The sequence below is a fragment of the Labrus bergylta genome, chromosome 13 (assembly GCF_963930695.1).
Source record: "Labrus bergylta chromosome 13, fLabBer1.1, whole genome shotgun sequence".
In the NCBI taxonomy this organism is placed as follows: domain Eukaryota; kingdom Metazoa; phylum Chordata; class Actinopteri; order Labriformes; family Labridae; genus Labrus; species Labrus bergylta.
The window spans coordinates 10,315,399-10,376,346 of NC_089207.1; the positions used below are offsets into that span (position 1 = coordinate 10,315,399).

Sequence of the window (60,948 nt, forward strand, 5' to 3'; positions counted from 1 at the left end):
GAGAATGAGAAAGTTATTCAGATGCGGCATCCATATTTCATCCTTAAAAACATTACAATAGTGCAAATAAAACACTGACCTAGCAGCTTGACTGCAATTCCTTCAAAGCCCACAAGGGGTCCCATTACATCACTTACGGAGTCTGCGCTACATGATCACTTTGACTGTCGCTTCATCACTTAAAGAGAGATACTAACCTCCAAAAAAAGTTTGGGAATGTTATTGGTCAATTATTTCGACCCTTTAATAATACTGATTGGTGTCGTATTTTATATTGTCGGAAAGCCTGATTAGTCACCTTTACGAGGTATAACTTGTAAGGATTGTGCATTCGTGGAATGTGCAACACAGCTAAACGTGTGGGTTGCGCCCCAAAAAAAATGTGCCAAAATCCCCTGCAATGTTCTTCTGTTGGTTTTGAGTTGCTTGGTGGAATGGATGATTGCACTCTCCCACAGTAATAAGCTTTTTACAGTTCATTCATTTTACACAGTCAGGGACCTCAGCAGTGTGAGGAAGATCCATACAGAGCCATGCTGGTCACCAGCCTGGTCTCATTTTGCTGTGGGACGGCATCCCATTCCTCAACCAGGAGTTGTTGAAGGTCAACCAGCGTGGTTGTGTTGGTCACTCTGGCATGAACAGCACGCCCAAGATGATCCCACAAGTGCTGTCAATCTGTTGCCAGTCTTACACCTGTAACTGGCACACACCTGGCAGCACTTGAAGCTCAAAACAGGAGTGAATACCAACAGAAGAACATTGCAGGGGATTTTGGCACATTTTATTAGGGCGCTACCCACACGTTTAGCTGTGTTGCACATTCCACGAATGCATGATCCTTACAAGTTATACCTTGTTAAGGTGACTAATCAGGTTTTCCAACAATATAAAATACGACACCAATTAGTATTATTAAAGGGGCGAAATAAGTGACTGAAATAATGTTTCCAAACTTTTTTTGAGGAGTTTATTTCAGTACTGTTCTTGTACTCAAATTCAGGATGAACATTTTAGGTATTTCAATTTGAGCTTTATTGTAAATAGTGTGGCTTTTAACTTAACCACTTGCTTTCAAAAACTATTTGTTCAGCTGAAGGGAGACAGGAAATGTTGGGAGGAGAGAGTCGGGGATGACATGCAGCAAAGGGTAGAGATTGGATTTGAACCCACGGCCGCTGCAGAGAGGACTAAAGCCTCTGTACATGGGGTGTGCGACATAACCGCTAGGCTACTGGAACCCTGTGTTTTTATATATTTTTTAAAACTGGAAACCATTTCAACAGCCTCTAATTGAAACCTGCCTTTTTATTCTTCAAAATCAACCAGGGACTGGGAGTTAAATTGGGATTGGCTTTTACTTGAAGTTTTACGGTATGTAGGATCTTGAGCGGGCCGGTAACTCATGGGGGTCTTATTCTTTCTCTGCCAGGATAAAAAAGTGATCAATGAAGAGAATCCCTGTGTCACAGAGTCATTTAAAACTATCCCAACACAACGCGGAATTATTGTCTTTGCGTAATTATTAAGAGAAGAATGAAGAAAAGAGAAGATTTAATATTGAACTGAGCTGCGAGTCCTCCTCGCTGAGAGGACAGGAGGATATGTGAAGCTGGAGTGCTGTTGGAGGGTGTTTATACCTGAAATCTGACCTGCGCCGTCTGTGGCTCTAAATATGCACCGTCTAATCTGCCCTCCTGTGAGTAAACTTGACTCCGACAGGTTTGGTTAGAGAAAGAACTTTGTTGTTGCTGTGCAGAAACTTTTTTGAATGTGTGACACTTTTCAAGATATTTGTGATAGTCCCTCTCCTCCCTCCCGTTTCCTGCCTCTCTCTCTCTCTCGCACTCTCTCTCGCTTTCCGTTATGTTAAGTAGCAGGCCTGCTTTCTGTCCACCACTCTCTCCTCCTTGGGTTTCAATTCCAAACATGGTTATCCTTCTAGGGCTCTATCGACGCCCCCCTCCCTTATCCCCGCTCCTCCAGCTGTTGGCTCCACAGTGCAGGCCGGTCAGTTGGTGGCTGAGAGAAAAGGCAGAAAAGTGCACTCGACAAGAAGACTCAGAGGGGACAGAAGGTGCGACAAGCCAGAGGGGAGAGAGAGAGAGAGAGAGAGACAGAGAAAGAGACAGAGAGAGAGAGGGAGGAAGGGGACGCATAATGAGAGAAGAAGAAGAGCCCCATTCCAGCTGTGTTTCTAAAACAAACAGAGCCGTGAGAACTTCTTCATATTGAAGAATTTTCAGCTGCAGGCCAAGGGAACAAATATTTACCTCTGACATTTTTTGATCGACTTTGGCTGTTTATTTTTAATCAGGATTTCATTCAAACAAAACATCTTGTTGTTAGTGTTGCTCGGACAGAAATAGGTCCAAGTTTCATTTGGATATTTTTTTTGGCCATTCTTCAGGAGCCTCTTTTCAGCTTGTTGTTTTAAACATGAGCACAGAAAACTCGACTCTTCTGGACAGCTTGTTCTTTGCTCCTCTTTGCGATGGCTGGACCAACAACACAGAGGGAGCCATCTACCACTTGGGAAACACCATGGTCTTCCTTGGCTACATGGGAGGCAGCGGGGCCTACGGGTGCCTCTTCATCTTCGGCTTCCTCACCCCAGCCTTCCTGTGCTTGACCGTGTGGGGCTGGATCACCATGTGCGGCCTGGACGTCTTCACCTGGAACCTGCTCCTGCTGCTGGCCTGCCTGGCTCAGATCTGCCACCTCCTCTGCCGGCTGCAGCAGGAGGGCATACCCAGGGAGGAGCTGTCCTCCCTCTACCAGGCGGTGTACCTGCCGCTGGGCGTCCCCGTCCAGGTGTTCAAGGACATCGCGGGTGCCTTTGAGAACAGGGTGGTGGAGCTGAAGGCGGGAGAGACGTACGCAGTGGAGGGAAAGACATCAATCGACCAGCTCTCCTTTCTGCTGTCTGGGAGGTGGGCCGTGTGTGAACATCTTCACTCTATAGCAAATAATGCAAACCACAAAGATTCTCAACACAGAATGCGACTAACAAGGGCTGTGAAAACACATCAGTACAGCCATATGCCTTTCGTCCTAACTCCTGCATTCAACTATCGAATCGCTAGCACCAAATATCGATATGGCAATTTATAAATAATGTGTTGTGAACAGATTTCTCACCAAATTGCCTCATCAAGTTCCTACTTCATGCTTCTTTGCTGCCGCAGTAAGGAAATGAATCCTGCACATTTATGGGCATTTTACTTTCTTTAGTTAATTTATTAAGTCACTGTATGTTGTTATCGTCGGCCAAGTATCAGGTATAGTATTATGTGTGACCCCATGCGATTCCCACCCCGATAACTAACACACTTGACCTAAAGTGGTAACACCACACTGAAAGATTTGCTTGAACCCTGCAATGACGGATCGGATATATTGTGTTTTTACAAGTTTTTAAAACAAGCTTAAAACACAACAAATCCCAGATTTATCGTAACCTTTTCATGAATCCAATCGAACGTTGAGCCTCCAGGTTCATTTTTAATTTCCCAGCAATGTTATCAAAGAGCGCAGAGCACAATGCACCGAGCCGCTTTAGATAATCAGTTGAAAAATAATGCCTTATAGCTTTTGGCTTGAAGGCTACAGCACAGTTACAACGTGCGGTTTATAAAGCTTCTAGTTCTGATTCGTTTGATGTAAAAGCCAACACTTACCGTCAGCAGCAGCAGCCATCTTGGTCCTTTGTTCAGTCACTGTCATAAACCAGTCCCTTATTAAATAACCTGTTGTTACCTTAACTGTACACACAAACGGACGACACGTCTCCACCGCCTCTTGTTGTGCAAAACTGAAGCTAAAATACCCCAGGGGACAGACGCTGGCATCTTGTGCTGGTGACATCAAGTGGACCCAGAATCTGCATGGCAGAGATTGGCTGTTGGAGCCGTCATATTCTTCTGCTAATGGAAGCGCACGTTTCATTTACAAACTAAACGGCGAAGATCCCTCAGGTCAGTACAGTCCACAGCAGAACAGATTCTCGTGTCAGTTTGAAGCAGACACTCACGGTTATAGAAAGATCAGTGACTGTTGTCTGGACTCTCACAGTGTGTCACCGTTCCTCCTGCATTCATCAACAGAGCTGTCAATCATAGCATCAAACTAAACGACTCAGAAAAATGAACACTGTCTGGCATGAATCAACATTATAAGAACTAACTATAATGACAGAAACCATGTTTTAGAAGAATGTATTTGATGTGTTTATGTTTTGATTTTCTAGTGTGACCCTTGTCCCATCTGTTAACATGGAGACGGCGGGCTTTATGACCTTTACTGTGGCTGGCCAGTAGGAGTTGATGGAGACGTTTTGGCTTCCTTTTTGGGAAGCTGTCATTTAATCCATCTTTGGATGAAGTCTTTATGGTTTAGTGGAATTAGTTATATTACGTGATGCATGTGCCGTGCGAAAAAAACATGAGCCTGCCGAACCGCTGGTCCACAGGCTAGATGACAGAGTCAAGTCATGTTTATTTATATAGTAGCACATTTCAGCAACAAGGCATTTCAAAGTGCAAGAGCAAAACGACAGTCAGCTAGCAGGTCTTTACCCAGACATGTAGCAGACATGAGCATTCAATTGTAGTTGCATTTGTGGCCATTGAACAGATATAAACTCAATATTAACTCTCATTTACATTTGTTGTGGTCTCTAATAAGAAGCCTGCTAAATACTTCAGTTTGTGCAGTAGCTGCTAGCTTAGCATGTTTATAGTTTGGCATTATCCCAATAGCACACAGCCAGTTGCATGTTTTCTGCAGGATTTAGTCACATTAGTATCTCGTTATAATGTGTGGTGTTGGTTTAATTTCCTCATGTAGTTAAAGAAGAACACCCATTGTTTTCAGGAAAGCTCCCATTTTAACCGACGCCTGCTGATCTGTGTTCCTATTTCTGACTCTTTCATGCTGTTGGCAGCCTGTAAGTGTAACAGGAAGCGAATCCTCTTCATCCAAACATCCTCAGAGTAGAGCTGCATTACATTTCACAGTCCTGGAGCCGACACAAGAGAAATGTTGTAAACAAAGTATTTTTGTCTGTGACTCACGACTGTGCCGTCCCCCCTGCACGCTGCCAGCTGGTTCAATGATATCTCTGTAGTCGGGACGGGAGCAGGCACCGACTGCTGCTTTTAACTTAAAGTAAATGTTGGCAGATGACAACTCCTGGACGAGCCAACGTCAGAACAACAGACATAAAGCTTGTGATTTTTTTTCCCCACAGCTTTAAAATGTTTACTTCTGTAACTGTCTGACAAACTTATAAAGTACATCTTCATAATTATAGGAAAAGCATCAGTGGTTAGTCAACTACGTTTTCACAGTAGTGCTTTAAACATGTAATAACATATTTCCTATTACAGATTTAAACAATACCAAATGGCTCAAACACAATTTGACAAACTTTATGCTGATTTTTATATTTACTCTACTAAATTTTTGTGTTTTCTACTCAACCACATTTATTGTCCAGCCTTGGCTCGTAGTAACATTTCAGATCAGCTAAAAGGTTATGATGTATTATATAAAGAAATTAATCCTAAAAGTCTGCAACCTTTATGATGCTTTTAAATTTTTTCATTACTTATTGACAGTACATTTTGATGCAAATTGATTTGTTTATTTTAAGCTGGATGCACACAAGACGATTTTTAAAGTCTTAACCGATTAAAAAAAAAGGTGGGAGACTACCGACATAAGAACAGTTTCAACAAATTTTTAACATTATAATCCTCCAAACACACACAGTCGATGATTTGTCCAGACCACGAGACAATGCCGTCTGTATCACACAATTACACAGTGGCGATTCAATAGACACAAGAGCCTTTTCCCAGGCGGCCCTATTGTGGTATGTCTTGAATGAGACATTATAAAGGCACTTATGTCGTTGCCATGGTTCCACAATCTGGCCTTTTTTTTTCTCAATATTCCACCTGGAAACATATCAGCTGCCATGTGTGTGAGCTGTAAAAGTATGCGACATCCGGTTGGTGACGCTTCCTGGTCTGCTCGCTCTCATTGGCTACTATTGTGTCTGAGGCAGCCCAATCTGGAATAGGAGCCCGGACTTGATCAGGATCAGGGCCGCACCTTAAATCATGTAGTGTTTAGCCAGCTTAAGTGAGATATCAAATAGAAGATGTTTATATGATGTGATTATTTTTAAAACCTGTGATTACTTCTTTTACTTATAGTAGATATTACATGCTGCTCAGATGTCCACTAATTACAAGTTTACCTATGTTTGAACCTTTGATTGTTTATAGAAATGGACAACGCATCAATGTGCCTCACAAACTTTAGAGGTCAAAAACTGACATGGGGCTTTAAGGTCTGGCTCAGAGTCGGCCTTCAAGCTCATTCAGGAGGTGTTAGAGTCAGTCAAAGCAACACCAAACTCAGAAGCCCATTCCCTCAGACATTTGTTATTCTCCCCGTGTTTATTATCATTAAAGAGAAGAACAGCCTTCCTCAAACTATTGCCTCAAAGTTGGAAGCAAATGAATGTCTTACATACTGTTATATTCTTTGGCCTTTAGAATTCAAGGAGACTTTACCCTGCATGTAAAGCAAAGACAAGGGTGTCTAAATGTTGTTTCCTTTGCCGTGTGTGCCACAAAGCAGAGCACCAGCTGTACCGTGACATTTTTAGCACGGTGCTCTCCAGTGGAAACCCCTGCTTCTGATAGTGTGAAGTGCTGTACAGGAGAATTAACACTACAGCATGCAGAGAAATAGCTGCTAATTTACACCCAGAGTTATGAAGGGTCTAAATAAAGACTGTGAGTTTTTAAAATGCTGCAAAGAGAAGCTCTATTATCAACTAATGCTCTAGTAGATTTGTCATCTATCTTTAAATGTCTTTGTTGGATCAGTTTATAGTGTCTGATGATTAAACTTCTCATTATCTGTCTTGGTTTTATCCTTTGTTATTGGCAAATCTGCTGTACAATAAGCTTCTTGCTTTTCTTCAGATGAATCTCGGAATAGAAGCTTTTTTTAAGAACTATTTCCTGGAAAGCCGACTCTTTTGACGTAATCCATTGAAGGATTTAGTGTTCAGAGTGCTGGGTTATCTCAATCTGCGGAAGTTATTCTATTTCTAATCAAACCTCTCCTGATGTTTGAAACGATAACTTTTCAGTGCAGCAGGAATCCTGACATAAAAAGGAATCTTGGTTTAGCTAATTATTTTAAAGATGATGTTTGTATGCAAATCTTCAATTGGATGAGAATTTCTTCGGCCTGGCTCTGCAGAGTGACCTCCGGCTCTTTCTCTCTCTCATCATCACTTCTTAATCCCAGTCTCTCTTTTTGACCCTTTATCTCTCTCTCTCTCTCTCTTTAGGATCAACGTATCTCTGGAGGGTCAGTTCCTGCACTACATCCAACGCCACCAGTTCCTCGACTCTCCGGAGTGGGAGTCTCTGAGACCAAATGAGGAGGGACAGTTTCAGGTATGAGACTCGACATGCAGTCCATTTTCGGGAGAGTTGAATAAGTGACTGCAAGGTTAAAAGTCCCAAGTGTTCCAGGAAACTGTAAGAGCCAAACGAAATGGTGTAACTGGAAAAGAAAACCACTCTCTGGTCTCAAGTTGTCTTTTATCGGACTCTTCATCAGAGTGATCAGCTGAACAGGAGAAAGTAGTCCAAAGTTGGAAGTGACTGTTTAAACTTTGGCAGCACTAGCACTACTACCTGTTAATGCTTGTGTAATCCTGTAATCCTTATGCTAAGCTACGCTAACCACATGGGGTCATCCCTATATGTTCCCTCAGGCCCATGTTCCGTCATTTCTATGAAATTTCCCCAACATCAAAATCAGGCCCTATGTTCCCTCATCCAGATGTTCCCTCGAGAATCCCCCCCCCCCAAATAAGGCCCTATATTCCCTCAGCCCGATGTTTTCTCATGCCTGCATTCCCCCAGCATCTGGGCTGGATCTTCTATAATGCACATAACATGTTGTTACACCCTGAAATCAAAGCAATGAAAGCAAATCATTTGCTCAAGAAAATTTTCAACTCAACTGAACAAGGAGGTGACGAAAGTGAGGCAAGTAATAAACTGAGGGCTGAGGGAACATAGGACTGAGGGGACATAGGGTAGAGGGAACATAGGGCTGAGGGGACATAGGGCTGAGGGGACATAGGGTAGAGGGAACATAGGGCTGAGGGGACATAGGGCTGAGGGGACATAGGGTAGAGGGAACATAGGGCTGAGGGGACATAGGGCTGAGGGGACATAGGGCTGAGGGGACATAGGGTAGAGGGAACATAGGACTGAGGGGACATAGGGTAGAGGGAACATAGGGCTGAGGGGACATAGGGCTGAGGGGACATAGGGCTGAGGGAACATAGGGCTGAGAGGACACAGGGCTGAGGGGACATAAACCCTTTTCACACACGGAAATCTCCTGAAAAAACTCCGGAGATTTGGCTACCCGGAGAGGCTTTATGTGTGAACGCAAACAGCCGCATTTTTTGCGCAGACTTTACCCGGAGTTTCTCCGGCCAGACCCCGAGTATTTTATCCGCAGAAAGTCCGAGTGAGCTGATGTGAGAACGCAGCAGCATATACTCCGGAGATTTCAATTCGAGCCAATGGGACCCGAGTGACGTTTATATACAGTGACTGCCTAAAGTGTCTGCACGAGACCACTACGATCTCCGTGCATGTAGTTAAACGGCTGCATTATGTTTTCTGTTCGTCAGTATGTTGTTCTCCTCTCTTCTGTTGATGTTTTCATTCCATTGGATTACACATAGCATTGGAGCGGTCCTCCTGCAATTATCTAGATATTATCCGGAGTGCATATGTGAAAACGGCTATAGTGTTGAGGGAACAAAGGGCTGAGGGAACATAGAGCTGAGGGAACATAGAGCTAAGGGAACATAGAGCTGAGGAAACACAGTATTGAGGGAACAAAGGGCTGAGGGAACATAGAGCTGAGGGAACATAGAGCTGAGGAAACATAGAGCTGAGGAAACACAGTGTTGAGGGAACAAAGGGCTGAGGGAACACAGTGTTGAGGGAACACAGCTCACCCACAAATCAAACAAAATGGACTAACTTAAATAATTGACACGACTAGTGAGAAACTTCAAATCATCAATATTTAAGTATTCCCTTCACTCATACTCCACAGGTGACCCTAACAGCGGAAGAAGACTCCCGCTACATCTCTTGGCGTCGCCGTCGTCTGTACATGCTGATATCAAAGGAGCGCTACATCGCTCGTCTCTTCTCCCTCATGCTGGGCTACGACCTCGCCGAGAAGCTCTACAACCTCAACAACAAGCTCTACATCAAGACCGGCGTGCTGCTAGACATCCGCCTGCCCAGCCTCTACCACGTGCTGGTCCCCTCCTCGCAGGGCAGCGAGGGCGGCAGTGGCAGCGACAGCGGCTTCAACAAGGAGCAGCAGGGCGACGATCCAGCACCAGCCTACCACACGTTGGATCCAGTTCAGTTTCAGCCTCAGGGACCAAGAAAGACCACCCAGGATGACACCAAGGCCCCCCAGCATGACCGTCACCAGCACCCGTGGGCATCAGACCCGGACCTGCCCTCTGGTGAGGACTCTACCAGCCTGGTCCTGGAGGACTTTGCTGATGTGGCGGGCTCCTTAACGGATTATGGCAGTGAGAGGGATTATATGAGGTAGAGGGGGCAGGGTGCTGGAGCTAACACACTGGGTCACCACTTAAGCTACGTGTAAGTACCGCACCTGGGCAGAGGGGGGTGCTGTGTGTGCATGGAAGGCTTGCAGTGCACATTTCTAACTAACCCGGCTTTTTGACAGGAGAGAGCAGGGCTGGGCATCAGTAAATTAAGAAAGGATGTAATATAGGACTCTCATTTAGAACAAAAGTCGTCATCAAGTATGCATGTATTACAGTACTGGTACTTTTATTTGAATGCCACTATTGGCTTGCTGGTGAGCTTCACAATTGGATAGCTGCAATGCATTGTGGGGCGGTTTAGTATGACAAGTGTGCTCCCTCATCATACTTAAAAAAATCTGGCCAATCTAGTATACATCAGGGCATTTGTCGCACTCAGTGTGGCGTCAAATTAAGTATGAATAGTAAGAAAGTATGTGGTTTTGGACACAGGCTTCCCATCAGGCCCTGAAATGGCTGTGCCCCTTAAAGGCCCAGTGAACGGGCCCTCGTCAAATTCAATTTTATAATATTAACTCATGCGTGTTGGATCAGTGGCATTAGCCTCCTCGTCCTCACTGCCATTGGCCTTCAGAGCTGAATTAAAAAAGTTTGTTAACAAGTTATTGTTGAGCTCAAATGCTCTTTTTCTTCTCTTTTCATTTTTAGCTTCACAAATGTTGTGCAGGTCTCGGCATGAAAATACACAGTTTATTATTACTGGCGTAACACTTAAATTCAGTGGGCCCTACCCCTACCCCTACCCCATGAAGTTAACATTACAAAAACATTTAAAAGAGGGGGTTTAACTTTTGCTTCAATCTTAGAAGGACCATGTTTTCGATGACCTCCACGGGGCCCAGCTGCTTTCCCCTATTCCCCCCCTTATGGACGGCCTTGTTTCCCACATCCATTTCTTAATCCAGTTTAACATAACTAATGGACGTTGCACCTTAAGACAACTACAGTCCATTGTTTTCAACAAAGAAGAAATGCCTGCAGCCATCTCCATTGTTTAAGAAAATGCCTCAACTGCACTTCAACCTGCTCCATATTAGACCGATGTTTAAGATTGACCTTACACGATTCAGGTCATATGAAAATGTGTTTGAATACGAGGGGATCCAAACCTCATCTGCCAGAGAAAATAAAATATGAGCAGTTTTTGTCTTGTTCCCAGGCTGAAAACATGTTCCAGCCTTAGCTGTTATGTAATTAACTTTTCTGGTTTGTTTTTGTTTGTTTATTTTATATCCACAATCTGCTCTTAATTCTGCCTGCATTTTGCACAAACAAATCAAAAGTGGTTAATCAGTGTAATTCCAAAGCTTTCAGGGAACTACCAAACTATTTGTAGATTTAAATTATTTTCCTCCCAGGCTCTTCATCGTTGAGTTATGTGGATTATTAGTCTATTTCCACTCAATATTTTAAGATTTAAACTCCCTGCCAGCTGCTCTGAATCTGTTTGCTTTGGCTCTGCTTCTCATAAGCTTGCAGTCATCTTTGCTACAGTAGCAGAGTTAAATTAAAGGGGAAAAGCACTATAGCACCAAATGAGTGCTGCGTTTCTTGGTTGTTGTTTCAGACAGCTGATGAGGTCCAGCATGCTGCTGTAATTTGTATGTGTGTCCTGTGTAGGGGTTCGACATTGAGCCCGACGGCAGCTGTTTTTTTTTTTTTTTTTTTTTTTTTTTATCTGATAAGGATTACGGCCTGGTAATTTAGGGGATGTCCAAATAAATGCAGTGCCATGTTATTAATCCAATGTGCCCACCCTGTAAGCAGTGTGTCTGTAAATTCCTTCATCCCCTCCTCAGCCCCGCCCGCACTCTGACCGTCCCAAAATCAGCCCTCGACCAATCAGGAGTGGAGGGTCAAATTTCATAGCTGGATGGTGGTGGGGTCAGTGCAGGGTTTGGGTTGCAGGGGGGGCTGTAAAGTCTATCACAGACAGTAGTAGCACAACTTAACAGGTGGTGTAAAATAACATCACTTTAACTAGAACCTCACACTTTAGACTAGAGTGTAATGCTACTTCATAGACAGGGGCGTGTCCAGACTTTTTGACTGGGGTGGCCCAACTGAGGCATTGAGGGGTGGCCTGAAGTATACGTGAAAAGCATTTAATCACCCTTTTTGGTCTATGATATGTACTTTAGCTACAAACATTGAAGTATCATAAAGACCTTCTGGAGAAGAAATCTCCAAACGGCCTGTTTGAGCACACATTTACTGAAAAGTGGAGCAGGCAAAAGACGGAGAGGATGGACTTTTCTCATCATTGGGGGGTTTGTAGACAGACTAGGGACACATATTAGTTTACAAAATACAAAGTGTATTTTGCATAATATATGAAATTTAAATTATGACATGACATGACTCAAGTGTGAATTAGTAAAATGACAACTTCCAGCTCAAGTTGTTTGATAAATTTAAACTTCTTTGGGCTCGTTTCACTTGTTCAATATATCTTCTCGCTAGTGTAGAAAAACACATTTCAGTTCCAACACAGATTTAATTGGCAGAGCAGATCTAACTTGTATCATTACCTGTCATGTAATCAGGACGTCAGCGTGAACACACTCCAAACTGCCTCCTAACTGAAGTGTCCTTGTTGACTCCGCAGGAGATGACAGCGACAGACATGTTCCACCTCGTTTCCAGAGAGGCAGAGCGCCGCTGGCTCCCACCGACACTCCCAAACTGTGAGGACAGTCTCTCCTGGAAACACTTTAACTACTTTATTATTTACAGCTTAGCAGTATGAATGTCTCACATGTCACCTGTGATCTGTGTGTCTCTCCCTGTTCTCACCTGAGTTCATCTCCTCTTTGACATGGCCTCTTTCTATTCTTTATTTACATTTGTTTTTTGTAAAAGGAAAGCCATTACGATATGATTAATAAATCAGTACAAGGAGCCAATATTTGCCACTTTATAAACTGAAATAAGGGCAAATCAAAAGGCCAAATTTACGATTATAAAGCCTTTAATCAACCTTTTGGCCACCTCAAGAAACTGTGATCTGCCTCAAAAAATCAGTTTCTTTCTCTGAAGGATCGGGGAACTCACTTCATTTAGTTAATCAGATATGAACTCACATTTCTATGATGTGTTTCTGTTGTTGTCGTTGTCATGGAGAAACATCTGTCCAATTAAAGACAGATATTGTAACTTCCAGATGTATAATATGACGTTAAAGGTCTGCCAAAAGTAAGTCAAGTCACCACTGAGGACAACCTTCACCTTGTTACTTACAGTCACAGAATATGTCCAAAATGTAAAAAAAATTTCAGCATGACACTTTCTTCATTAGTCAGACACTCTTTTACATCTTTGGGGAAATGTTAGATGCCTGTAGATCATGTTTTTTGTACATTTTTGATTGAGAGTTTAATACACACCTGTATACTGTGAAATACATTCATTGCCTGTTATTTACTTCTTTTTGAGTGAAATGAGATTGAAATGTACAAAATCCAAATTGTTTAAAATATTTCAATGGGGCCAAGATTTCTCCATAAACTGAGTGTGTGCAGTGGACGTGTAGTTTGTTTTCTTTGACTTTTTCCTCCTTCTTATATCTCACATGACCCCCAAAACAACCTGATCAAACATTAACAAATTTTCTTTCTTCTTGTCTGTGACATAAAAATATCAAAGTGGTTCCCATCAACGTGTTTCCGGTTTCTTTTGATGAGCGGCATTTTTTTGTTTTGTTCCGTTTTTGCTGAAGTTTTGCTTTGAGAAAGATTTATCCCAGAATCTGACAAACAAATGATATCATATAGTTTCAGCAGACGAAGAAAAGCACAGTGAGCAGGTTTATTGCTTTGCTTTAAACGACAAACTGAATTCAGCAGCGCTACATTGAAAAAACACTTTCACCTGAAACATCCTTAAACTATGTCATAGAAAAAAGTTGTCAAAGAAGAAAAACAAAGGACAAGACTAAAAACAAACTCTAGATGCATGACATACATGACTGTATCTGACTGATGGTATGGTGTTATAGGAAGTCAGTTGGGCAGCATATTAACTTAACAGTGAAGTAAATCTAGACTGCGGTGGGTTTGTTAGTGTAAAAATGTAAGCTTCATCTGAAAAATAAAACGTATTTCTTTGGCTTCACCGGCTGAGATTTGAATCTCTGATCATCTTCACTGACATTGAAAGAGGTGTTGAAAACTGACTGCTTGTTGAGGACTTCACCATAGAGTGTTTCTTTTGTCAGTGTCGTGTCTTTATTAGTAGTCGCACACCTGCACAAAGTCATGAAACCACGGAGCTCCTCGTCTGATGTGGAAGTTGTTCACACACAGCGGCACATCTTGCCTGAAACAAGAACAGTTACAAATTTGTAACTTTAACAAAAGATTAGAAACATTTAATTGATCCCCCATTCTGGGAAAATGTGGTTGTTACAACAGCTCAAAAATACAGGAACAGAATCAGCAAGAAAATGCTTGTACAGTAATTTTAATTACTGTAAAAAAAAAAATTGTAACTAGATAAAAAACTAATAAAATGTCACTGCAAGGAGTGCAAAACATTGGAGTTTTGCTTCGTTTCCCATTCATAAAAATAAATATTGTTGCTGTTACTCAGTCCGCCATGCAGACAAGAACACAAATGACAAACTGTTCTTGATCTGTAGCTTGTGTATTTCATCTTTTTATGAGGCGGCTCAAGAGAAACAGGCCTGGAGGCTGTTTGGTTTCCAAAACCTGTAAATGATTTACAGTTTACAGACACATAATATCTCACAGGAGTCTGTGTGGGAAATTAAACAGAGAGCAGTGTGTGTGTGTGTGTGTGTGTGTGTGTGTGTGTGTGTGTGTGTGTGTTCATCATATTCAGATAATGCACCTGTTGGAGGGGAACTCAGAGACACACACAGACTTGACGTGGATGTCTCCCTGCCTGTAGAAAGCTCCGGTGTTCTTCAGCTCAATGGTTTGGATCTCACACAGAGGCAGCGGGTGAGTCAACACCGTCCTGTACATCGTCGTATCTGTCCGACTGAAAACAAAACATACACACATAGCATGTCAGAAAACACAAGACAGACAGACACACTTATAGCTAAACAACATTCATCACAGAGGACAGTTATTACCTCCTGTGTTGAACAGAGCGCTGCGACAGACTGACTGCTACATCTCACATCATTTTTATCAACAAGCTAGCACATGAGCTAATAAGGTTTGCAATAATAGTTTTTGCAATCTTGCAATAAAGTGAGCAAACAAACAGATGAAAAAAAGTGTTATACGCCCTCCTGAACTGAAGTAAACCTCCGCATGGGCACATTTCCTGCAGCTGTAGGCTGCACCTGGCCGGGCCTTTACAGTGGAGCACCGTACAGTAAATCTTCTCTTGAAATAGAATCTGTTTGCTCAGCTTTTTTTAGGTTAAACAAAGAGAGAGAAATAATAAATATGAGGTAAGGCTGCCAGCCAGTGGGACTATACAGAGGGAGTCAAAAATAATGCTGAAATCCTCAATTTAGCTCCTCTTAAATTTCTAATTGATGGTGATAGTTTTGATTTTGGGATTGGTTTTGGGAGTACAATAACAAAATGTCCTCATATTTGGGGATTAAAGGGACAGGTGTAGCTGGTAAACATTAGGAAAAAGTGATACAGTTATGGCACACATTTTTTAGCTGGGATTAGTGAAGGATCAAAATAGGTTACCATAGGCAGGTTATTAATAAGTATGTAAAACATATGCATCAGACATAATGCTTGCACGCTGTGAGTAAAGAAGTAGGTTTTTTTTTGCAAGTTAGACACACATTAAGATAAATCGACAAAAACATTGATAAGAAAGAAAGAGGAAAACCTGCTGTCTGTCGGTGACCTATACATCACATAAAATAAATCAGGATAAGTAAAAATACTTTACTGTAAAAGTGTTGTTTTTCATTCATTTCTAAACAAAGTTAAATTCACCAATGTGACCAAACCTTTTAAATGTATACACCATAACAAAGATTGTACGTTGACGTTACTTTTGGTACCTACAGTCTGAGTCTCTGTTCTTTCCTGAGGCTCTCCGTCCTCAGTGTCACCTCGACCTCAGCGCTCTTATCCAGAGGAGAAACCTCCAGCCGCAGCAGGATGTGATGAGCTGCGCAGAGGAACAAAATATTAAAAAATAAAGTATAATGAAGTACTTACTTAAAAAAAAAAAAAATCTTCTCAAAGGAAGGTAAGGCAAAATAAAATGTATGTGCAGTCTGAAGTCTGACTTTGCATTAATAAGTGACAAAAACGAAACCATGATAAGCACTCAGAAACACATCTTTCCTACCGTCCTTACTCTAAACTAAAACCAACACCTGGATCACATTAGTAGGCGACAAATTTCGTCAAGCTAGCTAGCAACAATAATTTCCTCTTAGATTATATTTTGCAAGCCAAAACGTTTGTATACAATCAGCTTAGCAAGCTTGCTATAAACTATGACAAGCTATATGGCTTAAATAATATCTTGTGTTGTAACAAACATAGGCCTAGATGTTAAAATGAATTTACAAACTGTCTTAGCTAGCTAGCAATAATTCTAGATTAGTAAACTACGGTTAGCTAATTAAACATAAATTGAATACCTTAGTTTTCCCCTGACAGTAGACAAATTATTTAACTACCCCTGAAGTACTAGAAGAGCGGCTATGTGCAAAAACTAATATTAATTTGCAGCTAGCTGGTAACTATCTTGTAACAAAGCTAGTAACTAAACTGTGCTACATTTAGCGTAGTTCATTCTAGTGCAATAAAAGACATCACTTTAATGTCATTCTTGGCCTGAAAGACTTCACAAAATGTCCTTTCTTGTGCTTTGAAATGGACTTTTGTGTTGTATAGGCTACTGGGCACCAATCATTTGTCATGTTAGCTAGAGGAGCTTGATGTTACTACTTAAGGAGAGCTTAAGATCTGCAGGGCACATGACGTAACATCCTTTGAGGTTTCCCGGTAAACATATTTCAAGTTAATAGAAAATTAGTTCACAGGTTGTTATGGGAAAGGTTGGCGAGACAAACTAACTCAGCCTGTAGCGAGATGCACATTTCTCCACATTGTACACCTAAACTTTAAAATCACACATTTTCTCAAGAACATCTTAGACATCCAGACACTGACCGCAGAAAGGTGTCGAAGAAGACGTGAGGAGGAACAGCCTCTGCTCTTTGGGGATTGGAGATACTGTTATCCCACTGTTTTCTGATAAACCTGAAACACACACACAGACACACAACAACAACAACAACAACACACACACAACACACATGTAGATGATTAGGGTCATCCTTTAGTTCTTCTGCACATGCGTCACAAATCAAAGGGCTCTCATGCACATTAACTGTGGAGCTATATCAGTGTGCGTTGGTGTATCGGGGGTTGAAATGATAAGAAGTTTCCAGAAGCTGTTGTGAGATGGGACCAGGCCTGCAGCAATGGATGCCGAACATATCTGCTGGTGAGACAGAAGCTAAACAGAGAGCAAACACAAGCTGCTTGATTTATATTATTGTATTCTTTCTTCTTAAATTTTAGATTATTGAATGTGTAGTGTTTTAATTTTAAAGGTTTATTTTGGGGCTTTTTATACCTATAGATATAGGTCAGTGGATAGAGGCTGAAATCAGGAGAGAGAGAAAGCACGGAAAGACATGTGGGACCAGAGCCACAGGTAAGACTCGAACCTCCGACTTCAGCTTCCGTACATGGGGCACATGCTCTAACCACTAGGCTACTGGTGCCACGCTGTCTCTTGTTATTTGATGTAATGAAAAAATACAGTCACTCATTACAGATCAATAATTAAAATGAAAACAGGTAACAGATATGGCATAAGGTGAATATTACTTTGGACTCGTCAGCTGAGCTTTCTGAGAGTGTTTTTTTTAAGTTAAATGAAACATTCATAGACACAGCGGAGTCCTTTTACATCACCATGACTACAGGGTGACTCTAAAGGGGCCTATGAGACACAAAATAGCATGCAATTAATAGTTTAACATGTTTAAAGCATTAGTTTCCAACCTTAATTAATCACGATTATTAATGCTGACGGCCATAGTTTTTTTAAATTTATTCTTCTGTAGTCCTACTATATTTTGGTGTAAGTTTTTATAGCTGCAAATAAACGTAGAAAAAGACTCCTAAAGTAAAAGTAACTCAAATTTAATAACTGGTGGAAGAAGTTCATAGTTACTCAGTGAGTAACATTTTCGCAGCATTACGGGCAGAAAACTGTATTTAAATGTAAAGCGTTTTTAAATAGCCTAGTAAGAGATGTATTTGATATGAAAAGACACACATTAACTGTGAACACGTCTACCTCCCAAACTAATTCAGACACACCCTTATCTTTTGTGCAAACATTTTATAAAAGATGCATAACAAAACACATTACTCTTCAGTTCGAGGTGTGTGTCCTCAGGTGTTTCCTTACCTATAGTTGGACATGTGCCCTTGAAGATGTCACAGTCCAAACAGTTTCCCTTTAGGAAGTCCTCATAACTGGAGCAGGGGATCCCAATCAGCGGGCACGAGCCGCTCAGCGCGCTCATGTAGACGTGCAGCGCCCTCATGTGGTCACAGATCACATAGCCGTACACTGGGAAGTAGACAAGAACTGACAACACACAGACACTAAAGGGGCCAAAGGTCTGGAGGCTACACTTTTCAAAAATTAAGATATTTAAAATTATTGATGTGTCATTTTAATCATATCTGTATGACAGTAGCCAGAGCTTTATTTGAGCCAACTTTAAACACACACACACACACACACACACACACACACACACACACACACACACACACACACACACACACACACACACACACACACACACACACACAGACACAATCTGGAAGCTGCAAATTGTATTTGTGGGTGCTGGACTTACTTGAAGCAAACCTGGAGCGGGCACATCCAGTCTGATCTTTTCCCCCGTTCAGAAAGAAGTCCACATGGCCGACAGGGATGGAGATGCCAAAATCTGAAGCAGAAGAAGAATATTAAATACTGTCATCATTTTATCGCTGATGTAGTGCTTTTAAATCCAAAAAACACCTATTAACCCAGGGAGCTTTGAGACTTATATTTATCCATTGTACATGCGATCACTAAACCCTGTTTAAAAAAATACTTTAGGCCATCTTTTAACAACCTTGCTGAAGTATTTGCATGAAATTGATGGGTTAAACATGGATGTTAGCCAAACAGAAGCCACAATTTAAAATGATTGCAGGCTGGATTTTCCCAGGATGAGTCAGCGGCTTTCAAAGTGAGCTGACAAAACAAGCTTGTATATCATTATGATCTTACTTCAGGGAAAAATAAACCCAGCAAACAGTCAGTTACACAACAGTTTTATTTAAAGTGTGCCAACATAAGCTTTAATGATCCAAAGGTTTCATCTGACCAACTCGGAGAGTCTATGCTCCCATGTTCCTTTGTTCATGAACTTTTGAAGTAATTGATAAGGCTTGTATTTGCTGTTCTAATTGCAAAAGAATGAAGAAAAGCTGCAGTTTAAATAGCAAATATCTGCCCAGTCTCTGCTGATCTATCAGTATATAAAGTCAAGTAAATAAAAGGCTTACATGTAAATTTAAGAAGCATGGGCTGTATGTGTGTGTGGGGGGGAAACATACAGAAAAACCTTGTTGAGACGGTTACAGACCCGCCTGAAAGGTCCCTATATTTGTGGATATCGCGCTGATTATTGAGCTGTATGAAGCCAAAGGTTCTCTCCCCCATATGACAGGAAATCCACTGAATGTAAATGAGCGAAGGTTCATCCATTATAACGCTCTTGCTTCAAGTGAAAGTTTGTGTAATTCAGTTTTTTGAAAAGGTGTACATAGTCTTGATATAAAGAAACTTAGCTGACTTGTGCAACCAATCTGCTTCATCGCTCCTCAACCTTGACAAAATGTCTTTATGCCTCAGTGAAGAAAAATGCATCACTCATCATTTGATATTATATCATATTGTATTGTATATTCGATACAATACGATATGATATGCATGATATTTTGTTGAGCTAAAGTTTTCTCACAGTCAGAGTCTGTGTGGATGGCATCGACAAACAGAGCATCAGAGGGGTCCAGACGGTCGAAGGTGTCGGCTCCTTTAAACATGGGACCAGCAGGATCCAGAGCTGGAAGACAAGGGCACGGGAAACTTTGTTAAAATGTACAACAGTTCTTTAGGAATAAACAATGTCAATAGATAAAGGTCTTCATCCATTACCATTATATCTGAGTATTATTCATCTCCTGTGCTGTGATAAGAGAAGTGTTGAGAAGCAGTTCTCAAATATGAGAAGAGTCCATCCTCTCCGTCTTTTGCCTGCTCCACTTTTCAGAAAATGTCTGCTCAAACAGGCTGTTTGGAGATATTCCCTTCATGACATCACAAAGGGCAGTAACCCCTCCCCCAGGTGGGTGACACTCCCACAGCTAGGTGTTAAATAGGGCATGGAGCGAGAAAGCCCGAGTACACTCAAGCCCTTCCAGAGAGGGGGCGTGGTCAGACACAGCTCATTTACATTTAAAGGTACAGACACAGAAACAGCCTGTTCTGAGCAGGGCTGAAATAGAGGGGTTTATAGGCATGATCAAATACAGGATCAGAGTGGAATTAGAACAAGAAACTTCACACATGTTTTGAGGAGATCTGAGACTTATTTAAGCTAGTTGAAGAGGAGGAGAATATGTGACCTTTAAGAGTACTTTTCTTTTATAACGTAATACTAACTTTCTCTTTCTTGTCACTTCCTCCTAATTGAATTTATCTGGGTTACATGTTTTTAATTAAAATAAGTTTAACTGAGATAAATAACGTATAGTCATATTGATTTATTTGACGCAGTAATAAGTGTTTCTTGTTTAAGTTAATCCAATTTTTTTTAAGTTTTCCATTTCTTTCGACAAAGTCCGGTCTGCAGCTGCAGGCTCCTCTGAATTATTTTCAAACTTGCACCAGCCTCCCCTCTCAGACAGAAGCACCCGATATAAACAAGTGAACAGTGCTGCATTGTGTTTCTGGTGACTGAGCGTCTCCACATGGCTCTTATCAAAGTGTTGTTGTCCTTTGAAGAGCTCGGCTTATCTCTCAAGGTCGCTCTGAAGCACACTCAGGCTCCGAGAGACTCCGGATACCTTCACTGTCTGACCTGCTGTTCTGTAGACGAGCATTTTATTTTACAAATATTTAACAATATTTGATAAGCTCTCCTTCTTAGTTTGGAGTGTTTCATTTGTAAAGGTAACTCGTCTTTTATCTAAAATGGAGCACATGTGTTGAAGGGCTGAGATCTGCTCAAGAAACCAAAATATTATAGCAACTAAATATGTTTTTATTCACACAACAAAGGAAAAAAGGAAAAAGTAGGATTAAGGGTCAGTGTCTCAAAATCAACTCGACCTGCTTTTCCAGCCTGCAGGAGAGTCTTTTACATTGCTTGATGCTCCAGATTTACCTGTGATTCTTCCAATCTTCCCTTCAAACAGAGTCCCCACAAATCCAGCGACATGAGCCCCAAGACTGATCCCGATGAAGTGGAAGGACTCCAGTTTGCAGCCATTTGTCTGTGAGGTGAGAGAGATTGAAAAACTTTTAAATTTCACCTGAAACTTGCACAAGGTCCTCGACTGAATCTTTGTTTTGTTTAAAGGGTAAAATAAGAGTGTGGCGAACTCCTGAAAAGCAACAGATTTTAAAGTTATTTGACCAGTTTGTTAAATCTGGTTGCACAGATGTTTTGGGGTAATATAGCTTTTCCTCCATATACAAATAGATTCAAATCCTTTGTACCAAAATCCTCAAAGAGTTCTGAAATAATTAAAGATGTAACATAGATGTCCTCTGAGTGTCTGACCTGCATCTGGTTTATGAGAACAGAGATCTGCACAGCCACCTCCTTGTAGTTTTCCACCACCAGGTTGTAGGCGAATGAGGCGCCGTAGATCCAGTCCACCACCACCACGTTCACATCCTGAGCCCGGAGCAGGGCCACAGCCAGATCCTTCACCCAGGACGGCTTACTGCCCAGAGCCCTGAGGGGGGTTAAAGGGACACAGAACTGAGTCAGGAAGATCGTGATGAAAGAAGTAGTTTAAGGCTGATGGGAGGTTGAAGGAATCAATCATTCTACAGGGATGGAAATGTCCCTCCTCTTCCTCACCTGTACCCGTGGACGATGACCTTTGTGGGACGGGAGATGTTGAAGTAAGACGGCTGCTCTGTTTCTGTAAGAGACTGCTGAGTGAACGTTTGTGCACAGTCCAGGTTTCTCCTGGTCAGCAGCAGGTACTGAACCTGCAGTTTGACACTGCGCTGACGGTACTCCTGCCAGGTGGTGTTGTTCAGGTCAGCACACTCCTCATCTGTCGAATTATTTTCTAAGCCTGAGCAATTAGAGAAACATATTCACTGGGCTGGTGTGGGTGTCAAGACATCAAAGTCCAACTTGTGTTCAGTGACCCAGATGATAGCACGGTAAAGTAGGACGTAAAAGGACAATCTATTAAATCTTCCTCTTATCAGCTGAACATTTACTTGCACTAATCCTTTTATGACAGGCTTAGAGGCCCAATGGGTCACAGGGGGACTAAAAAGGTGTCTCTTTTTAGCATGACTGTCTGGTCATGCTGAAAGTCAATGAAGCAACACAAAAACAACCACTAGGGGATGCTTAAGTATGACAAAGACACACAAGTGCTTCTAGAGTCTGCTGGGACCCTTGGAAAAATTCACTGGGGCCCCTCCAACCAGCATTCATCACTGGTATTTCTGCCAGTCGATGCTTACTCTTGACTTTATCCTTCAAAAACTTTCATGGACAAAATTTGGTTTTCATGCAACGCTTAGCAGAGCTACAACTCTCAGAGCAACTCAGAGCTACAAGTGCTGTCAGATGGGGCCCCCTTAGGGAGGTTTCCAACTGTCATTGCAAAGTTTTTCACAGTTTCAGCCACTGCTGTGGTTTAAAGTTTGTCAGCCCTCAGGTGACCCCTGCCGGCTTGGGGCCCCAAGCAGTTGCCTTCATTGCCTGCTGACAATCAGCGCCTCTGTTTTTGGCGGTATACTGTCGGGTTTTCAATCTGAAAAAGTCCATGAAGCAACACAAAAAGACCACTAAGGGATGCTAAAGTACGACAAAGAGACACAATCACAGGCGAAAACATGATGACAGGAAAAATTACTAAGGATTTCAAAGAAACACAAACATCTTCAGACAAATGCATAAAAACTATGAAGAAACACAAAACAGCCAAAAAAGACACTCAAAAAAACTACAAAGACTAAAAAAAGGAAAATCAATTGTCAGCAAAATGGGACAGTTCACCTTTGAAAAGCACTACAAAAAAAGTAAAACAATCACTGTGACGACAACAATGCCCCCGCAACTCTTTGTTGGACATGACTCAATCTGTGGCGAGGAGCAAATGATCCTAAGATTTGTCCACGCTAACCACTTTGGTGACAGAAACATTTTGATTCAACAATATTTTAATGGACGAAACAACATCAGGTCAGATGTTCTAATTTGTAATTGAGAAATTAACTGTTACAAACACTAATCATATCAATGAGCGGCTTTAATTGTAACAACTGTACACTTTAAACACAAGGTCAATCTCATCCTTTCATACTTGAAAAATGTGCTGTAATAGCATGAAAATGACTAGAAAAAAAAGATGATTAGAGTACTCACCCAGCACCAGTGATGTGATGAAGACGGTGAAAAGACAGAGTAAGATGATATTGTGTTGCTGAGACATTTCTGTAGTAACAGAGAACTGAGAGGAGTTGCCTGGGAGCTTGTATTCGGTGCTTAACAGGGCTCAGCTGCTCTGTTTAGTCCAGGATTGGTGGATGCAGATCAGCTTTTGGCTTGACCAAAAAATCCAGCCTCTGTGTGTGTGTGTGTGTGTGTGTGGTGTTGTGCTGCTGGAACAACAACTCAGCATTCAACTGGCCAACAGCAGGCCAAGAATCCATATAAAAAAGTCCAGGATAATTTTTCCCACGTTTCTTTTCTTGTAAAGTTCCGATGTATCCACAACAAAACTCACCCTGTTCTTTTACTCAGTCTTTACACTCCTCTGTGGGTTTTGTCCCCTGTCTCTCTCTCACTCAGAATGGGTTTGTACCGAGCCGACAAGTGGTTGAAGCTCTTTGCCTGGCGGTGAATCCATGACCTCATTGGTGTTCAATGGCTATTTGTTTAAAATGTTGGACTCTGGCCTGGCTGTGACTGGTTTGTGTGTGCGTGTGGGTGCCTGAATATGTGCATGTGAGTGTGTTTGGAGAGTCACAACAAGTGAGGAGAGGTCATCCTGCTGTATCTGATGGAAATCAATCATGAGCTGATTGATTGTTCCACTAAGAACGCTCTGTTATGTAATCAAAGCTAACATCACTTTGTCCAGTCCAATCAGTTTGTTGTTTTCTTACTTCTCTCTTAGTTTTGCTGTTAGTCATGATCATAGGATCGAAGTGTGATTGTTTCTCTGGTTTTTAGGTAATAATAACTCAAAGAATTTAATTCTATCCAAGGATAAAGGGTCAAGTCTAGGATTTGCAGTTGGCGGTCATGTTGTGGTAATCACTCTGAGATTTAGAGATTAATTATATTTAGGAGCTAAGCGTGGGAAAATAAACACATTTGACTGTTATTAGTCATTTCAAATGAAGGGATGGCTGGATGGATGGATGAGTTGATGGATGGATGGATGGGTGGATGGATGGATGGGTTGATGGGTGGATGGATGGATGAGTTGATGGATGGATGGGTTGATGGGTGGATGGATGGGTGGATGGAAAGATGGATAGATGGATGGATGGGTTGATGGGTGGATGGATGGATGGGTGGATGGATGGATGGATGGGTTGATGGATGGATGGATGGATGGATGGATGGATGGATGGATGGATTGATGGGTGGATGGATGGATGGATGGGTGGATGGATGGATGGATGGATGGATGGATGGATGGGTTGATGGGTGGATGGATGGATGGATGGGTGGATGAGTGGATGAGTGGATGGATGGATAGTTGGATGGATGGATAGTTGGATGGATGGATGGATGGATGGATGGATGGGTGGATGGATGAGTTGATGAATGGATGGATGGATGGATGGATGGATGGATGGATGGATGGGTGGATGAGTGGATGGATGGATAGTTGGATGGATGGATAGTTGGATGGATGGATGGATGGATGGATGGATGGATGGATGGATGGATGGATGGATGGGTGGGTGGGTGGATGGATGGATGGGTGGATGGATGGGTGGATGGATGGGTGGGTGGATGGATGGATGGGTGGGTGGATGGATGGATGGATGGGTGGATAGTTGGATGGATGGATAGTTGGATGGATGGATGGATGGATGGATGGATGGATGGATGGATGGGTGGATGGATGGATGGGTGGGTGGGTGGATGGATGGATGGGTGGGTGGGTGGGTGGATGGATGGATGGGTGGATGGATGGATGGGTGGATAGTTGGGTAAATGTAATAAATAAATGTATTAGCTGAGTAGGAATAAGGATGGACAATGAGTAAGAGCTTTTTCCCACAAACACTTTAATGGTACTAACCTTGAAAACAGATTATTTACAATGTAACCCTACATGTGAAGTAATCTGTGACTTTGGCAACCCCTGCGGGTGATATCAGAGAAAGAAAAAACATTTTCAGAACTCCATTTCAGAAGTGGAAACAAAAAAAAATATCTTTAAGAAATCATGAACAGTAATTTGCACTTTTTAAAAACATAATTGCTTCATGTTTAGTGTGTTAGATATGTTAAACTATAGATGACTGAATGACAAAGTACAGGTAAAAGATAGTTCAAAGTATTGATAAGTACACTTCTGCATTGATTTGTGCAGCTTTTGTCACAATTCTTTTGGAGCCACAAGGGACAATGTTTGGATTAGAAAGACAACACACACTGCTATACACAACCTCTAAAGTATACTGGTTATGCACATATTCAAAGAAAAAAAGATGAGTGTGCACACATCTAAGCAAATCGATACAGGTGCAGGGCAAAAAAAGGAATAAACTGCCGAAAAAAAGAAAAGGTCCGCACACCATTCAGTTCAGCAGTAAGCAGTTTCAAAAACATCTTCCTGCTAGTATGGAGACCCTGACAAAGATCTTTGCACTACATTCTGGACCAGGCCGAATCAGCCCCGAGTCGTTTTAGGGTCTCATCCAAGTTGAAAATGGTAGCTTGGAAAGGTAAAGAGACAAACACCAAAAATATATAAACATACTTCTTGTCAATTAAAATGAATTTTTACTGCAGTTGTTAATGACTTTTCATTCGTTATTTAGCTGAGATTTTTTCCCTCTCTTGTGGCAGCTGTGAAGCAAGCCATTCAATGGTGCGTTTGCGAGCGTCCTGCCAGGTGAACCTGGGGGCGTACCCCAGGTCTCTCTGAGCCCTCTGATAGGAGAAGCTGAACGTCGTGTTCAACATGGTGAGGAGCTGCCGGCTCAGCGGCGGGGCGACACGCACGAAAGGCTGAAGTATCATGCACACGACCTCCATTAGGAAGCAGAACAGGTAGAAGAGGCGGAGCGGCACCATCAGTTTCTCCTGAATGCTGAAGCCCAGAGGTGACATCACGATGTGGTTGAAGTCGGAATAGGAAATGTGAGGCGTGTCGTCTGAAATGAAGTAAAACTTTCCTCCGACTACATCTCGTTTTTGTGGATCTTTGAGGCTGCGGGCTGCCTGGAGGTGAGCCGCAGCCACGTTGCCCACATAGACAGGATTCACTAAAGCCTCCGGCAGAGACATACGATACAGAACGTTGTTGTTTCGTATCCCGTCGCCCATGTGGCCCAGCAGGAAGCGGCAGCCCTCCCCATAGATGTACATGGGTCGGAGGGCGCAGGTAGCAAGTCGGCCTCCGTTTGGGAGCAGCTCGTCGTGGACCTGCAGGGTTCTCTCCTCAGCCTCCTTTTTGGTCTTGCTGTAAGCGAACTTCAGATTGCATTCATAAACTGTGTCCTCGGTGCCGTTGATGATTGGTTCACCCTTTGAGTTTGGCCCCATCACCTCGATGGTGCTGGTGTAGATGACCGACGACACGTTCTCTTGAATGCATGCCTCCAGGAGCAGCTGAGTTCCTGCAAAGCAACGATGCTCATAAGCTCATATGAGCTAAAAGGGAACAGATCTCTTTATACAGTCTCATCTCTGAGGAGGGAAAGCCTTTCCTCTCTTTTTACAAAGCATGATAAAATAACATTTACATTTTTGATAATTAGGTGTTTAAAATGAGTTCAATACATCTCAGTCTTTAAGAGAAATGGATAGCATGAAGATGAGTGCAGATGGTTCACTGAGACATAGCGACGGTCATACCTCTGACGTTGACCCCGTATATCTCGCTGTATTCCACCGAGTTAGTCACATCGATGATGGACGCGATGTGGAAAACAATCGAAGCGCCTCTGCAGCTTTTTCTCAGGAAATCACCGTCTCTGATGTCCCCCTCGAAAGCACTCAGCTTTGTGTCGCCTCGACAGTCTGACAGACAACATATCAGGAGTAAATCTCACAGAATAACCGTTTAAAGACTTATTATTTAACAAGAAAAAAATAACAACGTGGGGAGTATTTGATGGAGATTCATTGTTTCTTTGACATGAAAACAAAATTAGTCTCAGACTTCATCTAAAAGCTTAAATTGCATAAAAGTTGTTAAACTATAAAATACACCCATTGTTTCAGAATTTATATCAATCAGTTGTTTTTACTTAAGTTTAGGTAAAATCGCAAACACAAATAATTACCTTTACATCTTACTTACACAGCTTTTCTGGTATTCCCTCCTGATTAAGAAAGTGAGATTTAATGTCTCAACGAGGCTTTCCTAACGTGATTAAGTTTAATAAAACTACAACCAATCAAATTACTTTTAATCACAACATGTTCTCAGAAAACTGGTGTTATGGTTTTCACTAGCCTCATTATATTATGAAATACTATCTTATCAAGATTTTTATGGAAGCCTGAAGCAGCCATGTGACCACACATTTTGTTCAATGAGTACTTTCTGATTTTTGAATGTGAAATTAGTCTATTCATTTAATATTAAATCACAATTATAACAATTCGGGGGGAAACTGGAATAGTGAGCTATCGTTAAATGGTATAAAATGTTTTTTTTTTCATTTGGAGTGCTGGTGGCGCAGTGGTAAGTGCGCACGCCCCATGTATGGAGTCTAATAGTCCTCCAAGCGGGTGGCACAGGTTCAAATCCAGCCTGTGGTGTCTTTCCTGCATGTCATTCCCCACTCTCTCTCCCTGATTTCCAACTCTATCAACTGTTCTGTCTCTCCATTAAAGGCACAAAAAGCCCAAAAATGAATCTAAAAAAAAATGTTTTTTCATTTAGGGGGAAAGCGACACTGGAAGCAGCTCAAAGTTATTCAGCTCAAAGAGGTAAGGCGTAGACGTAAAAGGCTTGTGGAGTTTCCCTCATTTCATGATTAACAGACTTCAGTTTGCACTTAACCTGCTTTAGGAAATAAGGCCTATCACAGTGAACGGCCTACAGTATTGTTTTGTTTTCTAGACTGCCAGAAAGTTATCCTGTTCAACCAGCTTTCTAATTTTGCGGTAATGAGATAATTTAAACCCTTAGCAGGAGAAAAAGTTTTGTTTTCCCGGGATTACAAGAATAAAAGTTAAAATCTCGAGAAAACAACTCAAAATAATGGAAATAAACAGCATTGTTATCTGGAGGTTATAACACAGAAGTTAAGACCTCAGAGAATGAACCAGATAGTACTCGTTATCACAGGAAAATTGATTAAATAAAATATGGATGCATGACCGCTTAGGGCTTCCATAGTTGTATAATATTCTGTTTTTTGAGGTGAAATTTATGCATAAAGCATAATATTAGAAATATTTCTCCTTGAAATTTAAAGTGTTGTGCAGAGAGGAAAAACAGAAACATGATCTTGTAGGTAGATTTTACCTTCCAGAGTCTGTAACAGTTGTGGCTTTACTTCTTTATCCAGCAGACGAATCTCTGACATCTTCTCCTCTTCCAGCAGAAGCCTCACCAGCCGCTTCCCCAGAAATCCACAGGCTCCGGTCACAACACAAACATCCCCGCTCAGAGACATCGCAGGTTAATTCTCTTGCTTGTACCACGGACAAAAGTGAAAGTGAGTGAACTGAAGCAGCTTGTGTCCTCTCAGCCTCAAGACTTTACGTAACGTGACAAACTTGACAGACCAGAAATAAAGAGTTATTTACTCTGAGGCAGAAGGAAAAAAGGGGATGGTGCTGTGCTTTTGAAGTAGACAAAATAAGGGGCTGGAAGGTTTTATGAGCCAAGGACAGATGCTGTTGCGGTTATATAATCAAGGACACAAGGCAGTGGACAGACTCAGCACAGAGAAAAAGAGGAAGAGAAGTAAAGTGGAGAGTTGAAAGAAAACTAAAACTCTTTACAAAAAACATTAAAGTTAATTGTGCACTATTGAAAGACATGCTTCTCACACACATCGGCCTTAAATACACACAAGCCAGAGAGATGCCAGAGTGGGGCTGCACAAAGGGGCTGCTGGGGGTTTGATGCCTTGTCCAAGGGCACCTCAGCAGTACTCAGGAAGTGACCTGGCACCTCCCCAGCTACCAGACCAACTTCCATCCTTTGGTCCATTCTGGGACTTGAACTGGTGACCCAAACCAAGTTCTTACAGACTAAACTACTACTTCTTTTCTCCTATAACATCTCAGCCTGCTGATTAACTTTGACGTTGTTCGTCCTCACAGTGTCCCGCAGAAGTGGAAGACAAATGGAGATATTTGCTTTGAGGTGCATTGATGTAATTTCCTGTTTCCCCCTTTTTTTTTACCGTTTTGTTTAGAAATAAGGGAACACTTTTTAATAGGAGAGGGAAGAGGAAAGATGAGACGATCAGATCTTTACTACAGAACAGTCATTAAATAAATTGGTAAGTATCCAATACCAAGGAAAGTACAAGGCCACATTAAGCTCGTAAAAAAACAAGATTCAGGGTTTCAAAGTGATGTCCAAAATGTTTTCCCTCAAGCTGTGATGAATTGCAATTGGCCTCGGTTGGCTCAGTAAATGGTACACTGACCCTTAAAAGCTCTGAAGGACAAACAGCTTGAAGCATTTTTTTTTTTTTTAGCACTGACCTTCTATTCATGGCCCTCTCTGTTACCAGTGTCATAATATTCACAAATGTCCAGAGTTGATGAGTACGAAGGAGTATTAGGGCCACAATAAGGGGGAGAAAAAAATCAGCAACTTTAAGCTTAAAGTCATACATTTAACAAGAATAAAGAGGTAAATCAACGAGAAAACAGTCGCACATTTACAAGTTTAAAGTCGCACATTTACTAGTTAAAATCATAAATTAACAAGTTTAGAGTCATACATTTTATGAGATTAAAGTAATACATTAACGAGAATAAAGTAATAAATGTATGTTTGTACATTATAGTACTTATACTCCGTCGTAAATGTGAGCTGAGTTTATCCAACACTAAAGTTTCTTCTCTTTTGTTCTTTTCAGACGATTCGCTTTAATTTAATAACAGAGCACAATGACATGACATTACATCCTACAGTGAAAGGTACTGCTGTGAATAGCTGGTTGTGGATCTGTCTGCTGCTGACTATTTGTAGTCCTTGGCGTTGCCGTTGATATCACAGCTATGCGAGTTCTTATCTGAAGGTGAAAGGTGAAGTGACAAGGATAGTTGCATCGTTGTTCACTCTCAAAAGATGTAATGTGTTGTGTGTGTATTAATACGCAGTGTATGAGTAATGAGGCAATGTAGAGTCACCAATGAACCTAACGAGCATGTCTGGACTGTGGGAGGAATCCGGAGTACCTGGAGAGAACCCACACATGCACGGAGAGAACATACAAACTCGACAAAGAAAAGGCTCCTGTCTGACGGGGATTCTTAAAGGGGACATATTAAGGAAAATCCACTCTTACAGTGTTTTTTAACATATATTTGGATAACCTTAGTGTCTACCGACCCACAAAATGTGAAATAAACCCATCCAGTCTTTTGTTTGTGGTCTGCATAAAACTTACAAGACAGAGAAAAATGCTCCGTTTCAAATTTGCTCTCTTTGTGACATCACAGTGGGATTCTGGTAAAAAAAAACAAAAAACCTCCCCCTCCCCTGGTATCTTCACCCATGGACTCCACCCCCAGCCTAGAACAAAACTTTTGCGCAGTTCCACCATTTTTACTCTCGCTACAGAGGAGTGATGTCTACCAGGAACACTCAGGGGGGGCTCATTGCATTTAAAGAGACACACACACCAAAACGGAGCGTTCTGAGAGAGCTGGTTTATACAGGGTCACAAACCTCCTCTGGTGCTTGATTCATGTTATATTTTGACCAAAGCACAGCACAGATGTTTCATTTAGACCACAGGGCACAGATTGAAAAGGTGGAGAAGAGGGATAATATGTCCTCTTTAAGATTTTATTTCCAATATAAATATGCAAAACATACAAAAAAACAACATTTATTCATCCAGTACATGTATTATATTATAGAAAAAAAGAGTACAGACATTTATTCTGGAGGCTTTGTGGAAAATGATCGCTCAGTATCAAACAGGATTTTCTGCTCTCTGCCACTCCTGCTCGGAAACTCTTTCAGCCTTGTTTGAGGCTGTAAAACTTAAATACGCTACAGCTCACAGGAATCTTCTGGGGAATAACATTAAGATTTATTGTTGATGCAGACAAGATCTCTTCTGTTAAATGTCAGTTTGATCCTTTCTCACAGCTTTCTTTATTTATTACAGGCTTAATTTAAAGGTCAGAAAATCCCAAATCACATGTTTTTATTCAGCTACAGAACTCCAGTAACATTATAAAAGGGTGAAATTAAATTAAAAAAAATTCCTCCCGCTGGTGCGTCACCGTAGACGACGATGAAACGCTGTCAAAAACTAGTAATTCGGTCTGTAAATACCACAGGCAGTGAATGCAGAATGAAGTCATTGTGGTCTTCATGCAATAATGAGAATCAGAGACATTGTTGAATATTTAAAAAGACACATTTGTGACTGCCTTTGGATCACACGCTGAAGTCTGTTTCCACAAACAACAACAGAAAACCCCTAAATCAGAGATGGAGTTACCTGTTGTTAGACTGATCCTGACTTGTCTGATCTGTACGTTGGCTAAGAAGAGACACATTTAATGTCCATAAAGATTCTGTTACGAGCTCATTTAAGAAGGGAGGATAGATTTCATACTACGACCACACAGTGAAGGAGAGAGGCTGCATGGTTAAATGCAAGCTGCTTTATAAAAGAACTGTTAAGGCTTATGTTTGTTAGCTACCTAACCACGCTTGCAGCTGCTGCCTGAACTCTCATCCCACTCCATCTCTTATTTGCTCCTTTTCCTCTCCATTTCTGGTTTGACAGTAGTTAAATAAAAACCTTCAATGTCTGCTGCAATTTAAGATATCCTCAGGGAGCTAAAACCTATGATGATTATTATGAAGAAGAAATAGTGCCGGCGTTATCCTTTGATCACATGCTTGAAACAAGCGGCGTTGAAAATGAGTGCAAAATCCTGCAAGTTCGTGTGGTGATCACTTGAGGCTGGTTGCAGAAGTCACATGCTCACAGGGACGGACTGGGGCTAAAAAAAGGCCCTGGACTTTTTCCAAAATTTAGGATTTAGATTTCGTGTTTAAATAACCACTTGCCAGCGTTTCAAGATACTATACCACAAGCCTACTAGACTGAAGATATTCACAGATAATAACATTTCACAATCAATGATAATTTCTGAGGTGTTTATTTATAACAAAACTACAATAAAACTACAATAAAACAAAAGTATTTCAGAACACTCTCAAAGAAGGTAGGCCTAACCTATATGAACTTGAAGGATAGAAATTTAGTTTATAGGTTGCTAATGAAAATGTACTCAATGCTGTGGCAGTAAAAGTTTATTCATTTTATCGCGGACTACCCGAAATTACGGTGTTATTTTATTATTTTCCATATTGCGTTATTGGTTCGTTTGTGATATTTCACGCATTAATGATGTCGGCCCCAAACACGTCAGGTTGGACTGCCCTGATACATTTTTTTTTCTTCTGATGAGCCACATAAAGGGACGGCCGTTGGTCAGTCCGCCCCTGCATGCTCACCCCAACCGAAAAAAAAGGAGTTTTAAAGAAATTTACAGCCTGGTTAAAAAAATGAATTTGGCCTGATTAGCTCATGGCTCAGATGGCACATACTGTGTGTGGGGTGGGAGGGCTCAAGAGACTTAAAACCTGCCTAACCTCTCGTTATGTTGACAGAAAGTTAGGTTGAGGCAGCATTTCCAGCATGGCCACCGCCATCGATGGGACTCCAAAGACCAACTAACTAATACTGACCTGTTTGACTCAGAGGTTGATCTGATAAAACGTCACCCTTTGAAACAATAATGTCCAAAAGGAATCAAAGTTGAAGCCAGTTTGAGAGGTGGGATAGCTCGTGAAAGAACACAAGAGCAGGACATATGCAACAGAAGGACCGAAAAAGGCACCTGCGATGGTAAAGTGCTTGACGGAATAACTGTCTGACTTGTAAGCTAGCCCCGTGTACCTCACACCTCGACCTTGCAAGCCACAAAATGTTGTGTTTCATTTTCTCCGCATGTGTGGTCTGACAGAAGCAAAAAATTGGAAACCACCCCACGTCTGGTGCATAAGTTCTTAGCCGTTGAGATGCTTCGACTTTTTTTTTTTTTTTTTTTTTTCGCCTCAAAGTTGATTGAACTATTACCTGTGAAAACAACGACTACAATGTCCAAAAAGAAAAGAAATGTCAAGCAGACTCGAGAGGGACGATTGAGAAAGTACACAAAAGTAAGAATGGTGCAATGTGAGGACAGAAAATGGAACTTCAGGCGGTGAACTTCTGGAAAAATAACTTCTGAAGGCTAATTTTAGCTACCTAGCCATCGCAGCTGCTACCCGTACATGTGACCCGTTTTTTTTCTCCTTTTTGCATATTTTCTCCCCGTTTCTGACAGCATCAAAACTAAGAAGAACCCTCTTGCCTCTAGTGCTCCTCAGCTCTTAGCTGTGGGCAGTGGACAGTCCTGTATCTGGGCCTCGTCCACAGACCCCTCCGGCAGGTGAACCGTCATGGTACAAGCACGAATCCCCCCCAGAGGCTCCAGCACATTGAACACTCTGTCCCACACGTCCTGCTCCGGATCATACCTCTGCACAATGTCCACCATGCACCTGCTGTTCCAGGAATACCCCCCCACTACATAGACCTGCCCGTTAAACACCGTCACGCCAACGTCGCTCTGGCCCCGCGGCATCGGCGCCACCACCGTCCACTGGTCCGCCTCTGGGTTGTAATACTCGCAGCCCAGGACGTCGTCGTAGTCGCTGCTGCCTCTGAAGTGATTCCCGCCCATGACGTAGAGTCTGTCTCCCACGGTGCACATGCAGTGCAGGCCGCGGAGCTCCATCATGTCGGCTCGTCTGCACCACGTGTCAGCGACAGGATCGTAACACCAGAGCTCCTTCTGGAATGTGTCACGGGTAATGCCACCTGAGTGACAGAAGAAGATCCATCAAATAAATGTAGTATGTTCAAAATGTTTCACCTTAAAGAAGTCTTGCTGGAACTAAATCTAAAGAGAGCTATGTTTTGACTCGTTCAAAGGCTCATAAAGTATCTGGAGAAATAATCTGTAACTTTTTTTTTTTTTTACACTCTTCCTCTGCTCTGATGTTAATCTTACACTGAGCCTGAGTTTGATCTGTAAGGGGAGATGACCAGGGGCGTCGTATGGGGGTGAAAAGTGAGGTCAACACATAAGTATATTTTGTGTTGAAACAGCATGTTTAAACAACATTTGTTGTTTAAACATCACATTTAAGCCCCTGACAGTTGTGTGGTTTTGACTTTGTTGCTGAGTACTGAGACGCACTTGAACTAGTGTTTCCTGCCTCTCAGTCTTACACGTGAAACTTCTGTCTCTGCTCTCAATGTGAGAAAAAAAATACAGTTTCCTGTCCATGAAACCTGCAGCAGCTCAGGCTGAGAGTTTACTGCTAAACAGGAAGTGGTTTCAGAAAGGTCAGACATAGAATAGAGGCTCATTTAATTACTCATCTTTTGTGAAATGGAACCTTTTGTTGAATTTAGACGACCCCTGCAAAGAAACTCTTTGAAGCTGTTTTCATAAATGCACAAAAATCCTGATAAATGTCCCGACATTCTTTGAGGAAGAGCTGCATGTGTGAACATTTTTTGACATTACCCAGACTTTTTCCAGCCAGCAACCTACTAACCTTCCCGCAAGAAATTAGGGTGAGCTGATGAATGCATGTGAACACAGCCGGAAAATTCACCATGAGCGAGCAGGCGGACTGATGATGATGTTTATATCACATGACATGTGTGATCAGCTTGCATGCTGCTTCACACTCTTTTCTTTAAATACTGTGAATATGTCCATTTACATGCATCAGCAATACATGAAAAAAAAAAGGGCTGTCGCTTCCTCCTCCATCTTTGAGTTCTGCAACAAAAGCCTTCTGTCACACAGGAAGGCGCTTCATGACTCAATTAAAGGTCCCCCATGGAGTATTTGACACATTTAAACAATGGGTTCCTGTGCACATGCATGCAGGTGACGCCTACTACATAACCCTGCAAATTGCTTGACAAATTAGCCACAAATCTTTAGGTTTTTGGTGATGTGTTAAGAGATGCATGACGCACAAAGACAAGGGAAGGAAACGAGAGCTTGAAAATAAACCTAAACATCAGACTGTGAGCTCTGTAGGTTTCAAATGTCTAAGAACCCTTCAGGTCATTCATGAAGGATGGGTTGTTAGACAGGCGCAGAGCTCATAAGTTACCTGTCACATGTTTTGCTCCCTGAAATGTGACCTTCAGTTAGATGTTACCGAGCCTTCTCTCCTTCCTTCCACCATCAGTCACACTGCTGAACAAGCTAACAGCTAAACCTGACCCCTGTTGAATGAGTCCATGCACAGTACTTACCTTGTTTTCATTTCTTTAAGAGTTATTTCAGCCTGTGAGTTTTTATTCAAATGTATTACGTTGTTTGTTCAACACATGGGAATCCATCTATTTTATCGTGTTTTGAATGTCTTCTTCTCAGCTGATAGCATCAGTACAAGTCTGTCGTTAAACACCACAAATAACCTTTGTGGGCGAGTTTCTGATGTGAACAATGCCTTTTTTTTCTGAGTATCAAAGGGAGAAGTTGTCTGACATTGTGAGAGAGCTGTTCAAACCTCAGAGAGGAAGTCCGTTCAAGTGCTCGGCTGTACAAAGTGTCTGTCATAATCACTGGAGTGTTTCAGAAATGCTTCTCCGAACCCTTGAACTGTCCATGTTGGTTTCATATATACGACTAAATTAAAGTTTCTGTAACTGCAGTCAACGATGGTATTTAAAGGCTTTATATGCGATTTTTCACACTTAAATATAATAGAAATCCTCTAAAAAGTATATCCTCTGAAAATAACTCTGTGAGTAATGACTGTCTCTAATGGGTGTAACACCTGAGTCCCACTGTCTGTGATGTTTTCCGAGTTTTCCGAGTCATATTTTCAGTTTGTTTACATCGCCGGGACGGCCGGCCGACTCCTCCCCTCGCGAATAAAAGTTGTTTGATTGAGGGACTAGAGAAAAGAAGAATAACATACTGTACTCACTGCTTAACTGCGTTTCTAGATCACGCTCATTTCGGGTAAATTTACATGCAGTGTGAAGATACGAGCGTAATAAAGATCGGTGCACCGCGACTTGTTTTGGTTTCATGCTGGTGCTCAAGGGTGACATCTGCTGTATCAAAAAATCGCATATAAAGCCTTTAAAGATGTAAAATGCAAAGTGAAATTAAATACTGACTTTAGCAGAAAGACATAAGCACATTTAAGTGGAGGAAACTGAGGCAGAGATGCATCTACATAAGTCTTTCCATCATTGCAAAGCTGTCACTTGACCCAGTGAAGTATTCATCTGCCTCATTAATGGAGATTAAGGAGACAGACACAGTTCAAGCTGTCAGCAAAAGTAAGCATATGGTTGGTCGATTGATTATTTCTGGTTGCATATTCTAAATCACGACAATCAATGATTGTACGCTTTGACACTGAAGTCAAACATGGAGTGTGTGTTGGAAATTGTTACTCTACCTGAGATGTACATGAGGTCTCCATGAACTGATCCAGCGTGCCCGTAGTGAGGCTCCACCATGTTGTTCACAAACGTCCACTCGTTCTTCTTCAGGTTGTAGCACTCCACCGTGTCTGCACAAAGAGGCAGAGAGAGAGAGACGCTGATTCACGTTTGAGTTTTTCTTGTAAACTGTAGTCAAAGCATCAAGTGTTTAAAAAGCTGTATTGAGAAGATGTGGTGGTACAAGTACAATCACGTCTGTGTGAGAAACTTTAAACGCCTTTCAGGGATTGTTTTTTTCTTTCTAGCATTTAATCCTGTTGTTGAATTTGAGGTAGATCACAACAACAACAACAGTTCAATTTTTCTGCCAATATGTTTTTGTCTGTTCCTCATGTCCGTACTGAGCTCATGAACAGAGCATTTCGTTTTTCTGACCCCCTCTACAGACTTTCTCCAGAATGACTTGAAACTGACAGATCTCGCTCCGCTTGAAGCCTTTGGCTCGATCGTAAAAACACAAGAAATGCGAGACCATTGGCCAGTGCCTGATGTGTTTATGAATTGTAATCTGTGATCATGACTCTGCGAACCATTTTGCACATTTTAATTGTTGTCTGCTCTCAACTTATTGTTTGTCCAAAAATGGAGCAAAAAATAAATTGACTACATTAATAAACTGACAGCTCACCAATCTCCCCTGAGGTGTTCCTCCCTCCGACTGCGTACAGTTTCCCCTTCAGAGCGCTCAGGTGGAAGAACGTTCTCTTCTCGTTGAGTGAGGCGATCTGAAGCCACTTGTCAAAGCGCGGGTCGTAGCGGTAAGCGCTGTCGATGGCCGTCTTACCTTTGGTGTCATAAGTGCTCTGACCTGAGGCGTGGATGACAAGCAGTGAGAGAGAGAGAGAGAGAGAGAGAGAGAGAGAGAGAGAGAGAGAGCGAGAGAGAGAGCGGTTAATAAAAGGAATTATGGATTATAACCAGTGAGTCAGTCTTGTTTTCAGAAATGAATTGCTTTATGTTTCGGTGGTTCAACTCAAGCTATATTCAGTGTGATCATCAGCCACTTGAAAGTCTGCCATTCTTTTTGAATTGGCTCACAATGAATGGTCCCATTTAAGGTAAAATGGACAGTTAATCAGGGTATGCTTATGGACGTGGCTACCTGTCAAAATCCTTAAATGGGGGCTCAACAACCGAAGGTCTGACTGCTTGGCGTGGCTGTTGCCCTGATAATAAACAGTGTGAACAATGCATGCTCTAACCTCCAACGATGAAGAGGAAGCCGCCCAGGAGAGCCACCCCATGCTGATAACGCGGCACCTCCATGGGCTTCAGCGCCTTCCAGTGACCCGTATTCTCATCGTACAGCCTCAGCTCTCTGCTGACCACCAGCTGCTGTCTCATCACACCACCCAGAGCCAGAATGTGCGTGGCGTCGGAGCGTATCTGTGTCCGCTCAGTCTGCAGAGCCGGCTGCATGAAAGGCATCATCTGGTAGTTGCTGGCCTCCAGCAGCAGGTTCACACAGGAAGTCTCGGAGCGCATCATGGAGTCTCCTCCCTCCTCGTCATCCTGGGAGATCCCGATCAGCTCACCGGGGCTCATCAGTGGGAAGCGTATATGACGCATTAGAGCGTAGACGGATGAGCGGCGACTTGGAGGGTTGTGGCCCAGCCATCCTCTGGCGATGTTGTAGAGCTCCACCTCAGAGAAACCCTCCAGAGAGTTACTGGACAGAGCGTTGGCCATGGAGGTTTCAGAGAGCTGGAGGTAGCGTCCGCTCTCCACCAACGCTGAGAGGTTCTGGCTCACAAACTCACCTGCAACAGAGGATCCACATTGATAAGTTCTGTTTTGGATCAAGCCTTGAATGCTTTAATTTGCTTTTAGTAACATGGTAACATCATGGACTCTACAAAGATAACATTCCTTGCTGGACAACTCAGGACTTATCTAAATAACTTTATGTGTACCTTATTCCATTTTACAAATTACATGTGAGAATGTTTTTTTCACATATCTGACATACTAAACTTTGGTTTAAACAGCTGGTATTAATGATGGACCAGTGGACCAAATGGACTGGTTTTAGGATTTAGGAGTAGAACAACTGTAGGACACAAACTTTATGCCAACAACCCCTTTCTATATCATCCATATATTTATTAAGTTTAACAAAAGGTTGTACTCTTTTCCTCTGCTCACTCACCTATATTAAGCTGAACGTCCTCCAGGAGCAAATCAGTGGCGATGCGCTCCACCTCCACACAGTTATCAATAGTGATCTGCATGAACAACACAGGGAGGTTATAAGTTAAATCAATCTCTGCATGAACTTCCCTCTGCAGCCTTTATTTAGAGCAATCTCGCATCACTCATAAATATCTGAAAAAGAGACATCTGAGGAGAGTGAACGTGCACATTAGAGGTCAGCCTCATTAAAAAAACAACACCCCTGAGGCAGCTTATTGAACGTGTCCTACAATCTTGAAGCTTTAATGAGCTTGACCTCAAACGTATCTTAAAATAACACCTGATGTTAATGAACTGAAGTGTGATGCCACAATACAACAAAAAGTCCCTCACCTCACTGCTGAGCAGCTGGTTACAGAAGTTGAGAACGGGCATGACCTGAAGGAAGTTTGCAGCCTCCAGTGTGTCCTGCAGATTCCCCATGTCCAGGCTGACTTTGGACGTGTAAATGAAGTCTATGATGTTCTTTAAACCTAACTTGGTGACGCCATGCAGCTTGATCTCTCTCATCTCCTGCTCCCTCATGCCTCCTGGATGAGAGAAAAAAAGAGGTGCAGAAAGAGGCAGAGACAAGGTGAACGAGCGAGTTTGCATCATTTTAGAGGATTTGTCTCGAGCAGGCAAAGTGTAGAGTCAGCATTATACAGAGACTGTAAATCTTGTCTGTTCAGACCGTTTGAGGATATTGAAATGACTGTTTTTTAATAATAGAGTCAAATGCTACTTCGTCTCTTAGAGCTGCAGAAAAAGGAAGTCAAAAGCAGAACAGAGTCCTACCTCTTTTATTTTACTATACTGTATGTGCGTGTTAATATAAAACTGAAAGCATTAGTAACAGCTCCCTGAAAACAGAGAAGTTTAACTCAAAAATGCTGCTCTGAGTGTAATGTGTATTTACATAATATTCAAGCAAGGCTTCATCCTAAGTCAAACAATCCCTTCATATATGAGGAGAAAGGATCTCAAGAATGTCAACATTTAGAATGTCGACATTTACTCTGGCAGCAAAGTCTGTATATTAAAACATCACTGGTGGAAATGATCAATCACTAACAAAGGCCTGTTTCTTCTTCTTTATTTTCTTATCAACCAGACAGGGTTTCTTAAACATACAATGATTCCTATGTAGACAGAAACACTGACCTGTAAACATGGCCTTGAAATAATCACTAGAAGAAGCCATGATGACTCTATGCACGGGGAACTTTTCTTTGCTGTCTCCAGGAATCAAAATGACATCGCACAGAGTCTCGTCTCCCCGAAAAGTATCACAGCCCTAAAGGAAAATAAAAACATGATTTATCAGCAAAAATGTTGAATTTTACATAAGTAGGCGTAATTACTATTAGTGGAAAAAAAGCATGGATTACAACATGAGGACTAAGGACAAGAGGACCAGTGTGCATAAATAAACTCATATTTGTGGTAATGGATCACCTTTATCAATTGAAAAGTGTCCAGTAAAGGTTAATAAGTCAAACATATGTACCTGCAACACAGCTGCTCCATGTTCAGTGCTGCTAAACACCCGACACAGGGGTCGGCGGGGCAGTTTGGGCTTTGTGGATTTGTCAGGGCGTTTCGGGGGCATTTCCAAGGGTAGGGGGAGAGAAGCCGGGGCTGCAGCTGGAGCCTGAGCCTGGGGTGGAGCAGGCCTGTCATCTATCAAACCAAAATTTAACAAAGACATCAAGAGATGAGAGAAAGTTATGATGCAGTTGTTGCAGCAGGACGATGAAAGTAGAGTATCAGGTTTGATTAATAACCACATCAGTAAATGGAGGTGAAGATGATCGGTGCTCACCTTGTTGAGCAGGAGGTCTCTCTGGCTGAGCTGGGGGTCTCGGAGGATCCCTTGACTGATGTCTGCCCAGACGAGACAACCTGCGGCTCAGCCTCCCCGGCCCGCTGTCATCTCCATTGCCCCTGCAAAGCAAATGGTCAATGGTCTTTTCTCGTCTTCTGACTACTCAAAGAGCTTTTACACTGCAGGGCACAACCTACAGATTCACACACTGATGGCAGAGGCTGTTGTGGAAAGTGTCCATCAGTATTAGCTATCCCATCTATACACATTTACACGCTCTGCAAAGCAGTGTGAGCAACTTGGGGTTAAGTGTTTTGCCCAAGGATACATCAAACATGTGGTTGCAGGAGCTGGGGATCGAACCCCCGACTGTCTGGTTGAGAGCCGCCCACATCTCCTCCTCTGTGTTTGTTGTTTCACTTTCAAACCTAACAAAATGACAATAAAATGTCTTTTTTTTTGGCTGTTTGGCATGGTCGCCTTTAGAGTGTTTTTCTCTCAGCACTTCCTCACAGATTGTGCACAGAAACCACTTCCTTTGGTTGAACTAGCTGACACTTCATGACTTACAGCTCTAACTTTAAAGTGCTCTAATCTGAATTTTTATTAATAGAGTGTGTTTCCTCTAAGAAGCCCCGCCTCCTCAGAGCGGCTTGTAAAGGTACCTGTTTCTGTTTTAAATTACATGTTGACCTGTAAAGGAGGAACCAGTTGAATCCATCATATACAGTACATACAGGTTAAAGTTTAATGACAGAGGACGCTCAACCTTTTATTGTTCATCAAACGGCAAAAATGTGTTGCATTTGATTTTGTCTCCTCTACAAAAAAGTAAGTAGTGGTCAAAGTTTTACATTGGACAAAGATCTGACAGACAGTTTGTAAGAAAAGCTGAAAACATTTCTCTGTTTTTTTGGTTCTTATATGGATATTTAATAAGATAAGCAAAATAAAGAGCCCTGCAAAGAAACCCATAACAACAGCAACCACACAGAACGGTTATGCGCTGTAAATCTCTGATTGATCAACGGGGCTTGTTATCAGGAAACCTCTGTAAACTTTGTGAGTTTGTCTATTGCTTTAATGTGAGCTTTTGTTAAAAAATGCTTCATTTGTTCAGTAGTATTTCAAGATTCAAGGTTAAAAATACTTTATGGTCTATCACATAGTAACAGAAAATGACCTGTTAGAGGTTTCACATAAAATCCTCAATTAATCAAACTTTATTTATACAGCACCTTTCAGACAAATTCAACAGAAGTTCAAAGTGCAGAAAATTAATTGACAAAAGGTCGTTTGTAAAAAAGAATCAGTCCTCAGTGATGCAGATTGCTTTCCTTTCTGCTGCACGCATGTAAAGTTCTGACAGTTAGATTTGGGTGTTTGATGATTCCAGTGAGTCTTGCACTTTTCTGTGAAAAGGTTGTGTTCACCTGCTGCATGTATGTGGACTTCTATGGATTTATGAATATGCAACTAACAGGGTCAGAGGGCTTAGATGCATGACTTGTAATTATAAAACACATAGTTCCTTTTCCTGTTGTTCCTGTCAGAGCATTAAACTTGAACTATAATATTACAGTATTTTGGTTCAAGGTGAAAGATAAAAAAATAATGTAAGGACAAGATCTGATGCAGTACAATCAGGACAAATACTTTACCTTTATATTTCATAAATTAAGACTCACATCCAGTGAGTTATAAATCCAATAATTCATATTAAATCTGACAAATAGGCTGCATTAACATCCAGAGGAAAAAAATTGAAATATAAAAAATACTGATCACTGAAGCTCAAAAACATCTTACCCCATGTCATTGGCGTCTTGGGGGCGGGGACTGTTGTTACGTCTGTGAGATCTCCTACATGGAGAGAAAAAAAGGAGTTTTAGTCGACACAAATAGTTCCCTTTTTTTGGGTTGTAGTTTGTTGTTTTGACTCAGAACTGAACTGTGAGAGGAGAAGCTGTTCGACTTTCTTGCATGTACACAAAAATAGAACAACTGTCCATTGGCTCAACTCTGACTCCTTCTCTGTTTCTCATTTTGAAATTTAGTGAGAATTGTTTGCTCAGTATGATGTTGTAAAGCATTTTGTGATGATGATGGGAAACATCTGGAATTGTTTTGCTTGATAGATCAAACTACAGGTGTCAAGATCTCTGGGCTGATTTTTAGCTTTTAAAGCACAAAAGTTTTTTTTATTAACCTTTTGGAATAATCCTTCCAAATATTGGAAGCTAAAGGACAAAGACAAACTGTTTTGTTGCATTCAATGGACTCCGCTGAACTCTGTTTTCAGTCGAGGTGTCGAGCAGCTGGGCAGAAGTTTGTTCACAGTTGAAGCTAAGGGATGGCAGTTTAGATTTTTTTATTATTCACAAATGAAAAACAGAATAGAAAATGTTACGGGGGGCGGGGTAATCGTCTAATCGTGTCATTTTGAAATCTTTAACAGGAACATTTGGAGAAGTTAATTATTTTATTGATGAATAATTTCTTCTTTTACTGTAACTTTCTACATTTTCACAACATTCACAAAACATTTTTACATTGTTGGGTGACTTTTATTAAACAAAAACAAATCATGAATCTATCCACAGTGTGATCTATCACACACGATATCGCTTGTAACTTTGCTTTGCTGTACTCAGTTTGTTTGGATCCCTGTTAGCTTCATCAAGCTTTTCTCCCCGGGGTCCGCAGTTGAAACTTTCACATTGTTTATCACAAGGCACAAAAATTACAACAACATATAGCACATCTACTTTAAAGGTTAATTTTTCAGGTTTTTAAACCTTTATTGTAGAGACAGGACAGTGCACAGCATCAGAAACCGAGGTGAGCACAGAGCACATCTACAGTAATGAAAATATTTGTAATAATTTTTAAAAAATGTACATAAATGAATCCAAACTCAAAGAAGAGACAACACTAAGGCGCTTTCTTTTCTTTAAACTGGACTCAGTATTTTGTTGTATTTAACCTATTTTGAGAGTTAATTTCATTCCAGCATCACTCTTATTGTTCCTGAACACTGAGATGATGATTCAACTTAGGAAGAATTAAACAAACCTCCCACAGCACGCCTTGTTGCATTATGGTGTCTGTACTGAGGGATAACTTTTAGTGCAAATTAAAAGTAGTTTGAGTTGTTGTGACTTTCTGTAAGAAGAACATCAATGGATACTATAATCTATGTTTCACTTCAATCCAAGCAGAGGCCACAACTTTTCATTTCTTCTTGAAAAATGACATTTTACATAAAAGAAGTGGATATGCAGTGACATGCATGAGCCGGCTCTTTATGAAGCGACAGGTGTACCAAAGACAGACAAACACACACAAAGGAGAAACAGGCGATTTGAAATGCAGAAACACTGCATGTTTCTTCCTGTTCAGCTATGAACAAAAAAAAAAAGACACCTGTGGGTGACTTACCTGGAAGAAAGCTTCCGCAGCAGACTGGACCCGAGTCCTCCCTCCAGCCTGATGTTGATACCAACCAGATCTTTGAGATGAATGCGGAGAAGCACAAAATGTCTGCTGCACTCTGAAGCATCTGTGCGAGAGAGTTTCTTTGCCTTCACCGAGACCTCAGTCACTTCCTGTGCTACTTCTCTTTTTCTTTTCTACATCTTCACACACCCCACCACATCATCACACACTGTTAGTGAAATAAGCAAAATGCTTTACAAGCTGTTGTGTAATTTGTCTTTTGTTTCTGAGAAAATTGGCTCACTAATAGGTCCTTGTAACCTTAGTGGAGGACTATGTTGTTTAAAAAGATTAATTTTACATTTAATGTTGATTTTTCATTGTATACAAGTGAAAAATCTCTTATCAATGACAAGAGGAAAATGGTTGTTCAGCCTTCTAAGAATGGGAGTTTTCTTTTTTTTTTGTACTTTGAAGTAGCATCCAGATCAGGTTGTATGAGGTACTTTTCAACAGTTCTTTATTGCCTACAGTAGAAGGTCTTCATCTCGGTCCTAGCTTTAAAAGGCAGAGTGAAGTGCTGACATGGATGCACAGTCAGACTGCCTGATGGCACGATAAAGTAATAAAAATAGGTCAAATTAAATGTTTTTAGGTGGCTTCAACATGAACTTCTACTTCCCCCATCCATTGCAGTACTTAGCTAAGTTTCCCTGCAGACTCTGCAACTTGCTTCTTCCAACCATGGGCAGTTCTGACACTTATTTACTATACTCACTGATTTGACTGTTACTGTGATGAGTGACGTCACCCATCTGTTCCTGCAGGGGGCTTTGGAGTCCCATTGATGGCAGTCACCATGATGGAACTCCTGTCTCAGCCTAACTTTCAGTCAACTTAACAACAGGCTGAGATCTGCAGCTGAGACGGGGTTTAAGCCTCCTGACAAACCGTTACATCGCACCCATCTGTCAATCAGGTCAGCTACACGCCATTTTTGTGAATAACTCTTATCCTTCATGAAATTACATTTTATGAGTTATCAAAAATTCAACCCCCGTACAGTGTGTGCAGATCGAGACGTGAGCTAATCAGATCTATTTTAATGAGTTAACCAGGCTGTAACTTGTAAATTTCTGCTGTAAAACAGCTTTTTTGAATGGGTGTTTACGTGACTTCTGGTGCTTCTGCAGCCAGCCTCAAGTGGACACACGCAGCATTTTGCACTTCGTACGACCCCTCTTTAAAAAAGCTGAATGTTCTCAAACAGAATGGCTTTTGGTGTTATATTTACTTGAGTTTAAATCTGGAAAACCAAAACCAAAAAAGAAGGACAGATCAAGAAAAGATCAACACATCTTCATCACCTCAGCTGGCCTTTATTCAACCACAACCATGGCAGCATTCACTGGCTGTAGTGTAGGTCATCATGATCAGTTGCATCTGTTACATCAAACCAAAAGATTGACTCTCTCAGTACGCCTGCATCCCCTCCAATTCAAAAGCAAAATCACTTTCAGTATCAACTTGCTTTATCTGCAGTCGGCCCTCAGTTTTCCACAGACACTCTGACATGCTGACAAATAAGATATCAAAAGCTGCTTGAATGTTTCCTGACATGATAAAGTCGTGAGTTTTGTGCTCTGTCAGTCTCTCTGTCATGATGGAGAGTCTCAGGCCCGGTGGTTTCTGTTCAGTAGTGAGTCCTTTTTCAGTGGGTGCTGTACTGTTATTGTCCTCAGTGCTGCCCTCTACTGGTCTGTTAGAGTTTAGAGAACTGAATGAGGTTCCTGTTGATTTCTGCCACATTCCTGCAACCTGGATCAGAAAATATAACCCTTAATTGTTGCTTTTGTGGAAATAGAATATAGCTGCACTTATCCAAAAAAATAAAAATAAATCCAAACTTTCATTGATTTGAGTGACTTGATCTCTCATTTCTCACCTGATAGAGCCATGGACAGACGGAACTCATCGTTTAAGATTTGCAGTACTTCCCTTACTCCTTCCTCCCCCTGAAACGACACAGATGACCATAATGAAGATATAGGCCAAACGCAACCTGTCATGTCTACAACAATCAAAATGAATAGTAAATGGACTTGAGTTTGTATAGCGCTTTTCAAGAATGAAGAAAAAGAATGAAAAAGTGCTTTTACACCACATGTCACATCTACACATTCACACAATGAATGTAACTAATCCCATTCAGAGACATTCACATGCTGCAGACAAAGCTGCGGGGACCAACTTGAGGTTAAGTCTCTTGCCCAAGGGCACATTGGACATGTAGCTGCAGGAGCTGGGGATTGAACCTCTGATTTTCCAGTTAAGAGATGACTGACTCTACCAACTGAGCCACAGCCAACTCCAATAAGAATGAGATACTTGTTTGCTGCAGATGAGACTGATAAAGCTGTTCTTTGACTGGGACTCTTTATCCTCCCCCACAGAAGGGGCTTTGTTGATATTAATTCATTTAGAAGGAGACACATTTCATGGATATATTTTACATCTGAAAGCACATCATTTCTACAACAGGAGCTTAACTGTTCTACTAAATGTTATAAACCTGAAACCATGGCCAAGGTTCCACCAATTAAACTCACTATCAAGATAAACTTGTTCCCTCAAGGACTGAAGGAAAGTATGTTGAGGTTTAATTTATCTTAACAAAGCATCATAGCGATAAGCTTTGTTGTTTGTACCTTGTATGCAAGGCCCCACACGGCTGGACGGCCAATGAAAACACACTTTGCTCCCAAGGCCAGCGACTTCAGTACATCACTTCCTGTCCGGATTCCTCCGTCCAGATAGACCTCGATCCTGCCCTGCACCGTGTCCACGATCTCTGACAGAGCGTCAATCTGTCAGCAACAGAGGAGGAAAGAAACAAGGTCAACGCACCTTAAAGCCTCCTGAAACAGACGTTATAATATTAACAAATGACTTGCTGGGTTTTCTCAGAGTATGACTTTGTTGAGGAAAATCATGACTATCTAAAATCACAACAGGCTCATAGTAGCTGCAGTACATCTAAGTTCTACCACAAGCACTATTATTATTCTGGGGACGTTACATGAAACTCTGGGAATATGAGATACATTAGTCAAGAACAAAAACTGAGATCTACTCATTATCACAGGAAAACTGAGGAAAGCAAATGTGTGGATGTGTGTCTGCTTTGGGCTTCCATACAATTTCTTGCATTAAAATGTTTAGTCTAATAAGGGACACCGCTATTACTTCTTATTTCTGTTACTTTTAGATGTGTACTGGACCAACTGCTTCAAGAGACACACCACAACTTCTACTACTTATGCTGCTGACTTCTATTTGAATTACTCATTCAACTTCATTCAATCAATACAACCACAAGCATCGATACTACTTTGACAAATCCTACAGTACAGACTTGTTTGCACATTTGAATCCCCGTCTGTAAACAAAACACAAGAATCTGAATAATAAAGTATAGCTTTTAAAGAAACACAGTCAGTCAGTACCGAGGCCGGGCCTCCGTCCAGCTGTCTCCCCCCGTGGTTAGACACAATGATTCCCTGGACGCCGTGCTCCACAGCCAGCTCAGCGTCCTCCTTGGTCAGGATCCCCTTGATGATAATGGGCAGGCGGGTGATGGACTGGAGCCAGTACACGTCCTTCCAGCTGATGGAGGGGTCCAAGGTGTTGGCCGGGATCCCGTATTCCTCGGGGCCTGCCGTCTCCTGCTTTTAATACATGTGGTGGAAATAAAACTATAAGAATCTACAGGAAAAACATGTGTACCCAGGACTGCTTCTTCTGCTTTCACCTTTACTGATATCTATTTATCTCTAATGCATGCATACTTCATGACATAGATGCACAGACTGTATTTTTGTCTCTAGGGATGTCTCAATCAAAACTATTATAACAATTGCAGATTTTTTAGCTTTATGCTAAAATCTTTCTATTGTCCGATTGATTCTTCTATGTTTTTGCTTTTCAATATCATCTAGACTATGAATATGTAATACCATTACCTGAAAGACTCCATCAAAGTTCTTGACCTTGAGGTGTGGAGGGAGCTTGAACTGGTTGCGGATGTCGTTGCGTCTCTTCCCCGTGTAGGGGACGTCCACGGTGAGGACCAGCGCCTTGTAGCCGAGCCCCTCCACACGGTGCACGATCTGTTCAGACAGCTTCCTGTCCCGGTACACGTACAGCTGGAACCAGCGGTAACCGTTTGGTGCCGCTGCCACGATCTCCTCCACTGAGCAGGTGGAGTAAGTGCTGGTGATGTAGCAGGTGTTCAGAGCCTCTGTGGCTGTGAGGCGAGAGATCAGAAAGCATTGCTGTGGTCATTCAAGTTTGAGTTCACACGTTGAGATTGTCAGTAAAAGCTAGATACTCTGTGGGGAGCGGTCTTACATAACACATGTCTCCTCTTGTGTCTGCTTTCATTTATCAGCAGTATCAATTGTACTAATCAGTCAGTGTGTTGCCTTGGAAAAGATTAACTCCACAGGAATAATGGCTGGATGATTGTTTGATAAAACAGAAGAGAAAAGACCAACACTGTACCATCCCCACAGGACAAGATTATTAAAAGAATATGCTGCCATCTAGTGTTGGAAATGTATACAGTCATTGTTTTTGTTAACTGTTTTTTGACTGTTTAATCCAAACTTGTCATGAACATTAAAATATCAAATTAATATCTCATCAAAGCAGGACGCCAAAACCCCTCAATTTAACTTTAAATGTTGACGTAATGTCAATGTTATCCCTATATGTATCTATAATTAAATTACTCACAAAAAACCCTGATGCTTGTACTTGAGCAAAACCAAAACGGACTGTTAAACTATCTCAGAAGAAGTTCAGGGAGAAATCCTTTAACGTATCAATAAATACTGTTTGCTCCAATTTAGAAAAAAAAAAGTACATTGATTTAACTTTTCCAATGATTAGGTAGCCATGCCTAAGATGAAGGTTAAAAGGTCCAATCTGTAAGATATCTACTGAGTGAAATGATAAAGTGACCTTACTATATGATCAGACATTAAGGAAACATGCTATGTTGAAGTGCTGGCTTCTCTGACGACAATGCAGCAGCCAGTATGTCCTCCTTCTAACTTTAGATTCTGCTCCTGAATGCTCTGGATTTGTTTGGACCAGAGAAGGTAGGCGGTTTTAAGGCGCCCCCATATGGCCCTTTTGGACGCCCCTCAGTTTGCCAGATATGAGAGCAGTTATCAGATCAAACCAACAGGTGTTGCAGCGATGGAAGCAGGCAAGAGAACTGGTTCAGACAGAAGTGATTATACCCGACCTAAAAAGCCTCTGCATGTTTCTAATAAGCTCCACGAGCAGAAACGTGCTCAAACTAGGATCAATATTGGAGATGCTTTTGAAAAATAGGCCGATGCATTTCTGGTTTAATACTGAATACTCAGTGTCCGCAACATGGCGACATACCTGCACATTGACTCTCGGGAGGAGCGGGGAGATGTCTCTCTCCAATGTTTTGCATTTAGACTGCAGTACCCGTTTTGAACACTAGATGTCAGAGTTACATATTGATTGCTCTCCATGTCAGTATTTCCAAAAATCTCGAGAAATATTTCAGAAATGTTTCAGTTAAGCATGTCTCCTTTTGTGTTTGGCTTCTGTTAACTCCTAACCATCTGACTCAAAATGTTCTTTTACTTCGCTCACCTCGAGCTGTGGCCACCTCTCCTTCATGCCAGGCCAGGCAGTGAAAGGCAGTGGGTGCTATACCGACTGGAAAGCTGATTTCTGTCCCCTGCACAGTGGTCCGTGTGTCGCTCACTGACACATCCCGCAGGATACGAGGCCGCAGACGGATCCTGAGTGAGAAGCACGGGCAAAACAGTAACATTTCATTAGATCAGGACAGCATGTCAAATATGTTTGTGTTTGAAATATTCCCTCAAAAAACATCTAACTTCTTCTAACAAACAATTGTACAACTCTTAGACCTTTTAATATACGTTCCACTTGTTTTATTTTTAAAAAACATTGATAATTTTTGCAGTACACAATCCAACCTTTACTCCCGCTGGAAATAAATGTATAACCTGACCTCAAACACACCAGCAACAAATCAGCAAGGTTTGTGTATCTAAAACATAAATGTTCAAAACACTGACAGAGAGGAACAGCAGATTAAATGTTTTCATGAAGTCATTCAGAGAGCTAAGATACATGCATGAAGAGAAGCAGAGAAAAAAACACTGCCCTGGATTTTCTTCCTATAAAGCAACGTTTAAAACAGTTCCTGACTAACTCCAGGGGGGCGGAGCACTGATATATATCCTGCTACTGATTGATGACAATACAACAGCCTCACATGAGTTTAAGTTAAAGAAAGAATGTTATTTGACATAAAACCAGGGATGATTACAGGTCTGTTTGTATATCAAGACTGTTATGTGAATAAGGATCAGAAATACTGTATTTATCCTTCAATGAAATGTGGTTGTTACAGCTGTTCTTGTACACAGTATAGCAGTAGGAAATAAAGTAATATTTGGGCAATGGGAATTAAATAATAATAAGCAATACCAACAAAAAAGTGAAGAGTACTTAGAAAGCACACTCTGGACCTACACCAAAGTATATTTATGACTTCCTCCCTGACTCCTTACTACCCGGTTGTAACCTGACGTCCTCAGTACTATTGGTTCTGCTAGCCATCCTACAATCAAGGCTGAGGACCCAAAGGTGACCGGGCCCTCTCCGTCAGGACCCTTTCATCTTAACTGATCTACGTGTCTTTACATTGTTTTATTAAACAATCACTTTTCACTCTTGTGTTGTCTCATCCCCCATCAACTCATTTTTTAATTTTTAATAATTGTCTTCCTCACATTTCTTTTTTCTTTTCATTTAATTTCATTAGTGAAGCACTTTGTAGCCCTGTTTTGAAAAGTGCACTATAAATAAAGTTTATTATTATGATATTACATGATATATAAAGCTGCTGCACAGGCCACATAGAAATAAATCATTCCAGCTGAAAATGCACTGTACTGTACAGATCTGTATTATTACAAAAACTCTGATGAGTCAGCGCTAACATTTGGACCATTGTACTGTGTCTTTAAATGTGAATACACTATTGATACGCATACAGCTGTGTATTTGTGATAACTTTAAATTAAGTAAAGGCCTGATTTCTTCCACTGTACCTCTTGTACGCAAGCAGATTGTCGTCCCTGGTGCAGCATTCGTCTGCCCCAGCAGCGTAATAATCCCAGGTGGCCTTTGAGAGATGCTCTTTTGCATACTCCTCAAAGTCTGTCAGACAAACCATAGCCATCTCTGCACAGCGACCCCCCTCTCTGTGTGGGCACAGAGGACATTGGTTATCAATTTAAACATTAACAGAAAAGGAATGTGACACTTAGCAGAAATGAACATGAATTCTTAAGTCTTACATATTTTAATTAACATATGCACAAACACGTTGAAGAATAAAACTTCTGCATTCAGACTATCAGTACTGATTGCTTAAAGCTGCAGACCCAACACAGCCAGTTATTTATCACAACATGTCACTGCACAGACAACCAGTCCTCCTGTGTCATCTGGAAACTGCATTTTTTTTTTTATTTGCATGCGAGGAGAATAGCTGCAAGCACAAACAACAGAACGGACACTTCAAGTACAAAATAAAAAAACACTTTTCATGCAATGACTCAGCTTCAAGACTTACCACAAATGATTGATTTGTTTCATGAACAAAATCGCTCACACGCACATGACAAAGCCTCCATGAAGGACTGAAGTTGCAACATCTCTGCTCAAAGTGTCACTGCCCCCCCCCCACCGTATCAGCAAATGTACAAAAACCCTGCAGTCAACAACTCAGCTTTAAACTGACCTGCCTGAGTACATAAAGTAACTCCTTTTTTCCTTTTCTGTGAAAATTAGAATACATATCAATCCTTGTCTGTTTTATTCCTCAGTGTTGCTGTTGTATCAGTCAGAATTTAACTTGAACAGAGAGATGATGAAAGCCACGTACAGTGTGTGTGACCTGAGAGAGACCCCTGCTCTTATTGTGTTTACACAAGCTGGAAATGTGCTGATGGTGACTCCGACTATAGTGAGGACAAGAAGCGTCCGACACAGTGCTCTGTGGTCCACATGCATACACATTAACATGCTGTGTGCAGCACACACACATTTATAAACTGAGCTTTTTTTTTTACAATCTTCTCTCTCAAAAGACTTCAATGTCTTTTTTTAAAGCTGCTAAAAATCAAGAGGTTCAGTCTGAATCATGTCCACATTGACAAAAAAAAAGGAAGTAATTCTGATCTCTACACAACAGCTAACATTGTGTCCTTGCAACCAAGAATTTGGATCCTCTTTAAATAAATACTGCAAAACCACCATTTAAAAATCCAGATAAAATACTGACAAGATTTAACTAAAGTTACTACATTAGTAAAGATAAGTTGCTTTCAAAACGTTTGATTTAATAGGCTTTTAATGGGCCGATTTAATTAAAGCAAAGTCAATATTTTATTTCTAAAAATAACTACAATTTATGCAAATGATAACCAGACCTAGTTCAAATTTGAACACAATTTAAAAAATATTCAATAAATGCATACATTTTTACAGAATAAAAAACCAATATGAGAAAGTGGAAGAGTTGAACATTTCGACATTTTTTTCCACAACTTAATTTTTCTTTCTTTATGTTGGTTTTCGGTGTTTTTGTGACGCATGTTATATGTCCTTGACTGTAGCCTACCTTTACTTTGCTGTCCTTCTTGACATGACACCAGTAGAGGAGATATTGTATTGTATCTTAATGTTACCTGTAAATTAGGTGGGCTATATAAGAAGAACTCTGTTATGAAATGTTTTGTTTACAAGGTGTTTCCCTCAGTGAGCTGATTTAAGCTATTTTAGCAGGTGATAAACAAACAGAAGTCAAACTAATACATTTATGTGAGATCAAATCTTATTGATTGGGGCTATAGTCAAGTCGGTATTACCAGGTAACATCACAAACGGCGTCCATCAACCAGCAGTGATCATTAGTCGACCAGAGAGGCGGAAGTGGTGTACAGTTTTCTCCGGTGTTATGCGAAGAAATGCATCCCTTCCAAAAAGTAGCACCTCGTGACAGTGTTAGAAAACGGTCGTACATCTTTTTTTTTTTTTCTGGAGGCAGATTTATAACAAAAAACGAAAGTGAAGTTTTTACTTATTGGTCTTTAAAGTTGATAGAAGACGCATTTCATCCTCCAACAAGTAAGACATCAACGTCCTTAGCAGACTGTTAAACTTTTTTAATTCACAGATAAGAATCCATGTAAGTATCTTTAAACTGAATTGTACGTTTTGAATATAACTTGGTTATTATTTTTTTTCTATCCACTCAAAGTTTATGACTTCAAACAACACTGTGAAATGTCAAAATCAATCACTCATGTAAGCTAGTTTGCTCATTTTAGTTGCTTAGCAACCGTGTGCCCACTGTTGAGTTAAACCTAACAAATTATATTCAAAGTCAGTATTTGGCCCGAATACACTTTATATAAATGTTTAAAGATAAGATATGTTTATTGTCACTGTACAAGTACAACGAAATATTGTTGGAGCAAGCCTGTAGATGCCTAATATCAGAAATATACAAATATACAAATACTAAAACCAAATATTCAAATAAGAAATACAATTAAATAATACGATATAGTATACAATATTCAATTAATTTGCAGGCGACAGGTATAGAATAAATATATTGCAGTTGTTATTATTAACAGTAGTCTGCTTTAACTAATGGTTAAAAATGAATGACCTTTGTTCAAACAGGACTCTGCAGGTAACACCCACACCTCCTGTAGCTGTGACTTTATGAAGCTACTGACTATTTGAAGAAGACGAAACAAGACAAAGCAATCAAAAGTAAGTTAAATATTTCAAAACCTTTTTGTTTTTCTCTGATGTTCCTCACCAAAATGAGCAGTGTTCCCCTGAGAGCGTCTCCTAAAATCTGGTTACCTATTAAAAAAGTTAGCATGCTGTATTCCTCTTAATTTAATACTCATTTTCCAGTATTAACAAGAAGCTAGAATTAGAAAAACATCAGTCACAGCATACAACAGGCTATATTTAAAGTGAGAATGAACAAAAATACTACACAAAAAGACCATTTATATGAGTAGAATAAAATTCTAAATACAGCCGACGTTGAAAGGTAAAAGCCAAAGCAACTTTTGGGTAAGCCTGACACTGCAAAGTTTCAGCAGTTGTCATAGTGTATATTAATTACCAAGGTCTTAGGTGGTTCTGAAATGTGTGATAAGTTGAATAGTCAACTTACAGAACTTAAATCGACAGTAGTTTTCCAACAAGTTCATTGAGTTGATAATTTACTTATCAAAAGAATACAAAGTTCTTGAACAGTTACTTCACAACAACAGAGAGTAGAGTACAGCGTCTCTTTCTTCCTCTGACGCTGCTTTGTGCTGTGTCTGTATACTTTGTATCACTATAAGCAGTGATCAGAGTATCCCCTTTGGCTGTATGGAGCCAAACTGTGCATGGACAAACTGCACAGGCTGTTGTCATACAAATAGAAAACATACTAGCTTGTTGAACATTTCTCAAATGTCTTTAATAATAATAACTTTCATTAGCTGATTTTTTTTTTGTTATGCTGTGGTGTCAGAGTTCAAGGTGATTCCATTCATCAAACAAAAATGATAATAATTCAAGGTTAAAAAGAAATAAATATCAGTGTTCAAAACTACTAAAGATAACAGAAATATGACGATTCAACAAAGCTGTCATGGCTCATTTCTAACACTCAACAAACAACTTTTTATAATCAGCAAAACAGATAATAAAAACACACAATGACCATGACAGTGTCTCTTCAGCAAATCAGCAAAACTAATACATTTAAAAAAATAAAATAAACAAGTAGATCCTGTTGTGTCAATAGTTTAAGAGTATGTTCTCTCTGACCAAATAGACAGTCGTTAATGTGAGCAGGCAGAAAGCAAGCAGACATTTACTCACCGATAACTTATACTCATTCTCTCTCAGCAGGACTGTTTTCTCCTGGCAGACTCATAACCTGTGAACAGTCCACAACATAAAGACAAAACACAGGAGTTTATCAATACTGCTTTAACCACGCTTCAAATACTCTATATTGGCTCTACTACTACTAGAAACGACGGGTATTAAGACTTACCACTTCTGTATTACACTTCTGTCAAAACCACCTCCTAGACATAGATAACCCCATCCTATTTTTAGCTATTAAACCAGCTTTACTGTAAATCATAGCAAGTGTTGAAATAATTATGAATAAGCTTTGGAGGCAGGGTGTGTGTAGGTTATGCGTGAACATTTAGCAAAAGACAAATCAACAAACACTAGAGAGCACCTAAATCATTATCCCTGTATTTAAATTATGCTTGGACATGTTTAAAAAAAAATGATGAACCAACAAATCCTCTTTAAGCTCTACAGCACACACAGATGTTATGTGGTAAGAAAAGACATTATAATACTATACAGTAAGCTTTCAACTCTGAACACTTGAGGGCAGTACGATACTGAATGAAGGCCCATTCTTAAAGCTCCAGTCAACTTCTATAAAGAAGGTAAACATAATCTGACTCTAAACTTACTGTCTCTACTAAATAAAAAAACTGACCTCTGGTTTAAGGACTGTTTCAGTTGTACACATAACGTTAAAATACACACTTCTGGTAATCTTAAACACCTCAATCACGCTCTATTTAAAAAAAAAAAAAGTTTTAGCTTTTAGTGTAAAATGGGACATATTAAAAAAAGTTTTAATAACAAAAACATGTTCTGTTAAATGACACAATTACTACATTTTCATAGATATAATATGCTTAATTTTCCTGACATTTATTGTACCACCAGGCAGTTCTGCTTTCTCGTACTAAAATGTTTTATACTATCGGTTTTTCCCAGTGTGTCTGCGTGTGTGTGTGTGTGTGTGATGAATGTGAGCCTCTGTCCGGTGCAGGCTGTGAAAGGTGTCCAGTGAATGGGCTGCTGAGGGCACATTGTGCAGGTGAATTCTAGAACACCTGGTGTATGGTATCTAGAGTGCTATGCTAAACAAGCTGAGGGTTAAACCAGCTTCTGTTACATTATTTGTTTTTGTCTCTCAGGCCTGCTTAGATAAACTAGTGAGGAGGCCTGTAACAGTAAAGATAAACACATCCTAGATGCCATTTTTTATGTATCTAGTTAAAAAAACAACTTTTTACAGTTTACATTTGGATAAAGGTGATACAGTAGAATCCAGAAAAGCTTGAACAGTACAAAAAAGGTTTCTGGAGTGGATAAAATCCGTTTCTTACCTTTATCTGAGCTATCTCGTCAGCCTTCAATACTTGTTGGTTCCCTTCTCATATGACAGGGTCGTGTCAGAGGGCAAGCCATCCCCCTTTTTCCCCACCCGACCTCCCCCCACCCTAAACCCACCCCCCCCCCCCCCTTCACAGTGTGATGCTCCGCCCCCACAGCAGCTCAACACCAGCTAAGCCTCACGTCAGCACTCTGGGTCCCGGCCTCGCTCTCTCTCTCTCTCTCTCTCTCTCTCTCTCTCTCTCTCGCTCTTCCAAAAAACACCAAAAGCTCCCCAGGTCAGCTGTCTGTAGGAGCATCTGATACCTCCTTGTTCTCATTCTGTCCTTTCTCCCTTTTTTCCTTCCTTTCCATTCTTATCCATTATCCCTTTTCATTTCCTTCTTCATCTTCCCTTAACCCCTCCCTCTCCTTTTCCTCATGTTTACCTCTTCCCTATTCACCTTTCGTGTTTCCTTCTCTTTCTGCAAACCTCTGTATCTTTTAATTTACATAAATAATCACCTTAACTTAATAATCAATGTAATTTAAATGTGTTTTAAATACCAAAAGTATTATATTTTTGATCTTGCCAATGTAGCACAGGAGACATTAAACAATTCAGATTCTAATAGAAAACACCATCTAACATCACATCACCAGGTTTGACATTGTAAAATGAGAACTTTTAATTATAGAGGTTTATATTTGCCTGTGTGTTCTGTCTAGATTGTCTGAAAGAGTGAATCAGTGTCTGACTGATTTAGACATAGTTTTCTCAGGCTAAATGATTGATCCCTTTTGTGGTTAATGCTTAAACTTCAGTGCACAAACAAACCAAAACAGTTAAAGAAACACCAGCTTTTCTTTTTTCTGCACGGCTTCGTAGTGTGAATGTGTTACATTTCAGTTTAAGTGTCACTCAAAGATCAGCGTATTAATAAACTCGATCCAAGTCTTATCAGATAAAGAGACAAAGGCTGGAAAAGAAAACAAGGGCCTCTTTCTGGAAATGTCAAACTTGTCAAGTGTAGTGTGGACTTTGCAGGTGTTTTGAGGGTCTTTACATATAAAACACAGATGTCCAGTCCTTTGATATCAGCAGCTTGTTATGGTAGGGTTAAGTGATGGATCGATGGCAGGACGGGAGAGAAAATGCTATGAATGCTGCAGTGTCTCAACTTGCCGCGAACGAAACTAAATGCCTCAAAAAGTTGTTCAAGCATTTTAAAACAGCAGTGATGTTAAATTAGATTCTCTCTTATTTAATTTCTGCTTTCGAAATTGAATTTTCTCTTTGTAAATGTAATAGCTTTGGTAACAAAAGCTGGCTTTTTCAGAGAGGTCTGTCAGTACGCACTGGATTTTTTCTGTTTTATTTTGGCTTTAACAAGAAAGACAGTGAAGGTGGAGCCAAGGGCTACATCTGACGAGTTGGACCTCCACGGGGGAGGTGTGGGTGTTACCTGCACAGAGAGGAGGTGCAAATTGTGTTAATCCACAGCTGGCCTCGATGCCTAATACCTCAGAGTTAGATGTGGCTCCAGGGCCGCCGTACTGGAGGTGCTGGATGATCGGCTGAGTAGAAAACCTCTTCCACATGCTGGTGGAGGTTCTGCCCCGAGGCGGCGGCCCAGCACGCCGCGGCACATGTGTGTTGAATTGTCAAGGTGTTATCATGCCCCGGCGAGGCTGGGAGCTCCTCCACCTCTGTCTCTCTCAGGTTTATTATCAGACTAAATACAGCAACGTCCACAGACACGGGCTACACGTTAATGCAGGCTTTGACTTCCTTTACAGCCTAACATGATGGCTGTCCATCATAGTTTCAACTGTTTACACACAGACCAGAGAAAGACTGTGAGAATTTACCTGAAAAAAAGCAACTAATGTTAAAGAAGAATGCATAACCTGCTGTGAGCGTGAATCAGTTAGCAGCTGGTTTTCAGCGGGTTTCCTGATGTACCTCAGTTATAATAAAAGAGCAGTTAAATATCATACTGATTAAAGAAGAAAAAAGTCAAAGAAAAAACGTCTCTGTTGTTATACAACCTTATCTGAACTGAGGGTTAGGCCATGTTGTTGCTTTAGGGAAGAAAATGTTATCTGGAACATCTTTAATAGTTTTCATGTTTCAAACCTTTACAAGAAAATATAGAGAGTCGAGGAAGCCAAAAGGTAGAAAATATTTTAATTACAGACAAATCAGTTTATTTATAAAACACATGGAAGACACAATGACATTAAGGGGCTTTTACAGGGACATGAAAATACTACAAGAAAAACAAAACTAATATACTATCTGTAAAAAAAATCTAAAAGGAGCAAACACATTTTTTAAAAGAGTTAAAAAAAAGGAGGAGATTTAAAAGATATGTGTCTATTGATTTTAGTAGCACGAAACAATATTCAATGTTTGTAAGCCTTGTTTTTGGAGACAGCTCATTCCACAGCTAAAAGTAAAGCCTGTAAAATCTACATGAAAATAATTCTAGTATGCCAGGGGGCGCAGGTAGCCTGGTGGTTGGTGCGGACAATGTGTACAGAGGATGTAGTCCTCCAAGCGGGCAGCCTGGGTTTGAATCCATCCTGATGCTTCTTTCGTATCATTCCCTGCTGTATCTGTCCGTTACTCTATCCATTGTCCTGTCTCTGAAGTAAAGGCATAAAAAGCTCAAAAATAAACCTTTTTAAAGAATGACTGAATGTAGTTAACCAAGAGTAAATCTAAATGTGATTTTTGGTTAAGAAGTATTTAAATAAATGTATTTATTTACATTTTTGGTAATGAAGGGCTCTCATGAGTTGGATTAATCTGCATAATACATTAAAAAATTAAAAAAACAATAATTAAAAAAAAAACTCTTTTGTTTGTCTCTTTGAGATAAGAAAACTATTGTCAAAGTTAGAGAAATTGAAGTGAATTGTAGTTATAGTTGCTGGTTCAAATAAACTCTGCACGGCGCTGCAGTGTGTGTGTGTGTGTGTGTGTGTGTGTGTGTGTGTGTGTGTGTGTGTGTGTGTGTGTGTGTGTGTGTGTGTGTGTGTGTGTGTGTGTGTGTGTGTGTGTGTGTGTGTGTGTGTGTGTGTGTGTGTATGTGTGTGTGTGTGTATCTCTGTGGAAATCATTGTTCAGAGAGCCAAAACGACGGCAAAGGAGCGAACACATCAGTGGCTGTAAATGTCATGTAGCGGCTGAGTGATGGATGTCCAGATCTTTTCATGTCTGGGGGAGATCTGCGCATAACTCACACTCAGCAGTCACGCCATTTTTTGACTCTCATGATTTAATCCATACACACCAGCAGCAAACCTGCTTTTCACATCCACCAAAGGTTGGTGTGAAAGGCTTTTTATACTCTTTTTTTTTTTTTCCTCATGAAGAATGTTCATGTCATATTTTTAGTGTGAACAGTTCATTCCCCCTCAAAGCGTGCTTGGAGCTACAAAAAACTCTCTTTGTGACAACTGTGAACTCTTCTGAGTGCATCGAGACATTTACTTTCCATGGTGCACATAAACGCCATTTCCTCTTCGTTGTTCCTTTTTTTAGTCAGTTTGAAAAACCCTGTCCTGTGACATTATGTAAAAGGACCATAATGCCTCCAAATCCATGTTTCATGCCCTCAGTCAGAGAGTTTCAGGGAAGGGTTTGTTGGACATGACATGAAAAGGAAGTTAAAAAAAAAGCTTTGAGGGAGCCAGTTTGATGAGAAAAGATATTTAATAATTTCAACCATTTATTGTTTCAGTTCAGCACTCAAAAACAGGGTTTATAAATTGATCAGTTTAACCACAAGGGGGAATTCAACTTAACTTAAGTTAAAGAAAAAAGAAAAAATCAGAAATTGCATGAAAAAACAAGTATCCTCATCAATTTATCTTTATGCCTGATGTGAAAGAACTTTGACCTTAATGGTTTTGATATTGCCCTTGGCTAATGCAATGTTAATCATTTAAAATTTAAAGTACATTTCCATTTCAATAAGATAATAAATTATGACTAATGCCAGAGTATATCTTTTTGATCCCCAGTACCAAAGGGGATAGGACATTTCAGAACAAATGCATTTCCATTCAATATTTGTTATTATATTTA

General features: G+C 40.9%; 5 protein-coding genes and 1 long non-coding RNA gene across 13 annotated transcripts; 2 read left to right on the forward strand and 4 right to left on the reverse strand.

The window, feature by feature from the left end:
• Positions 1-1,979: 1,979 nt before the first annotated feature.
• On the forward strand, positions 1,980-13,243 carry popdc2 (popeye domain containing 2). 2 transcript variants are annotated; one of them, XM_020632012.3, is made up of 4 exons: positions 1,980-2,933; positions 7,379-7,487; positions 9,181-9,607; positions 12,327-13,243. In XM_020632012.3, exons 1-4 carry the CDS (start codon positions 2,440-2,442, stop codon positions 12,407-12,409), a joined length of 1,113 nt encoding a protein of 370 aa, XP_020487668.2. In that variant the 5' UTR covers positions 1,980-2,439; the 3' UTR covers positions 12,410-13,243. The 2 variants fall into 2 exon arrangements, with proteins under 2 accessions (XP_020487668.2, XP_065818302.1); XM_065962230.1 differs by having other exon boundaries at positions 1,987-2,933; positions 9,181-9,749.
• A 268-nt stretch (positions 13,244-13,511) lies between these two features.
• pla1a (phospholipase A1 member A) lies at positions 13,512-23,942 on the reverse strand. 4 transcript variants are annotated; one of them, XM_020632032.3, is made up of 12 exons: positions 23,448-23,942; positions 21,915-22,137; positions 21,609-21,786; positions 21,210-21,318; positions 19,785-19,886; positions 18,627-18,719; positions 18,167-18,349; positions 16,852-16,941; positions 15,730-15,835; positions 15,548-15,565; positions 14,570-14,722; positions 13,512-14,035 (listed from the first exon to the last, which is right to left on the reverse strand). In XM_020632032.3, the coding sequence occupies exons 1-12, from the start codon at positions 23,512-23,514 to the stop codon at positions 13,948-13,950; spliced, it is 1,410 nt and encodes a 469-aa protein (XP_020487688.2). In that variant the 5' UTR covers positions 23,515-23,942; the 3' UTR covers positions 13,512-13,947. The 4 variants fall into 4 exon arrangements, with proteins under 4 accessions (XP_020487688.2, XP_020487689.2, XP_020487690.2 ...); XM_020632033.3 differs by having other exon boundaries at positions 18,167-18,331; positions 23,448-23,940; XM_020632034.3 differs by lacking the exon at positions 15,548-15,565 and having other exon boundaries at positions 23,448-23,941.
• A 1,495-nt stretch (positions 23,943-25,437) lies between these two features.
• hsd3b1 (hydroxy-delta-5-steroid dehydrogenase, 3 beta- and steroid delta-isomerase 1) lies at positions 25,438-29,062 on the reverse strand. The gene is made up of 3 exons (XM_020631998.3): positions 28,753-29,062; positions 27,129-27,293; positions 25,438-26,890 (listed from the first exon to the last, which is right to left on the reverse strand). Exons 1-3 carry the CDS (start codon positions 28,901-28,903, stop codon positions 26,082-26,084), a joined length of 1,125 nt encoding a protein of 374 aa, XP_020487654.1. The 5' UTR covers positions 28,904-29,062; the 3' UTR covers positions 25,438-26,081.
• Positions 29,063-31,220: 2,158 nt separating this feature from the next.
• Positions 31,221-44,564, reverse strand: si:rp71-68n21.9 (kelch-like protein 9). The gene is made up of 11 exons (XM_020631972.3): positions 44,484-44,564; positions 42,852-42,905; positions 41,040-41,161; positions 40,725-40,897; positions 40,379-40,511; positions 39,569-39,765; positions 39,192-39,267; positions 38,245-38,802; positions 37,671-37,850; positions 36,997-37,110; positions 31,221-34,369 (listed from the first exon to the last, which is right to left on the reverse strand). Exons 2-11 carry the CDS (start codon positions 42,854-42,856, stop codon positions 33,873-33,875), a joined length of 2,055 nt encoding a protein of 684 aa, XP_020487628.2. The 5' UTR covers positions 42,857-42,905; positions 44,484-44,564; the 3' UTR covers positions 31,221-33,872.
• LOC136181272 (uncharacterized) lies at positions 41,749-48,040 on the forward strand. Its single transcript, XR_010667627.1, has 3 exons — positions 41,749-41,873; positions 45,308-45,459; positions 47,749-48,040. It is a non-coding gene; the product is annotated as an uncharacterized lncRNA (long non-coding RNA).
• hao2 (hydroxyacid oxidase 2 (long chain)) lies at positions 45,844-56,956 on the reverse strand. 4 transcript variants are annotated; one of them, XM_065962224.1, is made up of 9 exons: positions 56,864-56,956; positions 55,536-55,593; positions 51,677-51,829; positions 50,181-50,332; positions 48,503-48,786; positions 47,987-48,205; positions 47,189-47,347; positions 46,426-46,495; positions 45,844-46,298 (listed from the first exon to the last, which is right to left on the reverse strand). In XM_065962224.1, the coding sequence occupies exons 2-9, from the start codon at positions 55,550-55,552 to the stop codon at positions 46,243-46,245; spliced, it is 1,110 nt and encodes a 369-aa protein (XP_065818296.1). In that variant the 5' UTR covers positions 55,553-55,593; positions 56,864-56,956; the 3' UTR covers positions 45,844-46,242. The 4 variants fall into 4 exon arrangements, with proteins under 4 accessions (XP_065818296.1, XP_065818294.1, XP_065818295.1 ...); XM_065962222.1 differs by having other exon boundaries at positions 47,987-48,208; XM_065962223.1 differs by having other exon boundaries at positions 47,987-48,208; positions 55,536-55,609; positions 56,862-56,922.
• Positions 56,957-60,948: the final 3,992 nt, after the last annotated feature.

Coding starts and splice junctions, on each gene's coding strand:
- popdc2 (XM_065962230.1), top strand. CDS start 2,440: ATGAGCACAGAAAACTCGACTCTTCTGGACAGCTTGTTCTTTGCTCCT. Junction 2,934..7,378: donor TCCTTTCTGCTGTCTGGGAG/GTGGGCCGTGTG, acceptor CTCTCTCTTTAG/GATCAACGTATCTCTGGAGG. Junction 7,488..9,180: donor ATGAGGAGGGACAGTTTCAG/GTATGAGACTCG, acceptor CATACTCCACAG/GTGACCCTAACAGCGGAAGA.
- pla1a (XM_020632032.3), bottom strand. CDS start 23,514: ATGTCTCAGCAACACAATATCATCTTACTCTGTCTTTTCACCGTCTTC. Junction 22,138..23,447: donor CATCACATCACTGGTGCTGG/GTGAGTACTCTA, acceptor CTAATTGCTCAG/GCTTAGAAAATAATTCGACA. Junction 21,787..21,914: donor GTCATCGTCCACGGGTACAG/GTGAGGAAGAGG, acceptor AACCCCCCTCAG/GGCTCTGGGCAGTAAGCCGT.
- hsd3b1 (XM_020631998.3), bottom strand. CDS start 28,903: ATGTCTCTGAGCGGGGATGTTTGTGTTGTGACCGGAGCCTGTGGATTT. Junction 27,294..28,752: donor ACTGTTACAGACTCTGGAAG/GTAAAATCTACC, acceptor GTTGTCTGTCAG/ACTGTCGAGGCGACACAAAG. Junction 26,891..27,128: donor ATACGGGGTCAACGTCAGAG/GTATGACCGTCG, acceptor GTTGCTTTGCAG/GAACTCAGCTGCTCCTGGAG.
- si:rp71-68n21.9 (XM_020631972.3), bottom strand. Junction 40,512..40,724: donor ATGGAGCAGCTGTGTTGCAG/GTACATATGTTT, acceptor ATTTTCCTTTAG/GGCTGTGATACTTTTCGGGG. Junction 38,803..39,191: donor GGACGTTCAGCTTAATATAG/GTGAGTGAGCAG, acceptor CCTCTGTTGCAG/GTGAGTTTGTGAGCCAGAAC.
- hao2 (XM_065962222.1), bottom strand. Junction 50,333..51,676: donor AATCTGCTTGCGTACAAGAG/GTACAGTGGAAG, acceptor CTTCTCACTCAG/GATCCGTCTGCGGCCTCGTA. Junction 46,496..47,188: donor TGTGGGGCCTTGCATACAAG/GTACAAACAACA, acceptor GTGTCGTTTCAG/GGGGAGGAAGGAGTAAGGGA.